Genomic DNA, 72,089 nt, shown 5'->3' on the forward strand with positions numbered 1-72,089 from the left:
AATGTCTTATTTTACTGTCTAGCTTATAGGGAGGATAAGTTGTCTCTTTTTAATCTACTGAGTCTCTGAAGACAGGCACTCTACTGGCTAGGTGAAAAGCAAATACTGCTAGTAAAAATGAGAATACACTGATGAGAAAGAACTCTAGCTGAACGCTGTCCTTAGTCTCAAGGGTGTTCCCATTTTCTTTTAGAATCTTCATGATGTGTACTCTTTTGCTTCATGCTCTGCTTGATACAGTTGTGCCTCTGCATTGCTCGGTGAGGTCCAACAGTTTCCTTAGTCTAAATTTTTTTATCACAATAGGGTGACTGTCCTGGACACTGCTGGTTTTGTTACTGCTTTTTACAATGGTGGTGTTTGCTGTAGCGTTTGCCAATTAATTAATGAGATTAGGGATTCAAGCAAAGCTTTCTGTTGCTGCAAGTTGTGTTGAGCTGATGTTCAGGTAAATACCTAAAGATGGGAAGTTTTCCAGTGGCAGTAACTGAGCAGCAGAAAACACTTCTAAGTTGAGTGCTGACTTCTGAATGATACTTTAGCAACAATCAATGAAAGTTTGAAATCTATCACATTAAAAATAAAAGACGTTTCAGTGAGTAAACCACTGTCAAATCAGACTACTGTCTGTTTCACCTGTTGCAAAATAATGAGAATAACTTAATGACAAATCTAATAATCTGTGACATGTTTGACTATAAAACTCTCTCATCAGTGTACATAGTTTATTTCTGAATTTGCAGAAGCATCATTCTTTACTTTTAGATAACCACCAATTCCAGGTATGTGCATTTTATATAGAAATTGAAATGAAACATAGGGTTTTTATAAAAATAAAATTAAAAATGGGTACAATATGTTTGCAGGACGTTCTGGTTTATGTTATATTCCACAAAAGTTCTTAAACATTTAAGGGTAAGAGTTAGCTTCATTTCCCCAAGAAGATTCTGTATAACAGCAGATTTGTCAATGAGACTTTGTACTGACAGCACTGCAAAACTGAATGCACCACAAGGTGTAAGTGCATAAGGATGGGGAGACCATCAGCGTTTGGTTCACTGTTTAGGGAGTTCTGCTCTGTGCTACTGCAGTGGTGTTTGTCACTCATTCATGTGCATTTTAGAGACTCTGCTATGATTTCTGCCCTAGCAGAAAGTCAAGCCCCAGATGAGTGCACAAAACACTTCCTGCTCCATTATTCTCTACCTTTCTTTTACTTCGTACAGACAAACATAAACACAGTAATTTAGTATTGGACAAAGAAACTAGAGAGAGCATACAAACCTATGAGGAGAAAAGTGGAATTAAAAAACAAGAAGAAAACTAAAGGTTGTTCATAAATGAAGGAGGAAATATTACTGAAAACTGAATTTCATTTTTTAAAGAAAGGGCTAATGCTGAAAACCCCTGTGAATGTCTGTAAAATGAGGTGTAATGGAACAGACCAACTGCAAAAGCCAAGAAAGATCTATGCTTTTCTGAGAAATGTCATGGCAGAAAAAACTCTTTTCTGTTAATTCTAATTCTTTAAAGGATGGCAGGAAAAATGTTGTAATACATGTTGTAAGAAATAGCTTTTCTAGAAAAAAGAAGTTATCAGATGAAAAATTTAGACACTTTTAAAAAGTGTCTAAAGAAAACCCAGCAGTGGTCATCTTTTAATGCATTGAAGATGACCCTGCAGTATTTCTTGTTCCTATGGAGCCTTACAATGTATTCTTTCCCAGAGAGTAATAATTTTGCAGGGACTGATGAAGAGCGGAGGGTGAACAAGATGGTAACGTGTGGTTTGTAGCACTCCATCTCACCTACAAGAGTTGTGGTGTCAGATTTCTTGGTCTGTCATCTTGCATGCTTAAACTTACAGATGTCTGTGAAAGTAATGCAGACCTACAAGGCCTGATGTTCCCTGTGCTACTTTAATCAAATATTATGAGAAACTACTTTGCTTGCTAAAATGAAAGTTTTGATAAAACTTTTAATGGGTGCTACTGAAGTTTCTGGTTGGAAGCCTGTGCAACTTCTGCATATGCCTGAGGTGGGTCATTTTAATTAAAGGTTCATTAAGTTCTACCAGTTCCTAAGGGAAAAGTGATTGGCTTTTAGAATTTTTTCTTAAATTCTGTCCCAAATTTACCAAGATGAAAACATTTTGGTTGCAAGGGGAATAAGGACAATGATACTCCAGTGAGGTATCAAGCTACAGGATTGTCTCAGGGAACCCAGGTATGTGCCCAAATACCTACACAGCCACAACCATTTAGCTAGTAGTTGAATTGAAGCTCTCTTAAAAACATGACAAAATCTAAGTCTGATTCCTTGGAGATATTTTCTTCTTCTCTAAGCTGGTTTGTGATTTGACCCCTGTGGTTTTTTTCCCATTCTTTCAGTTGCATTGCAATTGTAAGGTTTTCTGCTACATAAGATTCTCTACTGATAACTTCTTTGGCTTTTGTTTAGTTGTGAAATGATTCCCCAGCCTCAATGGTGAACACTAGGAATAGAAAGGGAATAGCTAAGTCTGAATATGTGCTTTCTGTGATGCCTGTTAGAAAGAGTAGTATGTCCCAGAGATAGAAGGTGTCAACTAATTACTCTTGGTACACAAGGGAAGTGAGTAATTCCTGTGCTACTTCTTGTTCTTGTAATGATGGTGTGTATGCTTTATACCTGCCCAAGAATAATTTTCAGTGATATTTGTTAGATTTTTTCCTTTGCTCCTGTGATTCATCCATTTCAGTCACTGAATGTGCATCACACTGTTCAGCTTACAAGTTTCATGTTTGTATTAAGAGAACTTTCTGCCTTGTCTTGAGGCTTTTAGTGGTTTCCATAATTTGTACTTACACACCAGTATGTTATCAACACCTTCCTAGCCATGAATTCAAATCATAGCACTGTGAGGGCAGCTGTGGGGAAAAGTAGCCCTATCATATTTACGCCCAATACAATCTCCACGCTTTATTCCCTGTGGTTTGCACCAAGCTTATGTTCCACATAATTTAATACACACATATATATACATCAGTTTGTAGCATTAAATTAGTTGTTTCACTTTGCTTCTTACTGTGTTGTTGGGGCTTTTATCACATATTGTGGAGGTTCATTGTGGAAGTCTTTTTGTTCCCCTGGAACAAGATGTTCCACTTATGACAGTCATTCAGGCAAGCTATTCCTTAGACTTTAATACATATTTATAAAAACCTCTCACTCAGGCCCATTTCTGTTTAGATACTTCTGCAGAGTTACAATTGTGTGGATAAGAATAAAGGACAACCAGTTCCCTGAATTCCATTTTCTGACACATGCACCTGAAACCTGTTTCACAGAGGCTAAAGCAACTAAGTTGTGACTTTTGAGTCTCTAGGTGTCATTGAGGTAAAAGCTTGTTTTCTGTGCATTTGCCTCATATTTGCGAAAAAGACATTGATCTGAAATGTGCTTTTTCATCTCCATAATGTCACAACTTACAGCATTATAAGATTCAGTATGTGCAGTGTGTCTTTGGCAAGATGCTGAACTACTTTGAAAGCATCTCCCTTGATTTTGTCAGGAATCGGAATTTCTCAGTACTTCAAGGGAAGATGCCTTTCTGTAGTATGAAAAGATCTTGCTTGGTTTTGAACTAATTGACTCAAATGCAGAAGAGAAACTGCTTGGTGGTTTAGACCCTTTTTTTCAGCCTTTGGTTTCTTAGTTGAGGAGGAGCTAATGAGTTCCATCCAGTGGTGGGAAATTCTGTTCAGTTGTATCAAGTCCACATCACTCAACTCACTGAAGTGCCCTCCCGTGTCAGGTGTGGTACCACAGGTACTTTGAGAAGCTCTGTATTTTCTTAATAATGCAGAATATTGTAGACAAATTGTAGAATAACCCCTAGTAATAGCTTTTAGAATACGTAGAAAAGCAGCTCTTGCTTTTTAATACATTCAATTTTTAAAATTTTGTCTTTTTAAGTGATTTGGCCTATTAAAAGTTCTTGCTTTTGTGCAGTTAGGAAGAAAGATTAGTGGTTTTGGAAGATTAGGACTATGGTTGTGTTGCTGTGCAGTCAAGATTTCCATGCATGATGGATTAGTTAAGAAAAGAAAGATAAATATTAGGTAGTTTGGAGGAAAAGTCACTTGAGACAGATCATAAACCCTGTGTCAATAAGGTAAACAAGATCATTAAAAGCTAGTAGTTTCAAGGGACTTAGGATGAAAAAAAGACAGAATTCTTCTAGCAGAAGCCAAAGACTGCTGTGCAACCTACTGCCTCTGTTGGATGTGATCCATCCACAGGTAAGGATTTTATTTCACCATCATGGTGCAACTTGCTTTTAAAAGTCATGAGGTTCTGGGAACAGACCCTGGCTGTTACATTTCTTATAATTCTAAGACTTCTTTACAAATACCCACTGTTGTACCGCAGGAAAGACTTTTCATCTTACATTCAGGAAATTAAATAACTTGAATAGATTAGTGGAAATACCTAAGGTCTCCTTAAAGTTTGGATACTATCAGTGCTTTTTTCCTTTTGCTTCCATGAGGGTGAGTCCTGCCTGATGAGCACAGTGGCCCTCTATGACCGAGTGACTATGTCAGTGGACAAGGAGAGGCTGCAGATCTCATTTATCTAGACTTTCATAAGCATGACATGGTTCCCCACAATATCCTTCTCTCTAAATCGGAGAGGTGGATTTTATGAGTTGACTGTCAGATGAATCTGAAAGTGGTTGGATGGTCACATCCAGAGGGTAGCGGTCAATGGCTCTGAGTTCCAATGGACATCAGTGACAAGCGATGTGCCTCAGGGGTCTGTATTGTGACCAGAGTTATTTCACATCTTCATTACTGAAATAGATGAATGGGTTGAGTGCAGCTTTAGCAAATTTGCAGATGGCACCAGGCTGAGTGGTGCTGTTGCTGCACCTGAAGGATGGGATGACTTCCAGAGGGACCTGGGCAAGCTTAAGAAGTGGGTCAATGGGAATCTCATGTGATTTAGCAACACCAAGTGTGAGGTGTTGCAGCTGGGTTTGTACAACCCTGGTACCAGCCCAGGCTGGAGATGAACAGCTCAGAGCAGCCCTGCTGAGAAGGACTTGGGGGTGCTGGTGGGAGACAGGATGGACCAGCAGTGTGAACTTGCAGCCCAGAAAGGCAAACTATTAAGTATTAGGAAAAGGTTTTTCACCAGATAGTGATTGGGCACTGGGCTCCCCAGGGAAGTGGTTCCACCATCAAGCTTGACACAGTTCAAGAAGTGTTTGGATAATGCTGTCAGGCACCTGGTGTGATTCTTGGGGCTGTCCTGTGCAGGACAAGGAGCTGGACTTTGGTAAACCTAGCAGGTCTCTTGCAACTCAGCCTATTCTATGATTTCAACCAATCTTGTCATTTATAGCTCTATAATTTTACACAATTTCTCAATTTCTGTTTAAATGGATGTGTTAGGTGCAAAGCTAAAAAAAAATGGTTTGTTTTTTTTCTTTCTACCTGAATGAATACAAATGAAACGTTATAATGAAAATATCTGAGTCAATTTTTGTCAGATCACTGTGAACCTTGTGTGATTTAATTAACTTTGTTGCATGCAGTTGAAAAGAAGACTGTATTTGGTCCCAAATACTCTCTCTCAGACCATCTTGTGAATTCAATTTTAACCTTGCCAGGGAAGCGAGGCATTGTACTTTTCTATAGAGACTACCAGGAGACATTTTGAGAGCCTTTCCTAATCAAGTTGACTATTATTATTAGCAAACCTTTTTTCATCTGCCAGTCATTGTATTACATGTTCTTTGTGTTACATTTTAATTCTAAGCACATTGAAGCAGTGGTTTTGTTTTCTGCTGAGATAAACAGCACAGTGCATTTTACTCCATAAGAACTTAGTATTATATTACTAATGTAAGAAAAGTAAGTACAGTACTTATATATTAGGATTATAAAATAAGAATTAATTTGATTGTACTGATATCATGAGACATCCATGCCCTGTCACGGTTTGCAGTGCCGTGTTTATGCAGTGCCTTCCTCAGGTACACAGTTTGAGATATATATATATACACAGAACTATTGCTTTTTCATGTTAGAATGGTACAGACATGTTTGTACTTTGATAGTAAAAGGCCATAGATTATCTGGTGGTGGAAAATAAAAAAAGCTCTCTTAACATTTGTGGGAAAGCAAGTTGAAAGGAATTACCTTTGCCTTCCCCCACTTCCCATTTCCAGTAAAGCTTTTCTGGTGTGTTCATTGAGGAAAATGCTGAGCTTTACAAATATACATTTAATGATTTCTATAGCTTAGAGACTGATTGCTTTCCCTCAGAGTAGGCAAGATTAATCTACATTTTCCTTCTTCTTTTCTATCTCTTTTCCCATTATCTCTTCCTCTTTTTTCCCCCCTGAAATTCTGTGAAATAAATGAACTATCAGCTGTTTCTAAGGGTGTTATTTAAAAACATTTATATTAATTATTTAAGGGAACAATACATAACTATAATTTTGAGCTGACATTTGCTGCTTTGAATCTGTGTTACAGAGTAATGTTTTTTTCCTCGAGTGCCAAAGCATTTTCTGCAATTCTCATCTTTTGGGTTATGAACAAACCTAGTTATCCCCTTTCCATCTACAGAATTTGGGACAAGCCTCTTAACAAAAGGGAGGAAGAGCTGGAGACCAGTGTTTCTCAGCTTTAGTGGCCTAACTCTAGCACACTTACTAATGGAAGGCACAGTAATTCCATGGGACCATTTCCAGGCTGCCTTACAAGTATAGGCTATACATAATAGTCATAATAGTCTTGCTAGAGGAGCAAGAGCAAAGAAGTGGAATTTACAAATATGGGTAGAAGCTGATGATGAAACTGACAGATCTGACACTATTTAATCTACTGGAGAAATATGGCAAATTCCAAATATTTTCAAGGGATTGAATTTCATCACTGTCTTACACTGCAATAGTGTGATTTGGTGAAGCATTCAGCAAAGCTGTGGTAGGAGAGAGCAAAATCCATTTTGAATAATCATATCATAGTCAAGTCGGACCCTATGCATCAATAACTTGTGATAAGAAGTTACTTACAAATGCTAATTTAATCTGTCTTCACAGTTGTGGGTTTTTAAAAGCATCCAGCTGATACTCAGTTGTTAACTCTCAGGATATTTAGGCTGCTTTTTTTGAGGTTGACTGGCATATAATCCCAGCGTAGACAACAGAATTCTGTGCCTTCATCTTCAGTCTGATTAAATATGCCCCATGAAAGGAGAGAAGGTGGAGTTTCTTCTTAGTTTGAGGAGAAACTATATCACATTAAAAAAAATCCAAAAAAGAGAAGTGAGAAAAGGCATTGTACAAACTGGGAGAAGGGTTTGAGAATTGGTGGCATAAGTGCATTTAGAGTAATGCTGTCCCTGCCAGGTAGACACAAGTAGCTCCAGGTGAGGTTCCTGGCTCCTTGCCTCATGATTTGGTGCTCTGCAGAACATGTGCACAGGCTCCTTCTGTGGCCTAAGCTATATGTTAGAATTGCTGCCTCTGGTGTTCCCCGACACCAGTGAACATCTCTCCAGAGAGAATGCTTTTCAAAATTCCAATTTCACATTTATCAGACAAAAGATAGCTTCTTATTCTAATTTATTTTGTTCTGTTTTTCTTTATCCTTAGGTTCAGGCAGGAACTGTGGACCTTGCAGAGTTACCAGCCCTGATAAGTACTCTACCTCTTAAGCAAAGTTAATTTGGTTAATTTGGTTTGACCATCATTATTTAGAGCTTTTGCAGGGATTTGAAATACAGAATAATATTAGCAGGGCTTTTTCAATTAAAACATGGAGACCTGTTTTAGTATATCCAGAAACATATGGTGCCCTGTGTCAGAGGAGTTTTTTTTTTCTGTTTTCAATTACCCCTAAAGGCAACAGCTCTTAAGTATTTTGGTACCTGAACTCCAAGTTCCTTTGTCACCTCCTCAGAAGCCTCAAAAGAGTTAAAGCCCTTATGTCATTATTAGTTCTCAGGAAAAATTTTTCAGTGGGACAGAAACATGCATTGCCGTCTGACTATCATATTAAATTGATTTGGTAAATGGTCATCCAGATCCCCTCAAAGCTGTATATGAAAATGATATGACTAGCACACTTTATCATATCACCCTCTGACACATCCACATGGATTTCTGTTGAAATTCTCACCTGCCAGTGGAAGAAGGTGGAAGATTATTAGCATTTAACTATTTGGTTGTCCCCATGTCTCATTTCTGAATTCCTGTTTATTATTGGATGTTTATTATATTACTTTAAAATTACTGCATGGCTCTGAGCTCTGTGAATGGGCCCCAGAACCCGTGCTAAGAATTCAAGATGCACTGGGGACTTGCTTAATTCTTTTCTGTAGATGAAACTTGTGAATTTCATTCAGGGTTGTTTTCCTTCCCTGGAGCTTGTGTGTATGTGTGCATTATTTGTTCCAAGAATTTCTGTGAGAAACACTGACCCTGGTATTTCACCGTGGCAAGCAAGGCAAATTGAATGATTTGGTAGAAAACAATTAGGATTATCACTCCTGGCACTTTCAGGTATTTAGGTCTATGTTGAGATAAAGTGTGGAGCTCTCTGTCTCAGAACTTGCAGCCATGCTGAGAAATCTGTCAGGTCACACCACAGCTCCCTCATGGCCTTAGGGTCAGGCTTCTCTTGGGTTGAAACAAGGAGAGGCTGCCAAAAGTGTTGTTATGGCAGTAAGATGGAAGGTGTGTAGAGTGTGTGAGGAGTTCTACCATTTCATTTTTTGAGAGCTTGGCAGATGGTTAGGCTGATTTCCCTCCTCCTCCCCCCCCCCCCCCCGTGGTACACATTAGGATAATTGCTTTGGAATGTGGAGGTAGCTACATATACTATGAGTGGGACATGGATGATTAGGGATAATAGAAATGGTCCAGCCAAATGCCAGCATAGGCAAGTTTACCTGTGATAGTTTGGTAATTTCACGGTAAATTTTAGCCCCCACAGAGCTCTGTGTTCATATATCTGTGCTATTTTTTGTACCTAAGCTTATCTGCTGCTAGCTCTGAAGTATATCTACATCCTCTTAGTTTTAGGGTGATTCTATGTCTAACAAGCTGTGAAAAGGAGTTTGGGGACCAGGGGCAAGCTGTTTGGCTGCTTTCTCCTTCCTCTGTTAGCAGTGGTCCTGCTACCCCATCCACATTAGCCTGGCCAGGTGACAGCCATCGCATGACTCAGTAGCCATGAGGGTGCTGCAGTGCAGGGCGTACATAGGATGAGAAGTGAAGATAATGATGCTTCTATGAGCACTTCTTGTCTGCCTTGTTGAAGTTGCCAATCCTCAGGAGAGCTGCTCCAGTTGGGCCCCCTCACATGGCCCATGCCTTCTTGGTGATGTATTTGTCTAAATGTTTTCAAGGTTCCAAACTGAACCTAATGAATATATAAGGATGTGAATATATTAGAACACACTTATGAATAAAAGCTTACTTTGCCTAGTGTAAGGTCCTACTGAGTAGAGCTTCAGATGGATGCAAAGCTCTACCTTTGATCTTGAAGGTGTTGCAGGCTGCCTTAAGTTTTTTTAGTTCTCATGCAAGATACAGATTTCAGTATTGCAAACAGGAAAGAGCTGCTGGCTGGACTGCTTAAAGGACTGCTGTGAAGTCCTTTGATGCTGGAACATATCCCTGTCCTTGGTCAGACCTCCTCTGGCAGAACCTCTGCAAATCTGGAGATGCTGTCCAGGAAGTTTTCTCTTGCATTCAAGAAGGCACTTGCCTGAAGTTTTGATGTGTGTAGTATCTACAGGCTTGATCTGTTACCTTCACTTGCATGTGAATTTGTGGGCAGTGTTGTAGAAGAGCTGCTGAACATTTCAGGTGTTGTCACATTTGTAGGATTTAGTGGGTCAATGCCTGATTTACTGATTAAATTATTAGTTGGTTGGTTTTGGATTTTTTAAAATCTAAAGTGTGTAAATACAAGCAAGCTGAGCAACATGAATTTTCGTACTAAGTGTGCTTGGGAAGTACAGTTCATGTGAGTGTTCCCGGTGTCCTTTTTTCTGTTTGCATCACAAATATTGCAGTGAAAAAACTCCTTGTGAAACTTGGGAATAGTGATTCCAGAGGCTGTTGCAGAGTACTCATAACAAACAGCTTTGGTGTTTTAAAGCTTAACCCTTTGCTTTGGGAAATCTGATGCCAGTTGTAATGCAATATGCATGTTTCAGTTTTATAGATGGGAGAGAAGCAATTCAATTAGCCAGTAAGTATATCCATGTGATATATGAACTCATCTAAATACAATTTGTATTTAAATACCCACAGCCACTGCTCATGGACTGATAAAGAATTATCTTTGACTGGTCTCAACAGATCATTTTGATTTATGAATGTAGAACCACTTGAATCTGCTCATGAACAGGAAGACACAAACTGAGCTGAATGCATTATTTAATACAGGGAATTCACAAGATAACTGTAAACAGTGGTATGCCCTTAGTAATATCTCCTGCAACTTTTGCAGCAATCTTTGGAGGTATTCTTTAACAAACAGCCCATAGCATTTAGGACACTAAATTCAAACTCATCTTGAATTAGAGGAAGAAGTTCAGCAGTAAATTTCCACTTGGAATAGGCATTTCAAAAGCCTTGAAATAAATGCAAAAGGAACAAGAGTTCCTCTGAATCCTGTATCCTGGTGGGCACAGCCTGAAAGGTTTTGAAATTTATATCATTGAAATAGGTTATTCTTCACTGGTGTGAAAAAAATTCCCCAGTATTAAAGGAGGAACATCCACTTCCAGAATACCTGAATGGTTTTATTTAGATAAGAAAGCACCAACTTCTAAAACCTGTTTTGTTTTCCTTTTTTTCTTCAATTCCTTCTGTATGTTATTTTTGAAAATACATGTTGGTATTGATCAGAGACCTTCCTCAGTGACACCTTTAGTTACCAGATGTAAACATGCTGCAAATAGCTCACTCTGTGCAGGTCTGCCAGTGCCTCCCAACCTTGACAATGTGCTGTAAGTGACCTAGAAGGAAGGCTGTCAAGGGATTCCTGCCAAAGAGATCCAGGCTGCAATCTGCTGAAAGCATACTGTCCAAGTACCCTGAGCTTGCTTGGAGTTCATTTTTCCTCTCAAGATCGTGCTTTTATGTGGAAGACTGTTGCAAATCCTGATTTAGTATTCTGCTGACTGTGCTGATTTGTCACAATTGAATGGTTTAGGTAGCTTGAAGAATCACTGTCACAGGTATTGAGAAAAGTAAGTTTTAATATAAATTCATGAAAGTGCAGCCAAGTTCAATGGCAATGTTCACTCTATTATTTACTATGTAAATGAAGCATAAAAAGGAATATTGGCTTAAAATCACTAGAATGATTTGCATGGAGACCAGGGATGCAACTGATTAGGGTGCAAAGGGAAGGAAGACCTTCCCATAGAGTCACAAGGTGCAGAGTAGATGCCATTGAAAAACTTAACCTTACACCTGATCAATGTTTCATGCTGAAAGGATTTAAGTAGTACTTAATCAATTAACTAATTCAGCATTTATGCAGTAATTCAGTAAAATTGACTAAAATTGCAGTAGTGACTTAATTATCCTTCTGAGATGTCAGTGTTTATGCTATGCTTGCTACAGGATATTTAAATCAATCCACACATATGCATGCACACAGACCCAATGAAGTGTGTACAGAAGTACCTGTGAAAAATTCCCCCTGATTTCTGTCAAATACCCTGTCGAGTGCTTTGGCTTTTCTCAGCGGTTAGGGCTTAAGGAGTGAGACTTTATCTTCCTATGCTCTGTCTTCAGCTTTCTCACAAACATGAGATCTTACAAGCTCTGAGAGCCATCTCCCACTCAAAGGGAGATTCTGGTGCATTCCACTGGAGTCCAGGGAAGATCAAAGGGCCTCATTTAGGACCTCTGTTTATAGGGCAGCGAGATGTAATCTGTAAGATTTCCATCCTCAGAACAGTAATGACTAGAGTTTCCAAAACAATTCCAAATTGTTTCCAATACAATTTCAAGTTGTTTTCAAAACTCCAGCCACAATGGTATTATTCCTCTTGGGTTATGGCTCACGCAAAGTCCCAAGGCTGTAAGTGGGAGGCTGACTGTGCTTTTGTCCTTCATCTCAGGGATGTTCCCAGCTCAACCACTCAAGAGTTGCCATATGGTCAAGGGAAGCTTGACCACCCGACTCATCACACAAAGGCCAGTGCCCAGTGGGGGCTCTTGAGGTTGTAGAGCGGCTCAAGAAAGTGTGGGGTGGAGAATGCACCACCATGAAGACTTGAGACAAGAAATGAGGGGGCTTTTTATTGTTCAAGTAGTCGTGTTTGGCTTTTTAAGTTGGTTTGGTTGCATGGGTTTTTGGGTGGGGGGTTCTTTTTTTTTTTTTTCCAAAGTTTAGCCAATGTCAAGGGAATGACAGAGTTAAACTGATGCTGATTATTTTGTCTTTGGTGATGTGAAAGTTAAACCTGTTCTCTACCAAGGGAATGTCTTTGCAAAATGGCTGTTCAGGGAGCAATGATCTCTTGATCACGTAAATGTTTGAGGCAGACTCCAGTAGGAGCCTGGGCTGAAGTACTACAAACTGTTATACTGAGAAGGATGAACATGTTTCAGAAGATTTCAGGATCAGAAGACCTTTCCTGATGCTGTTTAATTGCAGCTGTTTTGGAGTGTTATTGTGCCCTTCTTGGTAAGAAGCTAGCTCTATATTGATCTGTTTTCCTTAACTCACTCCTAGCAAAACTGAAGAGTGTGGACTGAAGGTTGCAGACATGGGACAGCCACAGTGCTGCACCAGCAATCATGCAAGAGCATGTGCTCTGTATGCCCACTACTACTTTGAGCAGTCTTATTGACACAAACTGAGGATGATCTGATTTCCTCTACACTTAGTGAGGGTGTCAGGAGGCCTGTAAGGAATTTTATAGTGACCAGGCCACTTGCTGAAAATGCTTGTTCAGAAATAGTAATTTGTATGGAAGCTGCTGTCAGCTTTTGTTGTGCTACTTGTTTAAGTGTGTAGCCCTGCATGTTCTTGGGGGCTGAGACACAGATTGGTTTGCACCACATTATCACTGTAATGTTTTGTTAAAGAAATGCTGTGATTACAGGGAGAGATTTCTCAATTTATTATACAGGAATGTCCTGTAACTTCAGAAGAACTATAGGAATGGTGAGGGTGTTTTGATACCTCTAGCCCACAAAAATATAGAGATATTGTCAATGGATTAGTTGTCCAGGACGTCATATCATAAACACCTCAAGTGAAATTGTTTCACTAGAGGTACAAGTGTGAGGAGGCCACCATTGCTTTCTTGATATTTGACAATGAAAAATCCTAAATGTTACATGAAGATGATATTTTATACATTTATGCTGCTGTACTTTTATATACAGCTTTTTAAAATTTATAGTCTACATTTAAAAACAATAAATTTATCAACACTGATTTTGTAATAGCCATTGTTAGAAAAGACTGTTTATTTAACAAGTATACATTTTCTCTATGTATGTTTCTCAGAAGTTGTACATGAGCAGACAGAGGACTTCACAGCATGTGTTTGTAGTACATCATCATCAGGTTAATATACTCAGCATAATTTTTTGTTTGTATGTGACTATCCTGGATCTTCTTAAAAGAGTTGCTAAAAACCTGGGAAGATTTAAAGTTCTTAAAACAGAGTATTTAAAGGCAAAAAATTTACAAGTATTTTGTAGGCATTGCATGACACTTGCTGGATTACTACACACTAAAAAAAGACAAGGAGAAATGAAAGCATGACACTTACAATGTTGGAAAATATCTGTTTTTTTAGAGAAATAGACTGTTGAAAAGCATGGACCAACATTTAAAAGGGAAGTCATTAATGAATGGATTGTTTCAGTGAATTTACTATCAGGCATAGATAGAAAAAGTGTGAGTCTGGAATTGTGATTCATTTTTATAAGAGTACAATATTCTGTGATCAGGTTCTTCAGTTATTCTGTACATGGAGAATTTAATGTATCAGGCTTATGTATTTGAGGATACTTTACCTTAGGATTTTGATTTAGTGATACCACAGTGCACTGCAATCACTATACAAGTACAAGTTAACAGCAGAATGTAACACTTGACTATGTACATGAATCACAATACAAATATGATTCTTGTTTTACTGCTCTTGTTTGATATGCTCACGGTCACAATGCTGATCATCCCCAGTTGCTGGGAAGTAATGTGGACTAAAGCCAGCTCAAGCCTTTCTCTCTTCAAATGTCTCTATTAATTGCTCACCTTTGGTACTGTGTTGGGTTCAGCCAGATACACCCTGTCCTGTGCTGGTTTGGCTAACTGGGGAAGACATTCACACTCTTGTTTGTATTTTCATTAACTGTTTGACAACAAACATTCATGAAACCAGTCTATTCATGCAACTGACACAGTCATTTAGCTAAAACTAAGGCTGCTCTCTGGTCCCTTTTTTTTTGTTACATTCAGCTTCCTCTGCAACAGTGATGGTAAGTGGATTTTGTCAGTGGGAACATGTCTGTGTAAGAATGCCTAGAATATTTTCAGAGGCAGGCACAGGACTACTTTTACGTGCATCAAGCTATGGAAAATTTGTGAAAAGAGCCCAAATAGGGTTTGTTTTTTTTTTCCCAGTGGAAGTTTGTCATCTTGAGTCTTGTTACTTTATCTTCTGCAGAAAAGTGTCTGTTGTCACAGTCTTATTTTTTCATATATGAATCTCCAGTTTTAAATCTTTTGGCCTTTCTAAAGTCAATCAGAAAGGTTCTGTTAAGGTCACTGAGACAGACCTTACCCATAGAACTAAGATACAAAGCTATGAGAGATTCATCTAAGCAACATATTCCCCTGGAAGTACAATCCCATTAGAATCTAATGTTTACTAATATGCAAATTTTGGTAGAATTAACTTATCTCTTAGTCATGTTCTTATATATATTTGCAAAATTACCATTGCAGACAGAGCTGAACTACATCCACGTGAACTTAATTTTATCTGTTTGTCTGGGAATGGAGCTAAATTGTGAAACAGCTTAATAGACTTGGGGCTCATTAGAAATACATCTTTATAATCAAATATCACGTAATTTTGTTACTGTAGAATTAATACACTCGTAATGGAAAACACAGTACATTTCTGCTTCAATAAGTAAAGGAGCCTGTTACATTTTGGTAAATCAAACATAAATGCCACTGGTCAGAGACAACTGAAACAAAGTTTTTAATCCCATTGGTTTATTCTGGATAATCCCTACAAACACTGTTGTGGCTGAGATGCAACTATGCTTTTGGACTGAGACACACACATGTCTTCAAATTACTTTTCTTCTCCAAAACAAAAAAAAGGAAGAGATTTCCCAAAAATCTCACAATATTTATAGCTAGGGTTTATTAGTGGAATCTGGTTTGCTTTCCTGTGGTATGGATTCCGAGTCCCAAAGTAGGAGAACATTGTCCAGTTGCCCTTCTAGCCAAGTGAAATGTTTAGGAATAAACATCTGCTGATGTATGCAGTGAACTGATGAGGCTTGAGGCCGTGGAGACAGTCTTAGAATTCCTCTGTGAGCAACCATTGAAGTTCAGGTCCCTTGGAGCTGCTCTTTTCTTATGGCTGGCGTGCACACTGTCTCCATCGTTGGTGTCCAACACCACGGTCATGCTGGAGTCCATCCTGGACACAGCGTAGAGGCTGCTCTGCCGCGTGGGGTGGAACCTGGCTGCCTTCAGCTCCAGCTCCTCGTAGCTGGACACCTCAATGAAGGGGCACCAGCGCAGAGCTCGCTTGAAGCCAGCTCGGAACCTAGGAGGAAAGAAGCCTGGTGAAAGCCTGGGCTTGCAAGGCCCCAGGCCTTCATCTGAAAGCACAGAGTGCTGCCAGGATACTGATTGGCCAGTTATCCTGCCCCTAGGCCTGGACGGGCTGAAGCCAGTGGGAGTTTCCTTGACTGAAGTCAGAGTAGGACAAAAAAGATAGTGGTAACAACTCATTTCACTTTGATTTTCTATATGCTGTCCTGCATTTTAACAGCGGTGTTTTCCTTATAATGAATTTCCTGTCTTTTGCCTCTGCAAAGTAAACGAACACTAACTTTCACAGAACTGTCTTCACAGAAATTGTTTTGATTTGACCTCTAATGAGATCTGCACCTATATTTTCATCTTCTTTCAGCAAGGAACTTTGTAACTTTTCTGTAAAGTGCCATCCCAATTTCCAAATTTCAATATCCCTTCTGTATTTCTCTCTAACAGGGATGCTTATATGGGAATGAGTTAATGACTAATAATTGTTCATGTGAAATACTTGGAAAATAATTTTTAATAATGAAGAGGATCCTCGAAAGTTGTAATCTGAATGTGAGCAATCTATAAACAGGCATTTTGAGGCTTTAGAGCATCAGTGTTTGCAATACTCTTACAGAGGCAGGGATTCACTGTAAAGACCATTGTTACATTTTGTATATATGCATTTCCAGAATAAAAGCTTAATATATTAATTAGAAAAGCAATTCTCTGTGTATCTGTGTATAAATGGAAAAAGAACACCTTTTCACCTTGACCTAAAGCTTATCTTTCTCCCTTTTCTTGCTGCTCTTGTTCTGTTTAAACAATCAGCTCTGTTGTTTATCCTGTCTGTAAGTTTTTTGGAGCAGTGATTAAACTACCACAGTGATGATTGTAGGTAAAAATTCAGATCAAGTGTTTAGTTAAAGTTAACAGATCTCACAGAAGTGACTTTTCCTTCCTCAAATTTTTAAGTTTGCTGTGGAATTCTCACATGATGACAACTGAGCAGGTAGGTTGCTATTCAGCATTCTCTGTTTACATGCAGTCCGTATTTTGGAAAAATACCGAAAGAGCCTGTAATGGAAATGGGTTTAGGGACAGGAGTTGTAAAACCAAACCATCTTTTAACTGTATTACTTTTCTTGGCACCTTCCATCCTCTTTCTAATTCAGGGCATGTTTTTTCTTCATCTTGAAATAATGCTTTCTTTATCTAGATATGTAATATCCTAATTAGCCTGGAAGATGATGCTGGGAATAGATGTTCTAACTGTCTGATACTAGATCCAGCAGAGGCATGAATTGATCTGACTCCCAGCAACAAGCTCTATTTTCCTATTTAATGAAAAGGAAGCAGATATTCTGGTATCTTCATTTCAATATGGAACTTAATTATAAGAGCACTGTCACCAGGACTTCATTCTTGCATCAAATTCTGAATAAGGTGACCTTTGGTATGTCTCAAAATATTAATTTTTCTTTGACTATATTCTTGAATCCAGACATTTAATTTTGCAGTTTGCAAGTGTCAACATAAGCCACATCAGAGATATTATTTTTTTATAAATACTTTTGTAATTGTGCCATAAAAAGCTTTTGAAGAAAATGGGATTGGTTTAGAAGTTTTATGGTGGTAACTGAAAAATATGAGCCCTCATTTTTCCTTGTCTTTGATTATGCAGACACTGGACACTTAGTGAAATCTGGTTTCTGTTGAAATTAATGGAAAATTTGCCATTTGAGTTAGTTTTGTTCTGCCATGCTAAAACTTTACCTTGTCTTTAAACAGTTGTAAATGATGAAAAGCTCATCAGAAGGCTCTATGAATTTAGTCATTGCCTTGTCTTTTTAAAAGATCATGAATGGAATTGTCGTAAGTTATCCTCATCAAGAAGGATGATGCCAGTGTTTTTGCACCAATAAAAACTTGTTAGGATTTGTTCACTTCATTTTTGATTAGATTCTTTTTGACAAGTACTACATGATCTTTAGTTAGGGTTTAGGAATATCGTGCAATATTGCTATAAAGTTTGACAGTAATTAAACTTTGCACTGGCTGCGAAGTCAAAAGAGATTTAAAATAATATTTAAGATTACTTAATCAATACTGATTCATACTGACTGAGTTTGTGAAGTAATTAATTGTTCCTGGTGTTCTTTATCCAATAATGCTAGAAGAAATACTTGTGAATAGGATGGCTAGGATGATGTTTGTGTAGATCCTGGTCTTATAAATTGAAATGAAAGATTTGAGTCTATTCTGGAATGCAGTAGTCTCAGGCTAGCAAGTATCTGTAAAATGTCGCCAAACTCAATAGGTGCAGTGCCTTTGAAATTCAGAGCATAATGTGCTGCTATCAAACCCTACTGTAATTTAGTATTAAATAATGAGAATATAAATACTTGTATAATATTTATCAGCCTATTGCAGATCTTGGAGCGCAGTATAAATCTAATGCTGAGATCTACAGAGCACAGTTAATCACGTTTTGTATTGCATTCTTCCAGCAAAACAAAATTGGGTATACAATTGGTGAACATACAGCTTGCACTCTATATCACTAATTACCATCTTCTTTATTTTTATAATTTGCAAACCAAAACCATTAAAGTGCTATAGGTTTTTTTAAAAAAAAAATTGGGGGTGCACATGGAAAGGACTGGTTTCTGAAAACTGCATTTTGCTCTCAAATTTCAAGTAGGCCAGAATATTTACTGGAAGTCTGCCTTTGGGTTTTTGGGGCTTCTTTTCAAGTACAAACCTTAAAAAAGTTTTTTTTTTAAATTTTGTTTTTTCCCTACTAACTGGAATCTGTTTAAGTGAAAAATCTGTGTCTTTTTTCCATTTAAGCAGTTTATGTTCTTGGTGAAGTTATGCACCTCATTTCATAACCAGCTCTTACCTCTTATTAAGACAGCAGTAGATAATGGGGTTGTACATTGTAGAGCTCATGGCAAGCCAAAAGCTGGCTAAATAGATTTGCTGAATGTATTTCCACCGGTTTAATTGTTGATAGATGCCAGTGACTATGAAGTAAATGTGGTAGGGCAGCCAGCAGACAGCAAATGTCAGCACAACCACAATCATCATTTTTACCACCTGAAAGAAGTAATAATGGTATTAAGCCTTTTTAGTTTGGGCTAGCATTTCAACATCCATTAATAATTTTCTTGTAATTAATTTTTCAAGTTAGTCAAAGGAAAGCTGAATATGCTTTTATATAGTTTTTCCTTTTAATCTGAATCTATTATTTTTTTCTTGACTGGAGATCCTCTTTTTGTGTAGAAATATAGCAAGAAAACCTTTTCTGATGTTATTTGTATTGATTTTTGCAAGTAATGTATTTGTCTATGTTAGATATCACTTCTTTTCTGTACATCTAACCATGGCATAAGGTTACAGAGTGTTTTATTTAGACACCTCATTTTGGCCTTTATTGACCTTGCTGTCTATTTTTATTGTGGTCTGCAAGTCTATTTCTTGTACCAAATTTTTAGATGTGATATGAATATCTCTAAGTTGTAGGAAATGAGCAACTGCAGCATCCTGTGTAATTTCAGAGCCTAACAATTCCCTTGGCTGGTGATCCTTATTTGTTGTTTTCTGCAGGCATCACAACATCTGTTAGCTACCATAGTTTCCAGTGAGCACAAATGAAGAGGGGCTCTGCTTTGTGCTCCAAACACGTGAGGACAACTTGCAACTCATGTAAAATTTTCACTCCCATGTTTCTTTTTTCAGCTATGTCAAATACTAGTCCAGCTACCATTTTCAGCACAATTTGTCACATGTTTACGCCACAGGTTTTCTTTTTGTAGCTGAAATGGAACTAGACATGATAGATCCATGCTGGGAAGTCTCTTGTTCATTTGTACTTGTGAATACTGAGGAATAACAGGGATCTCTATGAACAGTTCCTGTATTTTCTCTGTACAAAGTGCCATTTCATGCTCTTTCTAGTTTTACCGAGGGAAAAATCCAAAGAGCTGAAATTTGCCATACTTACATGTCTTTGGTTAATGTTTTTATGAAATTCCAACTAACATAATTAAATAACTTTACATAAAAATGTTATGGTATCCTCCTTAACTCTCATTACATCTTCCTATGGGAAGCATAAAGCAATTTTTCTGGCACCAATTAACAATCTTTCTTGCTGGATGGGACTGTAATGTGCAAGATTTTGCTTATAAGAATGCTTATTGTTATATATATGCACTGATCATCATTTAAAGGCAAAAAAGAGGCATATGGCCAAATATAAAACATTTATAATAGTTGGTTCTTCTGAAGCACTTTTCATCAGTTAACTATAAATCATCCTGTGAGTAGGAAGATCAGTTTTATAAAGGAAGGCAACACACCAAAACATGGTATCACTTTTACCTTTCACAGGTATGTCTGTGTATCTGTGTCTAGGCATATATAGAAGTTTATGGGACTCTATATGTGATTTATGGGGTAGGGGGGAAAAGGCTATGATTTTATGTGGACAGAAATTTCTGGCCTAAACTATGTATGTGAAGTGATGCATAAGATATGTTGTCAAATCAGTCTATCATTAAATGGCATTGCTATTTCATTGCTTTTGACATAACTTCCACTGTTCTGCTGGGGACTTACACCTCTGCCTTGCCCACATTGTATAGATAGAAGTCTTAATTCTGTAGTTTTACCATATTACTTCAACTCCCTGTCATTGATTTGCAGGTGCCCTTTGCATGTTGTTGTGTTTTTATAGATCTGTCAGGAATGATAAGTGTTACTTCAGCACCTTTCAGAACTTCTGTAATTTCAGAACACTTGAGAGTCTTCATTATTTATTTTGATATTTAATTAGTTGGCCTTGCAGTTCCAGCTGTGCATGTGAAACTGTTCCTAGAATTAGTCATCACTGGAATATCATAGGTACTGAATGAAAGGATTTTGTGTCCAAATTTTCAGAGTATAAACAGGTCAATCTGTATTTACAGTTTACAGTTCATCTGTGCAGTGCTTGAGAACCAAAACAGTAAAGCATCCCAGCAACAAATGTAGCTTAATCTGGTTGAGTTTATTCTGTTGTTGTTTAATCCATGTCACTCATACCCCAGAGATGCTAGAAATCACAGAAAGAGTCCATGTTGCCTGTTTGGCATACTCAATTGTGTAAATTTTTTTCCAAAAGAAAGTTGTCTTTTTTCTGACATCCAAATGCTCATTGTCTAGTTTTTTGTGAGATATTGAAGGGCAAGGCAAGAAGAGTCTAGAGTCTACTTAATCCTGTCTGAGGAAGAAGCATTCTTTCAGTAATGAATGTAATGAGAAAAAAAATATTATATGAAAGAGCAAAACCGATGTAAGTTCATTGGAATTGGAGTTTGCAAGTTTGCCTTTGCTGTGAAACATTTGGAACAGTAAAAATGAAAAGGAGCTAATAGATTCTGCTGCACTTAGAAAAACCAGCAAGTACATTTATTTTTCCATACTGTTTTTATTTTGCATGAAGAATAGCTAGAAGAGTAGTCTGGTTTAAGATGTAGCATTGAGAGCAGCTCTTGAAAGATTGGGAAGAACATATACTGTTCCAAGAGACTCAGTTGCTGCTGGAGGCATATAGCAATTCACATTGCAAGGCAATGAATTGCCAGCAATACCTAAGACTTGGACCCTGCAATCATTTCCTTTTCAATCTTCTCTGCAGCTCCTTATTGCCTTTCTAAGGCATCTTTGATACTGCTGCTTGTACAAGTACAGGAATTTGGCTTTTGATTTCATTTCCACTTATGTCACACAGAAAAATTACTTTCAGAACTTTTACTCCTGGGTGTTATGCAGATATGAATGAGAAGCAAATGATTTAAGAACCTATGGAGTGTAAGAATGTCTTGTTTACCCTCTCCTGGATTTTATTAATTCATGAACACAGCTTAAATGCAGTTCACAGGTAATCCCTGGAATCATAACTTGGGCCCTGTACTCTTGGGAGAAGTAAAATACCACACTAACATTTCACAAAATGTTTCTCTCAGCATGTTAGGATGCAGCCAGTAAATCCACTTCCCAGTCCTGGGGACATACATGGCACTTAGGCACCAGAGAGAAAGGAACACCAATATGCCTTTTGTGCTCCATGATGCTTATTTGGAGTAAACTCTCTCTCTTTTTTTCTGCAAGAAATTTAGGATTCAAAGGTAATTCTGCTGGCAATACTACAGAGATGGAGCTGACTTCTGAGGTACCAAGTGCTTTGACTCACTCAGGGATTTCCTGTATTCTTTCAGCCCGTAGGATGGTTTATCAATAGTTGAAGGAGATGCACATTTAGGAGGAGAAAGTATGAGAACGCTTGGAAGTCTTTCAGGCAGATAAGGTGTTTGCCAATTCCAGTGTTCCAGATACTTTCAGTCTTCTGACTTATGTTTTCCATCTGTTTTTCTCAGTTACTTGAAATAAAGAAACTGTTTTTAATTTCAATTTGCATAATCCCTAGTTGCAAACAGAATTAATAACCATTTACTTTTTAGTTAAGCTCAAAAGTTCAAAAATATATTCTTGTCTAGAGTGAAGTAGTTTTTAATTAGTTTGCTTTCTTCCAAATTCCCCAATGTGGGACTCCCTTCAAACCAAAGCAATTCTGACATTTTTTATGAATGGTCTTAGCTACTGCTGGTTTAAACTATTTTCCCCCAAAGCTTCATAGAACACAGATTTGACAGTGATTTTGAGTTTCTCTCAGCATGTCAAGAAATATCTGTTCCATTGCAAAGAAGAGGTAAATATTTTGCTCAGAGTTTTATTTTCCTTAAGAATGTGTGATTTTACAAGCATTTGACTGGGGGCAAGGAGGAAAAGTTTCCACAAGTTTTGTTACTTTATCTAAGAAGAGATGTCTCACTTTGTCACAGGAGATTGTTGAGTGTTAGGCAATAGGCTAATGTCTGCTACTCAGCCTAAGAAAGTTTTCTTTAAGCTAGACAGCAAGTAAAGGTAGGTGGCCTTGTATCATTGTCTTGGTCTTAAGCATTGAGTGGCATAAGAGGTTTATGTTCTTTAGAAGATGACTCTGAGTGCTTGTTGTGGGATTGGCATTATTGGGCATGATTATCCACCTGAGATCTAGTTCTTGGAAAAAAGTAGAAAAACTGATTGAGTGCTCTTGTGCTTAAGATTCATACCACCACTTATTTTACAATACTTACCAAGAGTGAATGATGGGGCAGAATTCGTTTCCATGCCTCCAACCAAAGATTTGGTGTGGGGGAAATAAAATAGTCATATCTTCTTCTTGTTGGGTTTTTTTGTTTTGTTTTTTTGGTTTTTTTTGGTTTTTTTTGCTAATAGGGGTAGTTAATTCTGAAGTCCACTTTGACACAATTCTGAAAGTGTTCTGGAACCTTTAATCCTCATTGTAGGCTCAATGTTTAAATTAATTTTCCATGTAAGACTTCTGAAGGAATGGCACTAGTGAATATTCTCTTTTGAAAATTATTCGTATGTATTGGACACTGCAATAACCAACTAATACTGTGATGAATTATGCCAATGAATTATGCAAAAGTTGCATACTATCCTACTTGTGTTTTACTTTATGTGGGCTCATTATAATGAAACCTGTCCTCCTGAACCTAAAATGAAATGGGTACCTTTTGTTATGTTCAGAATAGGAGACTCTTATTTCATATGGAAAGACTACTGTTTGAATTGTTTTATTTCCATCTTATTCACCTAGGGGAATTAAATAAGTGATTTATATAATTAGAAGCCATTTGAATGTTTACCATATTTCTCTAGGATTTTGGCACAAGAAAATAATGAGAAGTAATGCAGATTGTTTCCTACATAGTTTGAAAAACCTCTTCTCTTTTCTGTTGGTAAGAAAATAACTGTGAATTATTCCTGAACTGTACTTATTTAAATTGAATGGCAAAATTCTGTTAGAGAAAAACACAGTTAAAGCTATTTTTTAGTTGCCATCCTAATTACGCATTTGCAGTGGTAATAGCATCTTCTCTTTCAAAGTCTGAAGAAAAAGCTTCTATTACCACCTAAGAAAAAAAAAAAGGGCAAAAAATTTTAATATTGTTCCCCAGTCTATTTTCATTTAAATTGACTTCAAATGAAACTGCTAATGTCAGTGATGTTGAGGCTTATATTTTGAATTTCATGCACCTAGTTTATTTTTGTCATTCTTCAAATGACTGTGGGAAGTTGTGAATTTATTAGGAGAAGTAGACTTGTAACTTCCATACAGAATATTTTGGAAATAATTGGTCAATAAAAAGTATTGAGAGAGTAATTGCTCTGGTCAATTACTGATGAAAAGTATCAGGAATGTCATTACCTCGACAAGCATTTATTTTTGTCGAGACAAGCATTCCTTCAGGTAATAAAGTATCCACAGGGCTTGGCCATAGTGATCAATACATTGGTCATTATTGCACTGGTTTGATACTCCTGTGGTATCCCAATTTGTGAAATAAAGTATGAGCTGACCCATGCCAGGGTGGCTGAAACTGTTTCCTAGGAAACCTGCTTTAAAACCTGGGGAAATAAATTACTTCTATCCACCCCAGAAAATGAGTAATTAAATAAAGGTGCTTTGAATAGGTTGCAGTACAGAATTATTAATTCTAAAAAACTATATTCTTGAGTAAAAGGATTAGATTTGTTAGGAGAAGGCATTAATAGACATAACATAGACACCCCTCTGTTTGGAGGTGTGTAGATTTCTGCTTTAACTCAGAAAAAACCTGTGCTGGAGTTACATTTTGTTTTGACATGAAGAGCATCCTGTAACAAATGCCAAAGTGTGTGGGTGTAGTACTGGAACTGCAGTTCTGTTCTGCTGAATATACAGGTCTTGACTCTGCAGTCCTCCAAAATGAGTGATCTGCATCAGATTTCCTGGGCTTTCCACCACACAGATGCTTGGCAGTGTTCTGGAAAGCTCAGCAGACTGAAAACTCCTGCTAAAATTAATTTGTTCATTACTTCCCTACAGGGATTTGATGAGGAAGTGACTTCTTATGCACTCTCTCTCTGTATATGTGTGTGTGTGTGTATATACATATATACACAAACGTGTTTTTATGCACCCATGTACACACAGGAATATTCATATGATCATAATTTAGCATATGTAATGGGATAACTTTGACTGCAGATTAGATGATATAACAAAAGACCTTTTGGAGTTTCCAAGGTTGGTTTATATGCTGGTGAAAAAATTTACATACAACTTGAAGAACACACTTTGTCCTGAATGTGGGATTTTAAGGTTATTGGTCTGGAGGGTCAGGTCCCGAACTTGAACTTGGGGACAACTGCAAAGAAGAAGTTAAGTCTGTCTTAAAAAACCCAATTCCCCAATTCCATCATTTGAAATATGAAGATCATAATCTCCATGTTGAAAATCTGAATGTTGAAAAAGAGATACTTGGCTTTCATTTCTCTTCCTCATAGGTATCTTGGTTTTATTATTAATAAACATGTGTCGTTGAATTGAGCAATGCATTTGAAAACACACTGAGCTCACTGACATTGGAGTGAAGCATTGTTGAAATTTTTTTTTCTGTTAACCTAGTGTTACTTCCATTCTTAAATATATGAGGTGCTAGTAAGCAGAAATTTTTGCCCTAGGACTGTGTCTGGACTTCATAATTCACATAAATTTTCAGCCAATAGTGATGGAAAATATAAAAATAATGAGAAACATCACAGCAACTGTAAATGCAGAATTCTGAGCCTAATCACTGACCATGCAGAACCAATCTCTTACATCTGCTCCTGACCTGGAGATGTTGCCAGCTGTTCTATAAAAAAGTATTGGCCAGAAAACTTTGTCAGTAAATATGTAAACTGGCAAAGCTTATGCACAGTATAAAGCCATTTTTAGTATTTACTCTGCTTTTACTTCTCTGTGATTGCTGCTTGAAGCATGGACGATGGGTGTGGAAAGATGTGTTTGTTCACAGGGCATAGCTGAGTTTTAGGACCTTGAGGCAATGAATGGAAGCCGGTACTGCTGCTGAGTGTTCTGTAGCTATTTGGAGATAGAGAGCAGAGAAGAGCCATAATTCCAATAATTTTGTTATATTTCACTGTGTCAGTCATGTTCAGAGAATGATCAGGAGGATGTCTGACTTTATTTCTACCTCAGAAGGAAATCTTGTTCAAAGTTATGGGCAGATCATTAAAAAGAGAACAAATTGCTAGGAAAAAAATCTTGAAAATGAGAATAGGTGAATCCTTTTTTTTCCCTGAAGTTCTAAGACCATATAACAGCTCTGTAAAAAATATTTTGTGTTTAACATGCAATGACAGTAATTCTCCTGTACTCATGCCCCAATTTTTCCCTAGGCAATTTCTAAGCATTTGAAGAGTGAGACTGTGAAATAGAAATCATGATTCACAATATTAATAGTTACTTTGCTCATTCCCTACATTTTCGGTGGGTTTTCAGTCTATATACTTGGTAATAGAAAGAGTTTACAGAACTTTTTAAAACGTAAAACCAAAGATTATTGGTTATTCTGCCTCATCCTAATGGAAAAAAAGGTGCCTCTTTGTGTGTATGTGTTTAAGGAGGGGGTCATACATTGTCATTAATGTGATGACTGTGCAAGAACTTAATTGTAAATGAAAAGCCTAAATCAGGCTTTCATGCTAGTATTCTGTATTCTTGTGGAGATTTTTGATAGCTATGGGAATATATTACTGATCAAAATAGTAACAACTATCTTATTCTGCAAGCATTTTCACCAGGAAAGATACTCATGTGATTTTCTGACCCTCATTACCCTTTTGAAGTTGAAGAAAAACTTAGAGAAAATTAGCTTAAAAAAAAAGTCCTATTCTGCAAACTTTTGACTGCAATAGCAATTACTTGCAAATAGAGACGTTGACTTTAGTGTTAATAGCAACCTGGTGAGTCTGGCAGGGTATTTATCTTTATCATTGTGGAACAGCTGCTCAAAATGTTAGTGGAACACTAACATTTGCAGTTGGGTCCAATAACCTTGTTAATGGCCAGTCCTGGCTCACACCTGCAGAGCCATGGAGAAGGGTAGCAGGCAGGGTAAGCATCTGTGCTCTGTAGGGAGCATGTCACATCTTCTCATTTAACTTAATCCATCTACGTGGTTGCAAACCCAATTTTAGGCATGTGTTGTGCTTTGTGAAGTCAGGCTTAGCTTCATTAGGATTGGTTTGCATCTACCATATTAAGAAGGCTATTTCATACTTCCTGTGAATAGTCAGAGTTAAGGATATCATAGTGAGAGGTGCCCTGAAGCAGAATGAGAGGAAACCTATCTTTAGTTATTAATGTTTCTAAGTAATTTTACCCGTTACATTTCACCATTGAGCTTGATTTGGGAAACACTTTCCACTGGAAAGGTAGTTGAGAGAAAAAAAAATTATTGAAGGTATTTCATACTAATCTCTCTCTAATCTGGGGTATGTTCTCTAAGCATCAATCTTGAGATCTACCTAATTTAATGTGTTAGGAGTTTTGTACAGCAAAATAAAGGCATGCCAGATAAATTTGATGGCAAGACACTTCTGAGCAACTGTGCTGCTGCAGAAATGAGAAGGAACTGTGGGAGCAGAAATGAAGTTTCACAGTGCTGTTCATATACTTTGTATGGTACCAGTAGTGATTATGTGTCTAGGTGGGGTGCTGGCAGTCACAGATATCACAGAGCAGATAGGAACTGCTGGACTGGTACTGTGCTAGTTTTGATGGGTTGCTTTACACTGTACTTCCACAGGTATGATCGTACTCAGCAAATTCTGGGATTTGCTCAATTAAGGACTAATAAAATTATCTGCTGTGAATTTGTTTGCCTGTTGTGAACAAAAGAGGAGGAGACAAATGTTATTGACTCATTATAGCAAGACCAGGCCATCCATTTCATGAAAGGAAAAAAAAGGAAATATTAGGATGTTCTAGATGAGGCATTCTCAGTAGAGAACAGGGAGTTACCCCTGTGCACGACCATAGTGACACTATGTTGCTGGCTTTCCTTGTCTGGTTTTGGTCACTTGTTGCATAAAGATGTTATATAAAAGAAAATTAGAAGCACTAGTTTCATTTATGTAACAAGTGTAAACAAAGACTGAGAGAAGAAATGGACATAAAAAAGCGTCTGTAAACATGACACCAATGAGGGATGCTAAGTAATTAATTAAGTTAACTGAAAATAACCGCATAGAGCTGTCTATAAAGAAATTTAGCTGGAAAACTGAACTCTATGGTTAGTGAGATTTTTACAAGATGGAGATTTAAGATGCTATCAGAGGAATTCTCTAAGAGTTGTTTGTGGTGACAAGCCTGAGGGCTGGTTCCTGTTCTGTTTTCATTTAATGTTTTACCATTGAAAGAACACAAATTGACACTCAGTGAATAAGTGGAGAAAGCACTGGGCAGCACAGTTTGACATCTTCCAGTGTCTGGCAAACAAGGGATGAGTTTTTTTTCTAAAGAGCCTTTAAAACCATCTGAGAATTCCTTCTTCCCGTTTTCTTTTTCCTTACGTTAAGTAAGAAATGTGACATTGTCAAACACAAAACTTTCCATGACTCATTGATAAGAAAATCTTCAAAAATATTTAATTTTGAGAGTAGCTTCACAAAATCTGAGATACATGAGTACGTGATTATAACCTCAGAGGAGACTGACTTAAAAATATCAAATCATAAAGTCAGACTAATCACTTCAGAAACTTTTTGGTCACTTTGTATTTTGCTTAGGGGAAACACAATGTTTGAGCATAAGCTGCCCCTTTGGTATTTTTGTTACAACCTCAGTTGCCTGAGGAATTAATTAGGGACATTTCTATGTAAGGATGCAGTCTTTACAAAGCATCTCTGTTTCTATTGATTGTTGGCTGATACCAGAGCAGTGGAGTGCCCAGAAGTGGTGCTAGCTGGGGCGAGTTGTTCTTCAACCTCATATTGCTAAGCCTTTTTTCTTTTTGAATGTGCTGAACAATGATTGCTAAATTTGTCAATGTGGCTGCACTCAAGTACACCTGTGGCTTTCAATCATGAAAGAACTTTGGCCAGAAAGGTGCTCACTGTGCATCAGCATTTTGCATAAATGATAATTTAACTGTAGCTGTATGAAATTTCAGCTAGTCAAGCCATACAGCCACTCACACATTACAATATAAGCCATAGTGCTATGACTGTTAGATCAGTGAGATCCCTCTTCTTAAAATAGGGTTTATTTCTCCAGCTTAATCTTCTATGTTAGCTCTCTTCTAGTATTTTATTTAGTCTGTTTTGTACTTTGTTTTTATTGCCTCTCTCTGCAAAGTCAAAGAGAAGATGCATTTACAGAAGATGTGTATCAATGGACCAAAAAATTATACAGGCCCCTATTTTTGGCAGGAGATGCACAGTATTACTAGCAAACTGAGCTTCTACACCTCATTACCCCACAACAGGATGGGTAAGTTGTTTTACATATGACTCCCAGAGATGTAAGATCAGCTAAAGGGAAGAGGTGTGTCTGACCACTATGGCAGTCATTCCTGCCTGGGTGCACAAGCACAAACGAATCTTCAAGGTGGAAATGCTTGTGTCCCATGAATAAATAAATTATGAGGAAGGCACCATGGCAATGTAAGTTCTCCTCAGCAGACATCTGTTGCATGGCAGGTTTGGGTCATCTGTAGTCCTAGACTGTATGTAGGGTGAAGATGTCTTCACTGTACATACAGGGTGTTCTAGGATTTGCTTCTCTTTGCACACCTAAACACATCTAGTGAATATTTTGACATGTGCAGCCTTGGTAAACCATTACCCGAAAAAAGACCATAAAATTGTGTTTCTTACTGTCTGACTTTTAAAAACTAGTCACAGGTGATGTTTCAGTGTATATAAAGGCATCAGCTGTCAAGATTGGGCTTTCCCTTGAAATCTGTATTACAAATTTGTGTAGAGTAATTGACTGCAGAGGGGGATTTAATTGAATTTAGGATCATCAGTAAATATAAGTAAATATAACTTTCTACTGCATTAAACTTCTATTCCCTATGTCATTTTGAAAATGGCATATAAATATAAGGTAGTGGAGACTACAGTGCTGGTTCCCATGCTGGGATAAGCCAGAAGATGGGTTGCTTAAATAACTGGCTTTAAATAACTGACTGAAAATTTTAAGCTTACCATGTATTTATGCACTTCCATGAGGAAGCAATTACTTTCCAACCTTGAAGAAGTCTAAACAAATATGTAGGATAAAAGTGAAGTTTCAAGATGATGTAGGAAGTCACATGCAAGACAAACCCTTGGAGCCAGAGTATCAAAACATTTTGTTTCACATGGCTGGATGCAAACTTTCACAAAAGGTTTTATGACTGGAGCAATATCTAACCCTAGTCTGTCTGTCTAGGCCTAGTGTTGCTTGTTAACTAGAAGGATCTCTGATTTTAGAGTTAATTATTGGCTATCATCTGATCTGTGAGTTCATAGTGTAATATTTCATCACCTATTTATTTTGAATAAGCTTTATATTATGAGTATTGTTTTTTCAAATCTGTCAGCCCATAATTAATTCAGTATTTCAAGAGTTTTGATGCCGTACTGCAATGTTTTAGGCTTTGACTTGGGTTTTTTTTTCCTTTCCTCTTTTTTCCTGGCTCTTCTCCACAATAAATTACTCCATAGAGAAGCAATTAATCTTCTTTTTTTCTGGTCTGACCTGTTTGGCTACCTTTTAATGCCAGCAAAACTATCATTATTTCTAACTAGTGCTTCTCTTTGTAAAGTGTGGTATAAAATACATATTAAAGTGTTTTCATGTAATTTCATGTAATGTGATAAAGAAATAAAAAAGGAAAGCCTGCATTTTTAGTGGCATTGAAAGCCAGTGAGAAATCAGGAGTATTTTTATGGCTACACTGCTATGTAAAAACAGGAGCATAAAGACATAGGACAGTTCCTTCTAAATCAGACAGCTGCCCATCTATCCTACTGTTCTGTCTCAGAGGCAGTAGAAGGTGCTGTTTACCCCATGAACCTGGCAATTTTCTGTCTTCTATTTTCCTGATACTGTCCCAGCACCAGGATTGTTTTAAAGAGGAGTGCATCACTGATTCATCCTTTCAGTATCTGCTTGGACATTAGGGAGAAATTTTTGACATCAGGAAGGATTTCTTCATTGAAAGGGTTGTCAGTCATTGGAAAAGTCTGCCCAGAGACATGGTGGAGTCACTATATCTGAAAGTGTTCAAGAAATGAATGGACATGGCACTTAGTGTTGTGGTCTGGTTGACAGTGGAGACCGGTCAGAGGTTGGACTCATTGATCATGGAGGTCTTTCCCAACCTTTTCCACCTCTATGATTTATGAATTTATTGCTTGTTAATTTTTCAAAACCCTTTCTGAAATCTGTGAGATCATGAGCATCTGGCAGGAGAACCTCTCAGAAGCCCTTCACTGACTTTTAAATTACACTTTCTTAAGGTGCTCTCTCTTCTACCAGCCTTGTGCTCCTCTCCTATTGGTTCTTGCATTTCAGGATTTGGTGACCCACAGTTCTTCAGTCACTTTATCCACTACCTTTGTGTTTCTCTAAACGCTGACACCTTGTCCCTTGGCCTCCTCATCTCCAAACTAAAAAGTGCAGGCCATTTTAATAACTTCATAAGTCCTTTGATCATTTTTAGGTGCCCTTCCTTGGACTTTCTCTAAATCTATGAAAAGGAGGGGAAAGGAAAAAAGAACAAACCAGAGAAATATGTGTGAAGTGTTCATACTGGAGTTCTCACAAAGGCTGTGAGAAGCAAACATATGGGACTTTTTTTCTCATTTTATATTCAAAATTGAGAAAAAGAAATACATTGAAACAATGTGTCTTTTAATCAATCTTCATTGCTAAAATAAATTGAGATGACACCTCAAGCTGTGTTAGGAGAAGCAGAAAATGCAGAAGTATAAGTGTGGAGGAATGAAAATTACTGAAAAAGATGCCTGGTGACATACTATCACAAAGTAACAGTCATAAGTTAAAAGAACAGTAAAGAAAATACAAAAGTTAAGGAGAGCATTTTCTGCTGCTCTGTATTCTTCCTGTTGTGGCCAGTCAATAGCATCTTTTGATGAGATAAATGTTCTTTTTTCAGCAAACTGTTGTATCAGAATTGTAACTCTTGATAAAAACAATACTAACTGATTTTACTTGCAGTACATAATTATTTCCTCATATGGTTTAAGTAAAGCTGAAAGAAGGATTGCTACTTTTTAGATAGCAAAAGCAGGGTGTGGTGACAACATCTGAGAGCAAGAATTTGCAGTGGATATAAAGAACACTTTGGCCTACCAAATCTTACGGTAATATTATGAGACACTTGTACAAACTTGTTATGTGTGACACCACTGAGACTATAATTCTATATTATGAAAATAGGAATTGCAGGAGAAGAGATGATGTTCAGCTGGACATCAGTCAGTCTCATGCCAGGAGCTTTAAGAAGGGATGGCTGCAAAGTCCCCGCATGTAGCAAATGTTCAGAAGTTCAAAAAACTGATACCAGGCAGATTTAAATGGGACAGTCCCTGAGAGATTTGAGCTGTGTGTCAAGGAAAAAAAAAAAAGGGTTTTGTATTTTCATCCAGTCCTGAATTTCTAAATATTTGGTCTTTGACCTTACCGATACTAAGGATGACTTTGTGTTGTCCAGCCTACAGTGTGTAGTGTGAAATTCTTTGAATCCTTCATCCCTTAATGATGCTTTCAGGAGGATTCAGGACTGTATTGCCCAGTCATATATCTGAAGTGATGAGACTATCTGTTGAACTACTAACAGCTTTGTCAAGATTCAAATCTTTTGCCGCCAAACATTGTTTCTTTTAAAGGTCTTGCATGAACTGTTCACTACCTTCTTAATATTAAATACCATTTCAAACAACCCTAATCAGACACCTTTGTGCTGTAACATTGCCTGATATGAAACAGTCAGCTATTTTATATTTCTCCTTCATTATAAGTGCATAGATTTTCCATATGTCTTGATACCTATATACTAAATAGCAAGAGAAACAGATTATTTCTTGGCCTGAAAGGGGCAAAGCACTAGCTCTGTTATGAGAGGCAGGCTGAGTTATGGCTTTATTTGAATTCCAGTCCGTTAGTTCCTCTCCATGAATAACCAATTATGATTCATCTTTCCAAATACCAGTTATTTCATAAATCCTGTTGGAGAGCACAGCAGTGTAGCTAAAGTGCTGTCATGGAGCTCTACCCGTAAAGTCACTGATGAAGTTATAATATATCTGCACATAATTTAATTCCCCTGTTGCATGTCTTGAAGGTATGCATCTCTGTACTCTCACATTTAAAATCCTTTAATTAGGGATGCTTTTCCTTGTCTCTTGTATATATTTAGAATTCTAAACATGTGCTGTTTTTAAAGTATTCAAGAGATTTAATTGGGCTCTCTGTTTCATATAGTAAAAACCAGATTTGGTCTTCAGAGACCTCTTGTTTCTATGTCACAAGGTGATTATTTTACTTAGTCATTTTGATAACAGGTCCTGCAGTTCTGGCATGTCCTGGTTCTGCAATAATTTAATAACTTCCCTTCCACATTTGCTTTTGCAAGATGTATCTGTTACAGAAAGTTATTTCTGCAGTGTCCTGAAAGAAATGAAAATGTTAGTGTTCTCCAGAATTTGCAGGAGATCTCATTTTCTGTCAGAACCCAAGATGCCCCACTCTGCTGTTGCTGCAGCCCAGTAGCATATTCCACTGTTCAAACATACAGCAACAGGAAGCAAACTGGGCAACTGAAAATGTGCTCATCATTGTGAATTAGAAGTTTGTATTAGGGTACGATATTTTCAAGTCTGAAAGGTTAAATACATTTTTGTATAAAAAATTGTGTCAGAAATAAAAATATAGAAGGCTGTCCTACTAAATAAGAAAAGTTAGGTTAAGAAAAAGAATGTTGTAGGAGAGAAACCTTCATTGCACTGCAACATTAGGAAAACTGAACTGGTGATGGTCAAATAGTTCATAAGCAATCCCAAGTCTAGTTAGTTTAAGCAATACCTACAGTGAAAGGGATTGAAAGAAAATATCTGGGAAAACTTGTTTGCATTTCTCACAATAAAGTTGTTGTTTAAAAATCTAATTTATATATTACAAGGAGCCTGATCAGTGCTTATCTCAAATATGCATGGACCTTAATCACCTGACAGTTACAGCAAGATTCACTTTTGTTTCAGTAGGATAATAATCTTACCTAACAAGAGCTAGTGGTTTGCTAGCCCATTGTTCAAAAGTCAGTTTCTTAACTCTCTGAAGGCTAAATTTTTTTGCCTTAGCTTCTACATAGCAGACACAATGTGTGCTGCTACATGTGGCGTAAGAAGTTAAAACCCAAATGTTTCCTTTATTTAATGACAAACATTAATGTTATGAAAAGAACAGCCAGTGAACAGAGAAGACAACTTGTCAAACTTAATCAAATTTTGTATTGAAGCTGATCTCTCATTACTGCTATTTCAAGTGATTTGGTGTTTCTGAAAGAATTTGCTGTGATATATTGCAACACAATTGCAGATGATTTTATAAGTATTCACTTAGTGGGATTTACTGGAACAGTACCTTTCTCTTAGCTTTGAGCTGCTCGTGATACTTGTTGGATGTGTCACCTGGTATTTCTCCTCCCCAGAGGGTAATTCCCACCATGGAATAAGTGATGCCCATGATGAGCAGTGGGAAGCAGTAGACCAGCACAATCACAATAACATGATACCTGCAATGAAAAGATAGTAAGGTGGTAAGTGCCTTCAGAGGAGCTATACCAATGGAATGGGCTGCTAGAAGTCAAGACTTCTATTTTAGCACAAAGCATGTTTTATATTAACTGGCTAGTCCTTGGTGTTTTCACTGTCCTTTTGAAAGTCTGGAATTGCACTGCAAATTTATGTACATTTTAATGCATGTGCTTTGTGGGGTGTCTAATGCTGAGCCTGGACTAGTGTATTATGCGTGACTCTATGGTTATTCTGATTAGCGACTGCAGAATAGGGTGGGTTTGTCCATAACTAGCTGAGTTGATTTAATTGCACAACCAAGTATCATGAGGGAAAGCTAGGCATTTGGAGCTCTAGTCTGGACTATAAAATAAAGAGGAAAGTAAGTATTTTAGTGATATAATGATGCAAAACCCCTGATAAGAGTCCTATCATCCACCGTTCTTCATATGGCAGATCTGTGCACACAATCAACACAAATCTGTGTGCAATATAGTCACCGCTGCTGATGTCAGCACTGGGAAAACAAAGATAATTTCTTTTTCCTCCTGCTGGTTCCTGGTTAAATGTCAGCTTCAGATGAAATCCTAGTGAATGATAAGTGAAAGATCCCCAACAGTCACTGAGATTGACCTTCCTGCCCTAAAGAGAAATGTCTGTGAGTGGCTCCTAAAGTGATAAAAATTATATGTGACTAGGATGTCTTTCACCTGCCTCATAAAGAGCAAAAGGTCAAATTTGATTCCAGATAGTTACACAGACTTTCAGCCTTGAACACAATATTTTTCTTAAATGTCAGTGATGACATGAAAGGACAGATGCCTAAGTAGCCACTTATTCCTAACTCTACCAGAGGGACAAATAGGATATATTTAATTTAATTGACTGATATTCTCACATTCAGAAAGTGGAACCAGTTACAGGTTATCCAGTTTTCTCTTTTGGACTAATATCTGACATAAGAATGATGTGGCAAAATCCAGCCCTCCCATGGAGAATTCTAGAGAAAAAAAAAACTGATTAGGGCCTTCTCATTCTCTACAATTACCTGAAAGTAGATTATGGTGAGATGGATGTTTGTCTCTTCTCTCTAGTTACAAGAGAAGAAATAGCTTCAGGCTGTGCCAGGGAAGGTTTAGACTGACTATTAGGAAAATTTTATTCATGAGAAGGGTTGTCAAGCATTGGTACAGGCTGCCCAGAGAATCAATTGATTCACCATCCCTCGGTTTATTGAAAACCTGTGAATGTGGCACTCAGGGACATGGTCTAGTGGCGGACTTGGTAGTGTAGGGTCCATGGTTGAACTTGATGACCTTAGAAGTCTTTTCCAACCTAAAGGATTCTAAGGAGAGACTAGAAAGCCTTTTTTTTTTCCTGGTTAGGATAAAGAGGAAGCTTGCTTTGAATTGCATGTTATGTTCCCAGTTCTGACCATCTCTGTCTGTATAGAAGTAGTGATCTTACATGCAGCAATGACGGTAAAAGTGCAGCACAGGAGGGAGCACACTCAGATGTGGAAGAGAATAAATTTGTTCTGTTTATCACACATAATGCTTTATCATCCGTAGAACACTGGCTCTGCATTTCTCAGTGATCAAAGTTGTTAGTTATTCTGCATGTAGAGTATCTGCACAATGCCAGAGATTTTGCCAAGTCCATTGCAAGTCTCAACATCACCATGCACAAGTTTAAAAGAACAAAAGCTTACGTAAAATGCTGTTTTGGACCACCTGGCCATGCTACATAGCAAAGAGTTCTCCCAGGCATCACCTTGGTTATGGAGTATAGGCACTGGGGGAAGGCCAACAGGAATGCCAAAATCCATATGCTCCCAATGACCACCTTGGTAGCAGTTGCAGAGAGCCTAGGTTTCAACGGATCAATAATGGCCATATATCTGTAAAAGAAAGCGAAAACCTCTGTGTAAGAACTCTTCAGAAATTCAAATGTATCTAGAATCAGCCAAATCTTAGGGTAAAAGTAGAGATATTTGTCTTCCTGCAGTTCCGATGTTGCTGTGCCCTTTGTGTGGTTCCACTCCAGTGAAGGCAGCATTGAAAGGAGAAGCAGGTTCATTGGATATTATTTTGCAGCCATGGGACACCCAGTTAATCATATGTACTATCAGTAGAGAAACTATTTTGCAAAAAGTTAGACAATTCTGTTACTGTACAGCCTGATGGAAAAGCACAATGCAGCTGAATCCTCTGTTATTCTGCTAGGTCATACAATATTTATTTCTTATACAAAATTTTGCAGCCAAGCTGTCAGGATTAATAGTCCTCTGTCCCAAAGCTACAGGAACCTGATAAGTCCACATGCATTTATTTCAGTAGAGAGAGACTGACTTCAGAGTGTCTGCCAAAGAACACCAGAGCAACTGATTCATACAGAGAACTGAGAGAAGCGCCAGTTTAGAACTGGTAAAAGCATTAAGGGAAATAGATGCATAAAGCAAGAAAACATCTCATTTGCCTTCTCAGCTCCCGTGCTCCCAGGAAGGATAGCATTCTTTGTCCTGGCCCATAATTGTATTAGCAATTCAGGTATGCTGGTAACCTTAGAAGAACATGCAAAAAAAGAATCAAAATGTTTAAGTAATTACAATTAAAAGTTTAGAAAAAAAAGCAATGAGAAAAAGCATCTAAATCAACAGTAATAGAAAAACAAGTCTTGTTTTCTGTTTTTTTTTATTTCTGTTACAGATGCAAGGAATAAGGGAGACACAAAATTTGTATCAATCATTTTTTGAATAATATCTTGTGTTTGCTGCAATTGAAAGACTCATACTCATTTCAAATAAATGGAGTCATATATTTTAATTGTTACGGTACACATCTAGGTTCTTGGCAGACTTGTCCAAGGTTTTTACATATCGACATTAGCCATGAGACAATAACAATAATATTTATAAAATAATGCTTCTGATAAGAATTTGTGCAAGATTCTTTTACATCCATATTTACATGCTGTGCTATACAAATTTTACTCAAGATAGTCTTATTTTTTTGGAAATTTTATCTTTGACAGATGAGTAATTACAGAACAGATATTTGTTTTAGCAAAGCTAACTCTGTTTATATTTAATGATAAAATATGTGATAAATCCAACATTGGTCATAATAGTGCTATGCCTTTTCTAGTAGACATAACTGCCCTAGTATCTTAAAACATCTAAGTGCTGTCAGAAACAGGGAGCGATCTAAAACAGCTTCAGTTGTTCTGAATCATCAGTTTCCATATCTGGAATTTCAAGTTTGGTAATTTTTTGTTTTCACTGCACTTTGATATTTTTTCTCTGTAGGTAACAGTTAGTTCCCCTCTCTTTCACGTGCCTTTGGCTTTTTATTGCATTTGGTATTGCATAGTATGAAATAGTTTTGAGTGCTGGGTGTCTTCTGTTTCTTAAGAACAGCAGTTGGATTGCTGCCCTCTTCTACCTAGTTCCTTTCTCCTCTGAAGAGTAAGTACCACTTGGTAAAGAAGTCAAGTTTGTAGTCATGTGCCCTGTCTTTCAAATTGAGCTGGCTTTTGTGTGGACTGCCAAGCACTGTCCAAATATTTGAAGATCTTTACTTGTAGTAAGTGATAAGCTGTAAGCAAATAATAATCTCACATGCTAGTGAGATTCTTGAGGCATCTCCTTCTAGCCTGGAATCATTCCTTCAAATTGCTACTTTTTTCAGATTGCACATTGCTATTATTTTATGTGCTATTGTCAGATTTCTGTTACATTCACATTATTCTTATTCCCAGTTATATTAATCTTACTCCCAATAGATACCAACAGTACTTCTTGTTGCCTAAGATAAAATTTGGTTGTTTTATCTCCCTGTCTGCCCTTTAAAGACATGGATTGTTTGGGTGAAGTGACTCATACAGCTGTACTGATGGAAATTTTAACAACTGGCTGTCTGAGTAAAATAAGTCAAAGGCCAAGGATCAGATAAAAAGCGTGCTATTTATTTTTAGGGTTCAAATTTGAATGATAAGCCAACAGCCTAGCTATTGCACAAGATTGATTACAAACATGTCACAGGCAGTCATTCTAACAAGCAAAATGGAAAGGAAGTAGGGGAGTTTTGACTATTCCCTCAATAATAGCTTTGTTCTGGATAGATTTAGTGGAGAGTATTGACAGCTCTGTTACAGAGCCTTTGATAACAAATCTAAGTTATTCTACTTTGCCGGTACACTAACAATTACAGTGTGTTCTGTAAGTGTAAGTTCTCTAAGTGGCTTTTCTTAGAAACAAAATTGCTTCATTAACATAATGAGATATTGCTTTATGACTGCAATTATTACATTCACTCAGATTTGTCATACATGTTTGGTAGCATTTTCTTAGGGAAACCATCATTGCCAGAAGTAAAGTAGAAAATGTGGACTGAGCTTTCATTGAAGGTCAAGAACTACCTCGATGTTTGAACAGAATCTGGATGTTATTTCTGCAGCCAAAAGAAGCCTTGAAAAGAAGTGAGTTCTTCCTGCACTGTTAGCTGTCATTTGCAAAGGAGACGCACATGCTCCTGCTTATGATTTTGTTTGCTGTAAATGTTATCTTGCCCTTACAGATATCTAAGGGTAGTTTGTCTATCTCTTTAGGCTCAATCTGAAGTAGTGGTCACTAAATTTTTAGTTTGCTCTTGCTTTTGATCTCTCTCCATTCAGCAAGGGTGCTTCCAGCAGGAATGAAAGCTCCTGCTAGCACAGGCTAGAGGTTCCATGCTTAGGTGTTGCCCAGAAAATCAGTGAGGTAAGGAGGCTAAGGATAGGATAGTGGGTATGTATAATGAGCATATTGCCCCTGAATATTATGATTGCTCTGTATGATATCCTTACATATATTAAGGATGGAAAAATGCCAGTTACAAGGGGGAAGAGTAGACATGTTATCTGAATTGTGCAGTGAATGGTGCTGAACATGGTGTAGAAATAGAAGAAATGTTTGAATAGGCCAGGAGTGAAAGCCAGAATGATGAGATATATAGATCTAGCAAAATAACTGAGACTAGGGAGCAGTTTGTTGAATGAAAAAAAATAGGAGTGAAAAGAGAAAAATTAGAAACTAGTAGGAGAAGCAAAGAAAGGAGAATTGTAGAATAACAGCATATAGAAATTGTGTTGAGAGAGGAGAGAGTAAGAAAGGAAACTGGGGGTCATGTGAGAGCAAAAGACATGACAGAAATCAGCCCTAGCGTAGCAGAGATTCTAAGGTAAGTAGATGTGGTAAAAAACCAGAACATTTTGGCAGTGTGGCTTGGTGGCAAGCCCTTCTGCCTCTGCAGCTGTATGGGAGAGAACTCCCAGAGAGTTTCTCCTCTCTGTAATCAGCCAACCATAAACAACATGCAAAGGGAACAGCAGGACTTCTGGGGTGCTCCAATGTCATCTGTCTTACAGATTGTTCTGCTACTCCACAGTTCTTTCAAGTTGTCTGAGCTTCATCATAGAATCATAAAATAAGCTGAGTTGAAAGCAACTCATGAGAGTCAGAGTCCAACTCCTGACCCTGCACAGGACCATCCCCAAGAATCACACTGTGTGCCTGAGAGCATTATCCAGCTGACACAGGCTGTGCTGTGCCCACTTCCCTGGGGAGCCTGTTCCAGTGCCCAAGCACCCTGACAGTGAAGAACCTTTTCCTGATACCTGAGCTAAACCTCTCCTGACTCAGCTTCATGCTGTTCCTCCAGGTCCTGTCACTGGTCAGGAGGGTGAGCAAATTGCTGCCTGTCCTTGTGCTTTCTCTTCTGAGGATGCTAAAGACTGCAGTGAGGTCTTCCCTCAGTTTCCTCCTCTCTAGGCTGAGCAATCCAAGTGACCTCAGCCACTCCTCATAAGGCTTCCTCTCCAGACCCTTCTCCAGCCTTGTGATCCTCCTGTAGATGCTCTCTAGATAGAGTAATGCCTTTATGTTATAGTGCCCAAAATTTATGCAGTTGTTCTGAAGCCAGTGACAAATGCAGAAGCCCTCATAGGTTCACCATGTTCTGTGACATTTATATGCAGACCTTGTACCTCTCCACACCTTCTCTCCAGGGACAGTGAAAGGTGATAGGTATTTGAGCTGAAGTAGGATTTCTAATGGCTACAAGCAACTGAAGCCTTGTTACACCACTGAAAAGCATTCTGGAGCCACACAGACATTTTTTCAGTGGGGTGCTGTGACCATTTGCTTTGCAGTCTTTGGACAGTTACTGTTCAGTCTGTCACCAGGCTTGAGCAGTGTGGTTCCCTGCTGAATAAAGGAGTCTGAACTCCCACTGAGGTGGTTTGATTTAAAGATGGGACTTGTAATGATTTCTCACTCCAGTGGAAGCTGCTGATAGTGCCACAGATAGTTTATTTTACCCAACAAAGCAGGGATGTACTGCTGAAAGGAATGAACTCATTATACTCATTTATCACAACAAGCAAAAATTTTTTTAATAAAAAATTATTATTACCCCACCCAACAAAACATTTATACTTGGAAAATAATTATAATAATTATAAGATGGAATATGCATATTTAGAAATGCAGGGATGGAAATATGTTTTGGTAGAGATCAAGCTAGCACTTCCAAGAATGTGGGTTGCTCAACAACTGCACCATGTTCTACCGTGTATGACTCCAAAGCATTTTAGGTAGCACTTTAGTTTCATATGCACGTGATTTTTTTTTTGTGGCCATATGACATCCCTCTGTCATCAATTCTCTTACACCTTTATCTTATGTTAATCTTTGTCCCTAATTGATTACTACTAAAGTCAGCAAGAGTCTTTCCACTGAGTTTAATGAGAAATCATTCAGGCTGCATGATACAATGGCTGGTGCATCATGGTGTACTTGCTGCTGCACTCTTTTCATAGCTGCTGGGGTCAGAACAGATCCAGTTCCCTTCTGAACTGCTCTATTTGTCTAGAGTCTACAATTTAGACTCTTCTTTTCTTGTGTCTTGGGTTCACCAAATCAAGAAAATCAGTTTTCTCTGAAACAGAAATAGAGAGTCTTCTTTTGAATAACATTGATAAACTCTTTAAGCCAGTAGTTTTAATGGCAGCATAATCATATATCTCTTACAGTTTTCAAGTAACGTGAGCCAAATAGCTGCTAAATACTACAAAAGCTTGAGAAGTTTGTGTATTATGGTCCCAACAATAGAAAAGATAAAAAATAAACCTAATTTGTCTTTTTGTAAAATAGCATAGACTGGCTAATACAGCCAGGAAGACCTTCCGTCTTTAACACATCATTTAGAAAATTGTGGCAAAAATACACAAGATGTTATTAAAAGAAAATGACGTTCAAAATTGGATCCTGTAAATGCCCATTTGGAGACGCAGCTGGAAGCCTTTAATCATCCTAATTGATTTGTTTCACCTGTTTACAATGTGTTTATAAACTCACATGGGGCAAAATGTAATCATGCCAGATTGTAACAGGAAATTGGAACTTGACAAAGGAAGAGACTGAGAGAAAAATCATAATGCTTACATGTAAGTGACTTGTGAACAGGAGACAGCAAAGCATGCTTCTTTCATGAATACACAAAAGCTGTTATTCCCTCAAGACAGTAGCTGATCTTAGGACTTTCTATTTAGAATCAACTGGTATTTAAAAAACTTAAGGAAATTGCTGTGATTCCCTGCCCTTGTTTAGAACATTGGTGTGGAAAATCCTCCAAAATGTAAGCTATATAGGGTAGACTAAAGCTGATGGAATGAACTGAGATTTTAAAGGCTTTTTTTGTATTATGAAAACAAAATCTTTAACTTTTATATTCTTTAATCTCTATCTGCTACCTACTAGAGCAAGGCTCCTTCTTTTCTTGTGTGACTGGTTTGTATTCATTTATTTAGTCTGACTTTCTCTGCAGGAGGAGTGGCTGTGGGCATTTCTGTAGGACTACAACTGACTGTTGAGACAGACTGGTTTTGCTGCCCTGAAGGGCCTGTTGTGCAGTGTTCACCTTAAAGCTAATGCCATAAAGGAGATGTGTGACAACATGACAGGTAAACATATGGTACATTTGAGACATCAATATCCCAGGAGTATAATTTGGCCTTGATTTACCCAGAGGAATGTGTGTTGCTCTGGGTGAATCACTATTTGTGCTTTGAGCAGGGGGAAACAGTTTTTCTGAAATCAGAAGTAGCTTCCATTGCCTTGCTTACAAGCACCTCTTAACTAAAACCTAAAACCAGTAACATTGAAAGTCTCCAGGATGGCTGAGCTCTCATAAACAGTGCATTCTGCTTGAGGAGGATCTGATAACTGACAATGGGCTAGATTTTTATAAGTATGCAATTGATTTTATTCAATGTATTCTATATCTATGAATATTGGTAGAAAAGGCCTGTATCATAAAATGTCAGACTGACTTCCCCTGGCAGAAAGGTTTCTGTTTCTCCTTTTCTTTTCATATCATCTATGTAGGCTGTTGGGGACCAGTATCAGTGCAAGGTCTGTAGAAACAGCTCCAGCTGCATAACCACTGTTAGTTACATTTCTTCCACTGTCATCTAGATGGGTTCCTTCTTGTTTCTGCAGTTATCTTGAAATAATTTTATTTTAGGGAAAAACAGGTATGTGAATGATACAGCTTTATTTCCTGGTTGGTAAATCAGTCAGAAAAACATGCATTTAGGCAATAATATTTAAGAAAATCAGCAAATAAACAAAACAAACTGCTCTCTCCCAAAAATTCATCACCCCAACCCTTGACTAACTTTTAAAAGTACCACAGGCCACATTGCATAGTAAACCACAGAGCATATTTTAATAGTTTTCATTAAATTATAAATAAGAGTATGTATTTAAGGATAAGACTCTGTCTAAAATGAACTTCTTGTTTGAACATAAGGTTAAAACTTAGCGGATATTTCCTCTCTGGAACAAGAATTCTGGGGGCTTGTTGCTGTTGTAAATGTTGCTTATATTTCTCAAGATACTGGTGTATCAACCTCTTTTTTTACAGCACCTTTTGAAAGCAGCTTATTAAATAGAATATTTATTCAGTACAAAACAAAAAAGAAAAAATAACTGTTATGCCTGTATTTTTTTTCCAGACTGCCCCAGTATGTTTTTAATAATTTAACTCTGACATGAATTTTGACCAAAACTGGAAAAAAGTCCTGTTTTTTTGCCCAATCGCTGTGAAATTGTACTATTGCAAGAAAAGGTTTGTTTTTCCTAGGCCTCTGCATGCCGAATCCTGTTGCCATTGCTTCAAAGTGTTCTGCAGAAACTATCTCACCTCTTTACTAAGAGAGAAAGAGAATGGTCGAGTCCAAAAACTATTTTAGACCCCCAGGTGAGTCCTTTGTGTTTCAGCTCTTGATATTTGAACCTTAATGCCCTCCTACTGAACTTTCTCTCCAGTTCTGAGAATTGGTAGCTTTCAGAGGGCAGCCTAGATACTGGAACCCATAAATAAGGTGTGCTTCATCTTCAAATACTCTTTGAGGAAGACAGAGAAATGGGGAAGGGATTTTCTCTTTGAATTCTATAGTTTGGCAAAGTAAGAATAGAAATAATAGTGATAATTTCTAAAGCATATCTTGCATTTTTTGCCCTTTGTGATGTGCAGTGACCAAGGCTAATTCCTGAAGTTGTGATTTTGAAGTCATCCATCAGTTTGAAAAAACATTGTTTTTCACTTTAGTATTGTAGTAGGGATATGGCAGGTAGTTTTTTTCTGTAGTTATGTGGCACCAGAGGTTTTAGGAAAAGCCAGCTAATAGTAAATGGCATTTTATGGAAAAAACCAGAAGCACTATCAATTTCTTATGGTGAAAATATTCTCAGGTATGAGTGGGAGTCTCTAGCCTGTGAAGCACAAGAAACTTGAAAAAACCTCCATCTCATTTTTTGTTTTTCTTCTGATGCTCATCTCTCTCTCACAAGTCTTCAGTGCAAATTCTCACTTCTTTTTAAATGAAAACCATGTATTTTGAGACATCTAAATCTGAGGGATAGGGAATGAGAGAGGGGCGAAAGGCTGCAGTTCTGTTTGAGCAGAGCTCTGTGCCAGGTGTAGCAGCTGGGCAGTGCAGGTTTCCTTCTGTCACTGCTTCAGTCTCCTCCATTCACCAGTGAGCCAAGCACAAAACACTTGGTGCCGGGCTCACATTCAAGGTTGCAATTACCAAAAGATCTTGATGTGCATCTCCTGCTGCCACTGCTGCCATATCATCACAACACAGTGTCATGCCCTGTGCACTCCGTATCTTAAACTGCCAGAAATGTTTGAGATCATTTTTATACATACACATTTCCCTGTACTTTATTATTCTGAGCACACAAGGTAGGTAACGGGTACTTAACAACAGTCAGATAATAGATGATTTGGAAGGACTATCAGTTTAAAATGCTTATGGTGCATGAAGGCCTTGAGCAATTTGTCCCAGGAATGGGAAATCAGGCAGAGTGTGATATCAAAATGTATTCTACTGGAAAGATAAGGCATTTTTGTGCCAACTGCCTACTTCAGAATTTCAGTAACATTAATTTATAGGGCATGTGGTACTATTTTGTGACAATAATAACTGCTCTTACAGAATACATCTGGAGAGATTGAAGAGCCTAAGTGATGTTTTCAGGATGTGTGTATATATGATGAGTTTGGGTTTTATTTTATGAGGTGAATCCTGTGTTTGTCTCATGTCCATCTTCTGTTACAAGCTCGTATCATTACTTTTGCTGAAGTCTGAGTATATGGAGGGATTATTAGCAGCCATCAGTAACTGAAAAATGTCACAGGAAAAAGAGAAAACTGACACAGTATATGTGTGCTTCTGTAAATATATTAAAAGTGAGAAAATTAGATGGGAAACTGGAATGATGGGTATTAAATAAGGACATACATATGCTTGCTAGAAACTAGGTAATACTAAGGTTCATAAAAAAAGAGAGAAGACTGTGCAAGCAGAGAAATAAAATTGAATATTAAATATAAAGTCAAATAAAATGAAACAAATGTTTTCTGCCTTCAAAGACCAAAAAGTTTCAGGTGTACTAGAAAGAAAAGAAATGGTAAGATATGAATAGCATCAGCAACTACTCATGATTGCTATTAGAATACTTTTAAGTCATGAGGAGTTGGTTTTATGAAGAGTTAAATTCATTGACATGTGAAAATCATTATGGAATTGCAGAGAGAAAAGTAACTGAGAAAGTAATACAGTAAATGTGCTACAACCAGGGGAAAATGCATAGTACTAAGTGCTCTAATGAAGACATGTTATTTTGTGCTATATTGCTGCATTCCCAAACTTCCACTGTAATCATCAAGCATCTGCAGAGAATTTTTAGGCCTATACACAAAACAGGTGTTTTGTGTGTAGGCCTAAAAATGAAGCAATCTCTGGACTCAAAAGTAATTGCTGGCATACGTGAGCCACCTTCTTTGCATGCTAAGATCTTGTAGGAAAGGAAAGCAGATCTTCAGTACTAGGTGGCCTAAATTCTGCATAATTTACTGTCATTAGTATGTCCAAGAACTGTACAGCAGTCACACACTGTATTGCCATGATCACAGATGGAGTTTAGGATCATGGATGGACCCTTTAGGATCATGCACTGCTGAGTGACAAGGGCATATTGGCTCCAGAATTGTCTCCTATTCAGTTTATCTTGGACTATTTACCAGTTTATCCCCATAACATAGCTAAAGGAACTGTTGCACTGGAAGTAATGGAACTGTGCAGTGCGAGCTACAGAAGAATGCAGGAATGAATGCCTGCAGCACAGCGTAAAATAGCTGCTGCTTCTGGCACTCAAACAACTTGGTTTGAGCTACCTGTGCCATCTCTGCAGTAGACTGCAAACAGCCTGCTGGAAAAGAAGGAGAAAGCTGGAAAAAAAAACCCACTAGGAAGGGTTGGTCAGAAGTGTGAATAAAGCCACATGAATTTGAGTCTGTGTTCAAGGACCAGGATCTTCAGTCTTGGATACTTTAATCGTCAGCTCCAGAGGCAGCTCACCCCCACTGCAGGAAGTGCATAGTTCAGAAGACTCTGTGTCAGCCTGGTAATCTCACAATTCACACATCTTAGAATGTCCTACAGAACCAGATGGGAAAGGAAACTTGTACTGCCCATGACCTCTGCTCAGTGATGTCCAGGTTCACAGTCACACATTTACACTCTATGAACATTTGGATGCTCTAAAGCAAGCAGTGGAGCATAACACAACATACTTTTTAGTGAGTTACTACTCATGACCTTTTGTATTTTGAGATGGTAACAATTTCTAAAGGAAAGTCATCTGATTCCATCATTTCAGTTCCCTTAGCAGCTTTATCCAGATTTGTAGCTTTTGTTGCTTTAATTTTTTTAATTAAAAGAATGTGTAAGGATGAGTTTACTGGGTTAAAATGGCTGAACTTTTATGAAAGGCAAATGGGGAACAAAAGTTTTAAAAGGCATCCACCCAGCAGATCTTTGCCCTGGAATAGGGCAGTCTGTATATCCAAGGACATTCCTTGGGATCTGTTTTGACCCTTAGGTTTCCTCAACTTGGCAGAATTGCATTGCCGAGGTAGCCAGGGAATGTTTAAAGGCACTGAATGCATCAGGTGTGATTCGGCATAAAAGGAATAGCAGTGAGAATAGGGAAGGAGGGATAGACTGCTCTTCTGTTTGTTTTACATGATGCTGCTTGGTACTACAGAGAGTTCACCTAAACACAGCTATGCCATTGTTCATTGAGAAGATTTTCATTTGCCTTTGGAGGCAGGTGAACTTGGAGGATGTAACATAGTGATTTCTTCAGGGGATTTTCTGACAAGAACTAGATCAGAGCGAATAACAGTAGCTATTTACTCACCTCTGAGCACCAAAATTTTGCACTGCTACACTAAGGAAAACATTTCCAATAGATGTATCTGTCCATTGCACTTTAGTCAGTGTGGAGCAGAGCTATTTTCTCTCACTCTGGAAATACATTTGGATTCCTATGGAACTATATTCACTTTTGTTCCCAATTTCCTAACATAAATTTAGGAACTACCAAAGTAGTAAGTACTACATCTCTGTGGATAATTTTGTAAGGAAAAAATGAAATAAAACATTACTCAGAGCATTCCTGTAACTGCTCAACTAATGACTTGATGAGCTGCAGCAGCAGCTATTCAATATGCAGCTCTTGCTGTTAAATACTTCAACTAAAGCCATTTTATGTTTCTGAAAACCTCAAGCTAGATGAGAGTCTTAAGCAAAACTCAAAAAGAGAATGAAAAAAATCTTTGCCTGGTCAAAGGTGGTAGCACTGGTGTTACACAATCTTCTCAATTTTTAATGGGGATTGACATTTGAGAAGATACATCACTAGCAGGAGGAGAGTGTGCTGATTTCCTCACGTCTTCTCCCATCCTCAGAGCAGAAAAGTACAAGAGTTGCCAAGAATCTAATTTGCTCTTTCCTTCCTAGCTTTACAGAACTGAAATGCATTTAGCCAAGAGTGCCCCTGAAAATTTTCTATTAGTAGGGCAAACAGAAAAGAATTATTATATGAACTTGTCCACAAGTATAAAAGGCACAAAAATGTTTCCCAATCTTTTTACCTGGAAATGAGAAATAACATTTCAAAAAATGGATTGAATCTTATAAAACCTTAACTACCATCACTTGGAAATACTGCAGTTCTGATAAGTCAATTCAGAAAATATGTATAATGTGATTTGAATATGTAGGAGTTTAGTGAATAATCTCAGTGCATTGCTAAGAGGAGTAAAAGACCTGAAATACAAATCAGTTTAAAAAACAAAAAAACAAACAAACAACAAAAAAAAAACACAGAAAAACCCCCAGTAAGTTATCTCTCCAGCACAGCAAATGTGAAAACAATAATAAAGAAACATTTCCCAGGGGAGACTCAGAGCACTCTCTGAGAAACAGAGTCCATCAATGCATCTGTGTAGGAAACTGGCAACTACATCTTCCCTCTGCTGTATGGACGTTACAACTGTCTTATTCCATTATTGTCAGGACTACAAAGGTAAAGTTTTTCCCAGATGTTTTTCCTTTGAGAGTCACAAAGCTTTATTTTGCTTCAAGAAATCAGAAAAAACCTGAGCACTTTGAAACTATGTTCTTACCAGACCTCTAGATATGCACAGATGGTAATGTAAATAGTCTCATTAGTTAAAATCAGCAGAAACAAAGCATCCCAGTGCTGACTGTGAGAAAAGCTGTTAAAAATGGGATCTGAAGTGATTTCTGAAGAGGAGGCAAATGCCTCTGCCATCTGCAGAAATACAGAAAAGAGGGAAATTTGAAACCCTCTCCCTTTACACACAGACACTCTGCAACTCCTTATCAGTATATATCAGATGCCTGGCTGAGAGACAGACTTTTCACAGTGGGAAGCAAAACCCTGAATTGCTGTTACAGAATAAGTATTGAAAGATGGAGCACAGCCGAAATCAAACAGAGAGAGGAAATTTTGGTATAAAAGAAAGCAGAAGAATAAAAACAATGGAAACCTGAAGAAAAAAGACCAAAGACCAGGGGGAAAAGTATGTTAGGAAGAGATCCTAAAGAAGCACAGAGGAGCACAATGAAGGAGCTATTGAGATCTTTGCCTCTCATCATATGATTGTTATCTCTGCATTTTTATTTTGGCAGAGAATCTGATCTCAGTCTCTCACCCCTACACTTGTCTCACCTGTCCACAGCGATGGCTGTCATGGAGTAGATGCTGGCGAAGACAGCTGTGATTGGGAAGAAGTTGTGGAAGCGGCAGTAAGCCTCTCCAAAGTACCACTCGCTGTGCAGCGCGTAGATGAAGTTGATGAGAGTATTGAAAGCAGCCATGGAGGCATCAGAGAAGGCCAGATTCACCAGGAAGTAATTTGTCACCGTCCTCATGCGCTTGTGAGCCAGGATAATCCAGATGACAATCAGATTCCCAAAAACGGCCACCGCCACCACGCCACCGTAAGCCAGAGACCACAGGGCAATGCGCCAGGAAGGTTGCACGAACTGATTGGAGAAGTTGCCTGCTGAGGAGGCTACAGGGGCAGAAGCATTTGCAGCTGGTGCTTCCAGAGCCTGTCCCCAGGGATCACCTGCTTCAACAAGGCTCACATTCCACCTGCTGCTCGTGCTCATGTTCCACTTGGCTGTGGGGACCGAAGTCATCTTGGGTGTTTCTCTCCCGTCTTCCAGGAATGATGTAGCTCTCCCACCTCCCTATCCCAACCCCCCCAAAATCCCTACCAACAGATAAGAAGAGGGAGGGAAGAGGAGGGGAAGTAAGGCAGCAGGTACTGGAAAGGAGAGCTCTATCAGAAAAAATTTTTGGCTATGCTGTTCAAACTGTTAGAAATGCTCTAACAGACAAGTCAGGAGAGCTACCTCAGAGTAGAACAGCATCCTGTTTCTCCTCTGTACAGCCTCTTGCTTTTGATTTTGCTCAAGGAGAAGGGGACTGGGAGCCAAGGCACATTTTATAGGCTTGTGAGTTCCCAGCGTCACGAAGGGAGTGGAGCGATAAGCTCCATCGGCTGGTAAGCTAACAGCTCCTTCCCTCTGCTCTCCCTCCCCTTGTATGTCATTCGTTGCCAGCAGCAGGCACTTTCAGGAGCTGTGGAAAGCATCACAGGGAAAATGAATTCTCATCTCATTTATGTTGAGAGATTTGTTTAATATTGTCTTTCTTTAAGTTTCATTATTGTGCATCCTTTTTTTAAATAGTCTATTTGCCCCGTGTTTGCAGTTCTAATCAGTGTTCTAATCAGCTGGCTTAGTTGGAATTCCCAGGACTGAGGCTGCCTTTTTTATTAAAGCTCTTTCCAGACGAATTTATTCCAGATCAATTCAGACCTCCTTTTTTTTTGCTGCTCTCTTTTTATTTAGTACACACTTTCCTTGAAACCATTCTGTAACTTACAGATTTAGAATAGTGACTCTTTCAGACAAACAAATACATTCTGCTGCTCTCTAATTTCACTTTTCATTCTGTAACATGTAATTGATATCAAGAAATATTTATAAGCTATTTGCATGTCCAGCAGTTACTGATTTTTAGTGAAACAGAATGCAACCCTAAACATAGGTGTCCCTAGTTATGGGTAAAATATTAGTGGTTTGTTTTCTTTGTGTCTTTGAAAAAAAAAAAGTTATTTTCCCTGATTTGCATGTATTTCATGCTTAGTACTGTTATTATTTTGAGCAACCATTATTTTGATATGCAGTGATTTCTATAACGGTATAAAAAGGTAAATGATGAAATTTAACACCCAATGTTTTCAAATCCAAAATCGGTTTTCTTGTTAATATGTTAACAACAGCTGGCATTGGGAATGCATGTTTTATGCAAGGATTGATTGCAAGGGACTTCAACTAACAAACCTTTGTTATTCAATAGGCTGCAGTCTTAAGGGAGAAAATGTGTTTTAGTGCCAATCTTTCATGTTTCAACAATTTAGAGCTGCTACTTGTCATCAGCAGAGGTTTCAATTGTATCACAGCAGTGGGAGCTATTCAATGTCCCTATCAGCAATGACACATTCAGTACTTTTTTAAACAAAAGCTTCAAACAAAAATCAAATACTCCTGTGTACCACTTCCTCCCTGATGTATTTACCCAGTGGAAGCAGTGCTTGCATTTTAATTGTCAGGTTTTCACTGCAGTTTTAATTTGAATGAATGTAATTGTGGCTATTTCTGTATGAGCTTTTACCAACTTATCCCAGCCCAAGCAGCTGCCCACATCAGGCTTAGAAGCTTTGCAGAAAACCACAGAAGCTCTGCTGTAAATCACCTGGTGCTACAGCCTGTCTAAAACCCACCCATGCACTGCAGATGCTTGTAACAGGAAAGTCACTGCAGTGAATCCCACAGTTCCATTTTGAATTCGAAATCTTCCAGCTGCCTCTTCTTTCTTCCTCTCCCTGGAGGCGAGCCTGAAGAAAGGCATGGTAGACAATCTCTGTGAGTTTGAGAAATGAAAACATTCAATTGCTGGTTCCAAAGAGTGAGGAACAATGGGACTGACTAGTTACAGCAGAGTTGGACACTCAGCTCTTAATTCCAGCAGCTTCACTCAAGATTTTCACATGGCTGTAAGCCAGAGAGTACAAACCCAGCCCTGTGCCCTTTACCATTTCACCTTTATGCCCAAGCTAAGAACTCCAGACTTTATTTTTTTATTAAGCTGATGTGTTTTTCACATTTGTACACCAGTTGCACAAGTGCCCCACATTTTTCTGTTGCTTCCATCATCTCTCCCAACCTCAGCTCTATTTCTCTTTTCCCTTCATTTTAGCAGAGACAGGCATCTTATTTCTAGCACACAGTACTGACAAGCGTGCAGTAGAGTGTAAACTTACAGGAACAGAATCCTGTAGGGCACTGTGGTAATTTCCTCTGTATGAGGAGATAAAGGATCTGTGTTTGCACCACTTGCTGTAGTTCATGGAATCCCATTCTGGTCATGTTTCTAAATTCTGTCTCAGGTTTCCATGAAAATTGTGTAATATCCAGTAGTGCTGCAAACTAGGGACTGGATTTTGACTTTGAAAGCAGAAGTCTAATTTCTTGTTCTGGAATGAAGCTTGTTCTAGCTTTGCTGTGAAAAATTGTTGGCCACTGCACTCCAAGTGTTCAGGAGAGACCATTCCCATGTCTTTCCCTAATCATCTATGGTCCCCCCAAGGGAATTTGTTCTCAATGCATTCCTAGTCACAATGTGAGAAGACAGTACAAGGTAACATCTCCTTATTCTAGCAGAACTATAGGTAAACCGAGTCCTTGAGACTTACTTTAAACACAAATCAGGAAGCTTTTTGTAGTCTGTGTTTGTGAAATGTCAGCCAGGCCCCCAACACAGGAGTGTCAGCTTTGCAGTGTAGAAATCAAAGTCTCATTGATTCTGTCTTCCTCTTCAGAGGTATGCTGAGAAAATAAGTCTTCCCTGTAGGGAAATTTTTATATACTATGCTCCTCCCCATCCCCTCTCCTCCATAAATGAGAAGAAAAAGTGTGGGGTACCATTAGCATAAAAGGACAACCTAGATTTTTTAATTAGTCATTTGCTCAGTAAGATGGATGTGATCAGCCTGCAGCATATATCTGAAACTGGCAGAAGAGGTGGCTGAATATCTGGACTTGTTTTGTTTTGACAAGTGGAAAACTGAACAGCACCGGACAAATGTTGGGCAGCTGGATCAGTCTCCCATGGGGAATATTTATAAATCCTTTTGGAGATGACTAAATATTTGCTAGAATAAATTCTCTGTGTTCTGGTTTTCATTCTTACTGAAACCGCAGAGAAATAATTGGAGCAAAACCAGATTTTCGTACATCCAAAGGGCTACAGCAAAAAATAGGGTGATCTGCCCTTGCTAACATTTTACTAAACTAAATAAGAAAAGATGTTGGGCAGCCAGTCATTAATTGGATCTTATCTATAGAGGAAACTCACATATATATAGTGATGTCAGCTGTGCTTTTCCATCGAAATTTGTATTGGTTACACATGTACTGCTTGAAGTTTAGTCAGCTGGAGGCCATCAGCATTGAGTTTCTCAAAAAAGTTCCACAGCAACTTTGGTGAACACATTTGTGTTAATAACTTCTGAGTAGCATAATCTGCCTGACTGGGATGCACCTTATGCAAAGGAGTAGTACAAAAGACAATGATCTGTGTTTTTTCTCAGTCTCTCATAGACAATAGAGGGTAACTGTGCTGGTGTTTTCTTCCAGAACTGTTACAGGTATTTGTTATCTTATGTTAACTTTTGGCCATTCCAGTTTATGCCTATTTGCAGTTGGAATGTTTAATTTTCCACTCTGTAAGGCTACTCAGTTTTAGAGTGACTTTCTTCTGGCCATCTGCTGTCTTCTATTTCCTGATGGTCATTTGCTCTTTTGCTTTTCCACTGACAGCTACTTTGTACTTTTAAACTGCGGTTAATCTTGTCACTATTAGCAGCTCCCCATTCCCAGCTTCACAGAAACACTAGTAAATCGATAAGAAATATCCAATGTGTGAACAGAGAAGTAGCTGTGATTGTCTCTACTTCTTCCTTTGTGTTATACAGTTTGAAGCTGTTTTTTCACAGTTCCAGCTTAGCTGGCTCCTACTTAGCCAGAGCAGAAGCTTAGCTCCTGACTTAGCATCTTGACTAGAAGGTAGATTTAGAAGTTATTCTTAGTTGTTTATGAGATTATGATTTAATTTTCTACAGGTCTTCTGATGTGCTTGAAGTTTTGTTTGAAATTTTTCTTTCACTAAATTTTTCTGTGTGCTATGAGAGTGAGAGACAGAGAATATCATCATCATTGCCCAAATAGGGATTTGTGGTAAAACAGCAGCCTGCACAGTATCTCTGTTTAGCAGAAGTGATAATGGCATCATTAAGATGTTTTACAAGGCCTGTCCTCTGTCCTTTCTTTTGAATATAGAAGAGAGGGCATTGTGAAGTTTGCTTTTGGTTTTGGATTTGCTTGCTTGATTAGGCTTAGCCTAATTACCTCTTTCCCTGCCTCCTTCCTCCAGTGCCCTGCTGGAGGAAATGGTCCTTCAGCAGGAGCAGTTTTTATTCTTCAGATTTGATAGCTCCTGTTCATCAGTCAGTCATGAAAAGGTTTAGTTGGGGCAGCAGAATTTATGCAATTTAAGGGTGCTCGGCACTGCCCTATTTATCATGGCTGTGTGTTTGCATTGTGCTGCTCTCATGACAGTGCCAAACCACCTAGATCTTGAACAGTTTGCTTTTATTTGTGTAGCTTAAAACATAAGTGGAAGACTTAATAATTCTTTGATAAAACTTGAAAACTTCTGATAATTGTTTATTATTGCAAAAGTGTTATTCCTGTCACCAACTGCAAGTGACTCAGTAGGATATTTAGCAGCTTCACAAGCATCCAAGTAAGGATGTCGCAGCAAAGGGGAAAGACGAAAACCAGAAATATAGTGTGTGGCTCTTCATCATGGCTAGAGGGGGCCAAAGAGTGAGGAAAATCAGAGTCAAATAAATGATTACAGACAAGTTTTCTTCTGGAATATGATGCTGAGATGCAACTTTGCTGAACTATTTTTAGAATAAAGTAAAACTCAATATGTCTAGAGATGAGTTATGAGAAACAAAAAGTAAATAGAAATGAAGACTTATGAATTTCAGATAATACAAATTATTTTGTATGAGAAAACTTTTTTCTTCCTCAGTGAAAGATTTCTTCAGCCATTGAGAGTTTGATCTTCTGATCCTCCTGAAAGGCTAAATACATGTGTTTTCCATTGTCTTCAGCATAGCTTATCTCTCTGTTCTTTAGCTGCTACACATAGGACATGACTGAAGGTGCTAAATTGCTGGCATGGTGAGGTGCCTGTGCCAAAATGTAATTTGTAGGGCACAGTGTTTCTGTGAAAAGTAATTCTTATTCATTTGCTTTCCTGGTCAGCTAGGGCTTTGAGATGAAAATACATTATACAAAGTGTGATACTATCAATTTTTGGGAAGAAACAAAGTGGATTGATTCAAGTGGTTCTTCTACCTGACAGCAGTATATCTGGAGAAGAGGTAAAGGCAAAGTGAAATGGACCATGGTGTAATTAACATTTTCTTAGGTTATTTTGATTAGTCTTCTTTCCTGCTATTATTTTCCTCTTTACATTCTTTGTGACAGTTCTTGACACAAATTAATGGGCAACCTTCACTGATACTTTTTCCCCCCTAGCTGCTGTACATTCTCTATTTTCTCTAGTGGGGGACAATTTATTTGCAATTGTAAATCCAGGCACCTCTTCTGTTTCTTCTTTCTCCAACCTCTCAAGTGCCTGTCTAATGTCATGGTGAGATGAACTGACTTCTGTGTGTGCACTGAATACATGTTTGCCCATATTCTTCTCTTCTTTTAAGTTGCTTTAATAACTTTTTTAAAAGTTACATTTAATGACAGAATTATATATTGGATCTTGTAGGTTCAGAACCTACAGCCTTGAAATTAATGGGTAGCTGCTGTAGCCACCTGAAATTGCAACGCCACTGAAGTCAATTGAAAAGACACCTACTGGCAAAAAAACCATTTCCTCTGTCTCCTACAGGGCTCTTTCCAGCAGTTTGTTTCCTTACAAACATCCAAATTAAGGGGGATTTTACTGGTGACTACTTACTCAGTTATATACCTATATTGCATATAATAAACACACATGTTGCTTATAATTTACATACAAACTCTTACATAATAAAATGTGTGTTTTAAGGTCTGGAGCAAGTTGAAAAGACATGAATGGAACTGCAGTAATTCAGTGCTGAGTAATATCAGAAAATAAGATTTTCTGATAGCTTTACCCATGTTATTTATAGAGCATCAGTGACACAGCTGTGTTTCACTGTTACCTGAAAAGTGAAACAGATAGACTTTTTGACTTGTTTTTTTAATAACAGGAGATATCATCTTACCATTGTGGTATCAAGAGAATATTCTGTATTTTTTTCCTTAACTAAAATAAATTTTTTTATGGATTGATTTTATATAAAGCACTACAGGAAATCCACAGATTTAAAATACTATGTGGACAATATTTCTAAAAAGTAAAATATCAACTGATCTACTTTAGAAAACGAATTGGAATGTTTGTATGGAACTGTGTTCTGTCAGCATAGAAATATTTGGTTGCTCTTTGTTATACAAGAAAAAAAAGGAAAACCAGTACAAATTTACACATGATGTTACTATATTTTTATGACTTTTGACCAAAAATTACTTTACATTCTAAGTGCTAGAGCAGGATCAGAGTAAAGGGAATTTTGTAATTGCTTGTGTAGTGGGCACATGATAATTTAGAAAAGCTGTGTCTGCCAATGTGTAATAAATACAGGAGAGAACCTCTGGCAACATAGGAAACTTTTGTCTTTAAATATATCTATTTTGCATGGGAAGTAAAGGATAAAATGAAAATATTCTCAGCTATTCTCTCAAATGTGCAGTACCACTTATGTTCTCTTCTACATTTTGTAATTTGATTTGTGCCGTGCCGTTTTTAGAATCCAGGTTTTTCATCTGAGATAAAAGTGGAAAGGAGATCTGAACTTGGCTTTTCCACATTTTGAACCACTGTTGTGGCCTAAATGGTGACAATGTATTGTCATATCTTGTGCATTTGCCTGTGTGACTGTCAGTGGAAAAGAAATTGCTGTCAAAACTGATGCACAAGGATTATGTTATTCTTATGACATTTTATCACACACCTTCTATTTCTAAACTTAGAGTTTCTTAAGCCAAAAGTTCTGCTAGTTAGTTGATGTTCAGTTAAATAACTCAATTATTTTTCCAAAATCCCATATGAATCACCTATGTAAACTTTTATGGAGCCTATTACTGAAATTGTTATGTCCTAAGAACTAGTATTTATTACTGGAAGTTTATTTGTTGCCAAATGTATTTTTTTTTTCTTCTCCCTAATATTAAGGTTGTTTCTCTGTTATGTGACCTTTCTTCTTCCTTTGGAATTGGAATGAAAGGAAAAGCAGCTACTTCCATATCAGTGAAATTCAATTTGTGGCTTCAAGAAGTCAGTATCTTGCACCTTTTCTGCAAACCACTGCACTATCCTGTTTCTGCTATGACATATATTTACAAAGGAATTCCTATTAATTTGATTTTCTGTATTCATGTTGAAAGAGATTATTTAAGTGAGAACAAGAGTTCAAGTGACCTAACCTTTCTCAATAATTCAGCAAGTTCCAGAGGTATTCTAAGGCATCAGAAAGGAAGGCAATTAATTTTCTGAGGTGAAATGACTTAGGCTAATCTATTTTTTGTGGATGACATATATCACTAGATGAGTTTTGAAGAAGCAGTAGCAAAGAGGGAGGGACAGGCCTGAAAGCAAAATGTAGTAACTAAATATAATTTGTAAAGAATGCATCTTATTAATTTGGCTCTAAGAATTAGCATTCAGATTTGGTGACTAATGACTCTTGAACATCAAAGAAGGTACTTAGATTTTTGTCATAATGTTCTTTTAAGATTATTTTTATTAATTTTCAAGTAACGGGCCCCTTCTGGTCCTCATTGCTGGTTTTAGAACAAAACCACAACTTTTGTGTGGAAATGATAAAAAAGCCAGTAGGTAGCCTTGCTGCTGCTTTCCTGATGCCAGATTCAAGGCAGGTGGGTTGGCAGTGTGTCATTGTGTTAACAGTGATGGTATTTGATCCTCTGGCATTTTAATTAACCATATTAATCTGGCAAGAACAATGTTCTCCTTAAAGAATACCATTCCTTTAGGGTTGGCAACAGGTAGCAGTATCTTGCTAAAAATGCTTTCTAGCTTTACTGGATTTTTTTTAAAATAAAGATGAACATCTTTTCCTGTCAAGGTAAACAGGAAAGGAGGAGGAGGCTCACAGCCTGAATTTTTCACACATTTGCACACCCCTGTTCACATAAACAAATACAGACAAGGATGTTTTGAAGATAATTTCTGTCTTATGGTTGAATAAGATGTTTGACTACAACAAGTGACAAATGAAAATGAGTTCTTACAAGTTCTTAGTTCTTACAAACTAAGCTTCATGTAGAAAAACACATGCAACTACCCTTGCCTGATTCAATGGCTCTTACAAGAGAGTAGCTGATAAAAAGACTATAAAAGGAGGTTGGGGAACTGGAATTGTAAAAATTAAAATGTAAGTCTTCCTTACCTTTCCTGTGGCAGACAAAAAAAAAAATCTTTTGATTAAATCCCTTACATTCCCTTCAGGTTATTGTCTGAAAATAATTTGTTCTCATGTAGCAAGCACTGGGGATTGAAGCTATTTTATATATCTTTTCCTCTTTTAAAACCAGATGGTGGGTGTTGATAAAATGTTTGTTGTCTCGCTAAATTGCTCATATAATCTAATTTTTTTGAGTAGAATTTGTAGTGGCAGGAATTATGTGTAGAGGTAGCATTTGTAGGCTGGAGAAACTAATTTCTTGTGTCTGACTTCATGTATTCAGGGTTTTATCTAATGGATTTATTTCCAGATTTATCTGGTGGAGAAAGGGCCCTCTATCTCTCCTGCTGTAGAGCACACATTTTCTTTTATGGATGATAAAGATAGGGAAATCTCAGGCTGGCATACAAATTCCAGCATTGCCCTAATGAAATACTGCTGTCTCGGAAAGATGAACTAATGTTCCCTGCTGCAAAGCAGTGTTTTTCCTTCGTGTTCTTGTTCCTTACTGAGTTAGTGTGTGGGATGCCCAAGAAGGAAAAGCAAGGGGCAATTGGAGTCTGAACCTGTGGAAGCAGACAAATGACAGCTACTAAAACCAATTTGCATTCACTACAAAAAGAGAAAACTGGAGAGAGAGAATCCAAAGAAAGGACTAAAGGGTAAAAGAAAAATCACTGAATAGCAGATTGGAATAGGTGATTGGAAAGAAAGCATTGAAGATAATTGGAAACTGAACCAAATTGTTTGGGGAATGAGGGAGAGGAGGAAAAACTGAAACACTCCTTTTGTCGGTGGTTATATTAAGGCTTGTATAATGATGAATTTTGACAAGCGTAAATAATGATGGATGCAGTTTTATCTGTCAACACAGAGCAGCCTTGTTTAGGCCCCTGTCTTTCAGCAGCAGAATTTTATTTATCCTCCATTACCACAGAGTCCAGATACTTCTCATGTCTCCAAGACTTCAAATGAAAGCATTTGACTTGCAGGCAGTGGAAATTGTTTCTTTTGTGAAATACTGCAAAGCATTCTGCATGGGGGTGGGTTTTTTATTGTTTGGTTTTTATTTTTTATTTAAATCTAAACTTTTGAGACTTTCCACTTGAGAAAACAAAATCTCCAGTTCTGTGTTGCTATTTTTATTTTGATTCAGGCCAAAATACGTATTGGAATTTCTCATGGCTGTACATTGGAGGCTGGTTTTTTTTGCATAGTATCGAGCTTGTGGCATCTCTTTACCAGCAGCCCAAACTCATAATGTCAGGACATTGCGTTTTGATAATATGGGCATTAAAAAAGGATTTTCTTTATCCAGTTGCAACTCCCTCATCACAACTGCCATTAATCTGCAGCAATCAACTGTGTTTTTCACTGCTGTCACTTCTTGTTTGAAAAGAACAAACTGTTCTTTTTGTAAAGCAAAGTGCAACCTGGCATTGCAGGTTTATATGTCTGACAAATTCATATTGATATGCTAATCAATGTATGTTGTCACCTTTGTGTCGAGCGCTTTCCTGTCACAATGCCTCTCTGTCCCACAGGCTTTGTTTTTTGCAAGATGCTTTGCTAATGCAATTAATCATCTAATCCAGGAAATCTTCTCCTGGCATGGAAAACTGACATCATCTTTTCTGCTGTATATACTCTGCATCTTTTGTCTATGGTGGAATCTTAGATATATCTGCAATGAATTTTATCATTATAAATTGTTACCAGCCCCAGCTCCAAATCCCATGCAAAGGTGCTACTACATACATACATACATACATACATACATACATATATATATATATGTATATATAATACATATATATATATATGCTTTTCTATCTTTACCATTTGCTTCACTAATCAATTGGTCCAGTGGAAATCTCTCCTTCAATCCAATGATGTTAAGTCTTGAAAAGCACATGTTTAGATAATTCTAAAATCTATACATAGTATTTCCTGGTTGGCACAGAATGTATGATACTAGATTTAGAGATAAAAACCTTCAATTTTTAAAAGAAAGGAAGCTCAGTGAAGTAAATTACTCTCCTGGATTTCTGCTGCAATGAAAATGTTATTCAATAGTAGCCACAGAGGGTTTCAAATAGAGTGATGATGCTGCTGGTTTTTTTTATCCAATAAAAGATGCCTCAATAGTTCCAGATAAGTACAGATAAGACTCTTGAAAGGTGGGTTTTTGGGTGAAGAGCTGGCCACCAGGTCTTTTCCAGTACAAAGATGGGTAAAGCTGAAGCCTCTACATGACCATGATCAGCTGCAGCTCCCTATGTCAGAGATGTAAAGAACTGAAGCAGTGTATTACAGTCTTTCCCCCAGTTTGCCATTCTAATTTTGTTCTGTGATGTCCTGGGAACTTACTGAGGAGGTCAGATTTGGGGTACCATTCTTAACAGTCATGATGAGACCTAGCAAAAGTGGTTTTATTTATACTTTTGTTAGATCCAAAAGTAAATAATATCCAGCCCCAAAAAGGTATTGCATCTTGTCTCTTAAATTTGTGGCCTGATAATTTCTTTGGACTCTTCCTAATGCTGTTATTTATAAAACTGAAGAAATAAGCATTCTTTATATTCTCCAAACCCTGTTAAGATGTATTAGTTTTGTTTCTCTTGCAAGCAGAGGATTTATAATATTTTTAAATCTTCCCAATTGAAAACTACACCATGAGTCTCATTCCTGTTAAATATTGTTGCCTTTCTCTGCAAATCTTGTCATTACCTGCATCTTTTTTTTTTTTTTGAATGTTTATAGTTGTATATAGCTGCATCTGTATATTAATAGAGCAGTATAATTCTGTTTTGTTCTTTATACCCTTTCTGGTAGTTTATATGAAGAGGTAATATATGAATTAACATGAATAGTTAATATGTGAATTTTGGTTGCTACGAGCCAATACTCTCTAAGAGTCAAGCAGCCATTTAAAGCCTACATGGTGGGCCCATAGCCACATGGAAAAACTCTTTATTTTGTGCAAGTTTTTATTGACTCTTTTGGTAGTAAAGGTTTGCTCTATACATGCTGTGTTGTTATTTACAGGATTTAAAATTTCTTCCACTAAAATAATTTTTTAAAAAGTCTTGCAGAAGGCAATTTGAAGAAGTGCAAATATACCCTGAGAAAGCAGAAGCCAAATCAGAAGGATTTTCATTGGACCACCTTTGCCTTCCAAGATCAGAATCCTGACTTCTGGATTCTTGGTATGATTGTTCTTGTGTTAGGGAATTGCAAAGGATGGGTGGCCAGAGAAAGAGAGAGAGAGAGCATAGGAGTCTGGCTGTAGAAATCTTTGAAGCAGCCGTCCCTTGGGAGAATTCATAGATTAGGATAAATGAGACACAGGAATTGCCCTGGTAGAAGAAGGCTGGGGCACTGTCAATTAATTTATTTTAGAATTATCTATGTATCAGCTAATGAGATAAGAAAGGACAGGGTTTTGTTGTATGATGAGTTGGTCATTTATAACTGAGGCAGTAACAACTTCACCTGTTTGTATTTTCTTGGATTATGAAGAGAAAATATAGGCATTCCTGTAAGACTTAAAAAAAAAGGAACATCACTAGATTTTTAAAACCTGTAAAATATCACTTCCTAGTACAGGCCACCGAGTTTTTACAATAATTTTTTATAAAAATTAGAGGATTTCTTCTAAATCCTGTAAGATTTTTCTAGTTGGGGTGAATTTTTAAATTAGATTCTTAGTAGGCTTTGGCTGGTGATTTCAGCAGTACCTTTCAGAATTACAGAAAACACAAAATGTAGAAGAAAACTGCAGAATCATCATAGAATGGCTTGGATTGGAAGAGATCTTAAAAGTCATCTAGTACTAACTTCTCACCATAGGCAGGGACACCTTCTACTTGAACAGGTTGCTCAAAGCCCCATCCAGCCTGGCCTTGAACACAACCAGGAGTGGGGTATCTGTAGCTTTTTTGGGCAACCTTTTTTTTGGTTCCAGTTCATCACCCTCACATTAAAAGCTTTCTTCCTAATATCCAATCTAAACCTACCCTCTTAGTTTGAAGGCATTCCTTCTTATCCTGTCACTACATGCTCTTGTTAGAAGTCTCTCTCAAGCTTTCCTGTAAACCACTTTTAAGTACTTGAAGGTATCCCTGGAGCCTTCTCCAGACTGAACAACCCCAACTCTCAGCCTTTTGTTGGTAGTTTAAAGTTTCTGGAGGATGATCATCATGAGTAAAATGCATAATTCCTCTATAAGGAATATGCATTATGGTAGATGAAAAGCAAGCAACATCTTTAAGTGAGAAATCTCCAAACTGGTAGAACTATGGATTAGAAATTGATGAATCTACTCTTTATTTGGCAAAATCAACACAGAAAAAAAGAGGCAGAATACACAGTTGTTCCCTCATTAATTATGACGTAGGAGGTCAGAAATGGTGTTTCCCATCAGGGCTCAGTATTTGGGCTGGTCTTGTTTAATATCTTTATTGCAAAACTGGATGAGGGGGTTGAGCGCATTCCAACCGAGTTTGTAGACAGTGCTAGGTTGGGTAGGAATGTCGACCTGCTGGAGGGTAGCAAGTTCTGCAAAGGAATCTGTACTGGCTGGATCAGTGGGCCAAGGCCAGCAGAATGAGTTCAACAAGGCCAAGTGCTGAGTCCTGCCCTTGGGTCACAGCAGCCCCAGGCAGTGCCACAGGCAGGGACAGAGTGCCTGGGGAGCTGCACAGTGGAAAAGGACCCGGGGTGCTGGTGACAGCAGCTGAACATGGAGCAGGGTGTGCCCAGGGGGCCAAGAGGGCCAAGGGCACCCTTGCCTGTGTCTGTGGCCAGAAGGATGAGGAAGCCACATTTCAAATTCTATGTTCAGTTCTGAGCTCCTCACTGCAAGAAGTACATTGAGGTGCTGGAGCATGTCCAGCAGGCATGCTGGAGGGCAACAGAGCTGGGGAGGGTCTGGAGCACAGGTTCTATGAGGAGCAGCTGAGGGAGTTGGAGGTGTGTTTAGCCTGGAGAAATGGAAGCTTAGGCAGAGGGAACCTTCTTACCACTCTACAACTGCCTGAAGGAGGTTGTAGATAGGTGGGGGTCATCATCTTCCCCCAAGTAACAAGCAATTTGACAAGAGGGCATGGCCTCAACTTGAACAATGGGAGGTTTAGGTATGATATTAAAAAAAATTTCTTCAAGCATTGGAACAGGTTTCCCAGAGAAGTGGTGGAATCACCAACTGCTAACTCTGGAGCTATTTGCAAGACGGGTAGATGTGGCATTTGGTGACATGGCTTAGTGGTGACTTAGTGGTACTTGGTAACAGTTGGACTTGATATTAGAGGTATTTTCCAACTTTTTGATTCTGTGATAATCAGGCTGATTGATTAATTTTATATTTTAATCTGCCTTGTATCTGAAAAACAAAGTCTGAGCCAGAAACATATTGACTGTGTAACTGTTATTCTCTTGGGATAAGAATCTAAGAATTACACTGACAAGAGAAAACTGAAGAGAGACTAAATGACAAGGGGAAAAAATAGCATTTGCTTCAGAAGGGCAGGAGGCTGTTTACATTTATGTCTGTCATACCTAATTCTTAAAGGTCAATACAGTTTCTTTTTAAGAAAACAATCAATTAAGTAATACAGCAATAAGACATCAAACACTGTAAAAAATATATGCTGTCATTGAAGAAGAATGCTGACATTTTCCAAGAGATGTTGGGGGAGTCAATGGAAAACACTGAAGAGGGGAAATTATGTATTTTCAAACATTAATAAGAGTTAGTGATATTTTCAGGAGAGTGACAGTATTTGCAGTTCAGTAATGGCATCCATTTCAGGCCTTTGGATCTGAATTTTGATTTAGAGCAGTTGAAGTGAGCCGTTTATCAGCCCAGCTAGTCCAGTGGCAGCTTACAAAACTCTGTAAGAAACTGCTCAGGAGGTCTTGTTTGTATATGAGCCTGAAACTAACAAAATGATTAGCAGTTATTCAGATAATCTCAAAAGCATGTAAATTGAGGTACAGGATCTTCTTGTAAGAGCGTACTGCATTTTTGGCAGTTGATGAAATGTTCTGATTTTGTTAGTCTGTTTTTACCCCTTGAGAAAACACACCCTAGTAATTCCTTTCAAAGTCTCTGATATGGACATCTGTGAATAAATTGTGCAGCCTAGGAGGGTTCCCCATTGCTCTTACAGTGACTTGTGTGTGGCACTTCCTTGCTGAAGGCAGCACTTTGAGCTCCTTCCAGACGCCTCTAAGATTGGTGCTCATGAGAGAGAAGGAGAGCTGAGGAAATGCAAAGGTGCTAGGCTTGAGGAAGAAACAGCTGATGGGTATATAGAAGCACAAAGGACAGAGCTCACTGGGTGGCTGCTGTCCACTAAAGCAAGTCTCTGGAAAAGGAGCAGAATTAATTTCAAAGAAGGACCTTCCACCACCAAGCTCTTATTAATAATAGTCAAACTTTTATTAAATGTTAGTCCAGCTACTTATTCTCTTTTGTAAAACTGGCAGTATTTTTTTTCTCTAAATATGAGTATTTTGAAAATAGCTGCCTGAGAGCACTGGGAAACATAGAGCAGAAACATCCTATTTTGTTGTTAATGAAGTTTACCGTGGTGTCTAAATGGCTGTGCTTGGACATGTATAGGCCATTTAGAACAGCAACAGCATTCTGAATGAAGCCAGCTTTCACAAAGTCACCCATTGCTTGTCCTTTGATGCTGTTTTAATTCAACAGCTCTGGTTCATAGGAAGATTTTTTGAAAAGGGGTAAGGCAGTCTGTCTTAAATGGTTTGTTTCTGCAGCTGAAGTAGAAAAATAAACTTGTAAACAGTGATTCACAGTAATTATCTGAATGGCTTTCCAGCTGAGATTTATGTTAGAAATATGTGAAAGTCAAAGCATGAAAAAAAGGTTCAAGAAAATACCCCTAGGTTGTGTTCTTCAGGCATTTATCTAATAATCACTTCCTTTGAATGCTTGTTTTGTAACGTAAATTACTAATGTTTATAAAGCTTTTTGGAAAATATAAACAGTATGCAAGTGCTCACTGTTATTATTACACATGAATCATTGCATTAACAAAAGCAATGACTTTTCTCAGGCATGGAGCCAATCCCTCTCACACTGAGTTTGATAGGATGCATCTTACAATTTCAATGAGGATCAATTTGGCAAGGTTCAGTCCATTTCACTGCTCCTCATTTCATCCCAATCCATTTCATTTTAGTAACTTTATTTCAGAATTTTTATCACCCCACATTTAATGTTTGATTAAAAAACCACTGCTTTAAACAAGCTTTTCAAGGTGTTGCATTCTGGCTCTGCTGACATCCCTTGTGTTTGTTCTACCAAAGCTGGCAGAGTGTCTCTCTGACTTTACCAGTCTGTTAGGTGTAGTAACTTTTTATGGAGGCTAGATATCACTGTGCTGTGTAAATTCCTTCTTCCTCTGTAATTTTCTTAGCAGACATTATTTTTCCTGTATAGATATGCTATCAGTCAGCTGTCTCTTAGTCCCATCATTTTTATCATTCATATTCAGGAAAGATTAGTGGTGTTAATTCAGCCCTTTGTCAAAACCATGCCAAAGGGTTGTGAGCTAGATGTGTGCTTCAAGAGCATGAGGTGTTTTTTTTCCCTCATGGTGTTACCTTACAGAAGTATTAAGAATACTCAGCTGCCTGTTTTACTCAAGTACAACAATATCAGTGAGCACCCAGAGCCTTTTTGTGAAACTTGTGGGACTGAGCAGGAGATTCGGTCATGTGGCACAGAGAGCTGTGGGCTGAGCAAAGAATCTTTGTGTGCACATGGGAACATTTGCCTTGCTTGTCTGAAGTTACTTATCTGACGTGTTTTGTCATGTAGAGTGCTGAAGTCTGTCCCTTCCTCACATTTATTGTACTATTGTTGCCTGGAACAACCCCATGTTAGAAAACAATGGGGAGACCATACAGAAATATCTGCTTGGAAAACTGAGATCTAGGCTGGTAGCAGTGGTGGTAGAAATTTTATTTTAATTTTTGTTGTACAATTCATTTATCTCTCCTTAGGCCTGTCTCCACATCTCTGTGCATGACCTGAAAGGCATAACATTCCAGTTATGAGATCCATACGGTATCTGAATCCACTTCTATTTCTATTGTTTGTGAAGCGTAGTTTTTACTTCAGTTTGCTCTAAACAAAGATCATGGAACAATACTAAACCCCCTTGATTTCTGGACCATAAAAAGCTTGACACTGACTATGTAGGGCTTTACATTTTCTTACTTTAATCCACAGAAAATAGCAGGAAATTAAAGTAAAGCTCTTTTAAGTGTGAATTTTTAAAAGTTATAGTAATTTCTGATAGACTAAAAAATATTTGCATTTAAAGAATTTTTACATTTTTTTAGAATACAGAATCTTTCAACATTTTTGGAAAGAAGTATCTTTTCTGGGATACCACCTATCCATGCATGTGTCCAGTCAAGATAACGGGACCTTAGTCTTTCAGCACTCATTGATTGCTTGGGCAGTGGTTTGGCTCCCTTTCATGTTCAAGATAAAAAATTTCAGAAGATATATTTGTATTGAAAAAGAAAAGAGCTTGTGTCTTGCATTTGAAGCCACATATTACAAGCACAGGGTATCACAGGATCAAATGGAAGCTGCATTTCAGTCTCCACAGATACATAATTAGCGAGGAATAGAGGGCAGTGCAGAAAAGCAATGAGTTAAACTATTGGACAGAAAAAATAATATTTAATATTTGGTAATTAGTGCAAATGAAGTAATGCTGAGCTACCAACTATGGCAATCATACACAGCTGTATAAATTATTAATAAAGTTTACTGGTTTGAAGATAGGAGTTGAAGAGTCATTTATGAAGCTCTTTTTCTTCAAGGAGATGAAATGATGGTAGCTGTTCACCTTGTTTCTGCCATGCTATGGTTATAAGTTATCAAATACATTGTTAGAATTGGCCCTTATTTCGGCACCAAAGATGATCACTTGTGTTTAGTTTTTTGGGTGGGGATCTCTGCAAACACAGCTTACTCCACTACTTGCAGAAGTTCTTGTAAGACTTGAAACGCAACTAACAACAAATACCAAGGCAGGATTTGGAAACTTGGAATGAAAGTGGAACTGACCATAAAATACCTCCTTATACTTTAAGAAATAAACAGAATTTAAATTGATTTCTATCTGTCATTGTTGGCCAATGGAAACAACACAGTGGGCTGAAGTGATGGGCTTTTCACAGCTTTCATTCCTTGAGTTGATTGGCTGAGAAGTTCCCAGTAAATAAGAACTTGAAAAAGAAACAGGGGAACTTGAAGCACAGCACAAGACAGCTGTCCGTGCTCCTAAGGAGTTAAAGAATCACAGCTGGAGATAATTCAGAGGTACTACCTTATGTGTTCTGCTTAACCCTTGGCACCAATCCACACTCTACACCACAGCTTTCTGAACAGCTCTAAAGATGGATAGAAGATAGTTGTGAGAGATAAGTGAAAAGAAAAATAGCTGCAATCAGTGGTCTTCTGATTCCTGAGTGCCCTAAGCTCTTGAGAGTACACCATTATTATAAGACCAAGTTTCTTTTCTGTTCAATACCATTTTTCATGTAGTTCCTTTGGAATAAGCTACAGCAGAAAAACTGTCTGTAATTTGCATCCAGCTCTTACTCTGGCAAACATCAGGATGAGTTTTGCTGCTTTGGCAGCGGAAGCCTTGATATGTCCTTAGTTCTACTCTGGAGGTAAGAATTAGTAATGACTCCAGTGGAAAAGGGTGAGCAATGTAAGAGCTGCCAGGGAAGTAAATGAGCATCAGCTGAGCAACTTAGTGTTCAGGAAGAGGGGCAAGAGTATAAACAGTCCACATTAAGCAAGTGTGTAAGAATAGAGTGGCCCCAAATTTGTTGACTGGGCAGAGCTGGGAGCCCAGTGTAGTACTGAAAACTTCCACTTACTGCTTCTCTTTGACACTTTTCTTTGTCTATGCTCAATGTCAAAGCTGGACTACCAAAAAAAAAAAACCCAACAAAAAACCCACTATTCCTGATGTGTTCTGTTGAAAGAGCTACATCAGCACCATCTCTTTATGCGTCTTGATTTCCTTCCAAGGGAGAGCATGGAGGCTCTATCGTAGCAGTTCCTAGAATAGAGTGTGATGGGCACTGTACTGCCAAGCCTGCTGCAGACAAAAGTCATTCTCTGCATGAACTGAATGCTCACATGCACTAGCTGGTTTTGTCTGATGGCTATAAAGTGCTTGCATTTTTGTCTCTTAAAAGGAAAAACTAAGTGAAATTTAAATATAATTTATTAACTGAATCCTTTCTTATTCTACAGATTTTTCTGCAAAAATTGCACCAGAAGTGTCTCCTTTCTGGTGCTGAGACCCTTCTGTTAATTTTACTCTATGATATCTTGTTTATTCTATTTATGATGATTGGTTATGGGTTTTATTCTTAAAAAATATTGAATGTAGATATTCCCTGAATGGGAACATTTTTATTTTCCATTCAAAGGGTATCTGAATTCAATTTGTCTCTTCTCACCTTTTGGGTACTGTAAAAATTTAATTGGTCTCTTAATTTATATCTGCATCTCAGTTTTATTTACTCATTTTTGAAGGGTCAAAGGTAATCGATGATGAGCTTTTTAAAATGAGTGTATCTGGTAATTTCTACAATGCTTCAATATTGGATTGACTAGATTTAGAAGTAGTTTCAGTAACAAAAGGTACTGCATTTCTAATGCTCTTTTCACTAGTAAAGATAAGGTGGTTATTTCTTCTACTTCTCCAGTTGGGAAGACTAGGAGACTCCTACTGTGACTAATCCAAAATTACTGCCTGTGTGCTTTTAAAGATTTCTTGTGCATTTCCATGACACTATTATAAGGGCCAACAAAAGCAGCTACATGATGCACATATCATTTGCATCAAATGCAAATGTGATTTGTGGTTAAAAATACAAATAGGTCTAGAAAGTTGTTGATAAGAGCAGGGAGAGCATAAAACTAATTCTAAGAGCTGTAAGTAGGGTGTGTATGGAATTGTGTCTCTGTAGGAATTGTACAACTGCTTTATAACATCAGAAAAATAACCTTTTCTACTTGGATCTACAACCTAAAATATTATCCTAAGAGCTAGTGCATGATAAACAATGTTTCTGATTTCTAATTCTGTAACAGAATTTATGCTTTTCAGTCAGTCTCATTGCTGTTAATCCTGATCATGTATTAGCCAGCTGGCTATGAGTCGTAATCTACACAGTGTGCAATTGCTGTGAAATCCAGTATCTTGCTGGGAGCTGTAGTGAGTTGAGCCTCTCTCCAGCTTCCTGAAAGTCTGGATCATGATGCTGCTCTGGACTTCCATTTTTCTGTTGAAACTGGACCAGTGTCCACTAAAGGACTGAAGAAGAAGCAAAGCTGGAACAGGGTGGGCTTGTGGCCCAGAGATAAGAGCACTTGTGTGCATGATCTGTGTCAGACACCTCAGTGTTCTTCTCTGTATTTCATTAAGTGCTCAATTTAATGTGTATCACAGAAACAAGTGTTGCTTGGGATGGAAGAGGTTGCAATAGAACAGGCTAGTGTCTTAGTATATGTTGAGGTCATGGAAGAGAATGGTCAGCCCTGGATGTATTAAGTATCTATTTTAGTAGTTGGAGAATACACCTTTTGAAATGTTTGCTCCCTAGGACTAGAACATGACTACTGAGCAGGAAGGAAAACATTTGATAAGATTTGATAAAACACCTAATTACATACGTATTTTTATGCAAAACTGAGGACTGATGTTCTGGAAAGTGATGTGGATGCACAGAAAGCTGTGCAAAGTTCTTGAAAGATGCACCTTGTTTCTTCTGCCACCTTCTTGTTCTTGTGCCTAATCTGTGTTCTTAACAAATTACTGTGCATGATCACTACCTTGAAGACAAAAAGGATTTAGAAGAATTTGTAAATTCCCATTCATAAATGACACTGCTCACCTTGTATTTGCCATGCTGCCTACATGTGAGAACTAGTTTGTTCTTAGAACTGATTTTTTTTCAAATCAAGAAAGTTAGTTTAGCTAGTTGCCTTGATTTATTCTGTGTAATCCCAACTGCAGACAGTAATTTTGTATGTGGCCATTGAGAGGAGTAAATCTTTACCACCCTTGACAATCTCTGGAAGACTAGCAGCAATTTCTGACATTTCATGCATTTCCAAGTATTTAGGTTTGATAACAGATTTTAAACAAACAAACAATTTTTTTTAAAGATATGAGTTTGTGTTAGAATAGGAAGGAAAAAAGGAGTGCCATTACTCAGTAATCCATTTTTTCCCCCTGCTTCGGGCCTGGTCTATGGCAGCACTAGGGATTTTTCTTTCTTTTAAGTAAGCATACAACTGAACCCTTGCAAGTGTCAAGACTGAAACATTTCATACAAAGAATAATTCCTTGAAAGATGTCACTTGCTGAAAAGCTCAAAACATATTTACATGTTTGTTCTTGGAGTAAACTTTGCTTTCAAGAGAGTGAAAAAAGGTTTTTAACAAAATATTTTTTGGCCTCACCTGGAGTTCAAATAAACTACAATTTCAATTCTATCATCAGTCCGTGACACTAATGCTAACTACATATTTTAGCATTAGTGCCTTTAAGACTTCAAGAACTAAAACAGTCTTTGGATCTAAAACTGACCTGATATAAGGGAGAAAATTGACAATTGTTGACAGGTGGCCCAGAGAGACTGTGAAAGAATGAAATTTTGGTGTTTTGGTGTTGTTGGTAATTTTTTGTGTATTCTCCCTTACTTTCATCCATAGCTGCATGCATTGCTGTACTGAGATTTAACAACAAGTGGAGTTAGGATGATATGGTGTTAATTTGTGGTAAGAAAGGACAGTTTGAAATTGGACAAAGAAAAGGATAAATTAATTAAGATGCTGACACTTACTACTGTCTGAAGCAAATGAAATTAAGTAAAAGATGTTTGATGTTTTAGCTCGGAGGAAGTAGTGCTAATAGTCTTTACTTGACTAATTATGGCAATAGAAAATTCCTGCTGTGATCAGTATTTATTAGATGGTAATATTTCAGTAATACTCCATATTGCTGTTAAAATCTAATTGGTGGTGCTTTTATGAATAAAGCCAAAAGCATGTTCAAAGGGTGGTGTTAACTGATGTTCCCAATAATCCATTTAGAAGATTTTTTTGCTTTCTAAGTATGTTTCAGCCTTTTGCTGTTCTTGTAATGCTTTGAAAAAAAATGCCTAAATTCTTGCTGGCACTATTCACTTAGGTTTTTTTCTTCCTAATAATCAGTAGGCCAGATGGAAGAGTTGTGATTAACTGATCTATTCTTTTTCAGAATATCTCAAATGACTGGGTTCTACACATGAATTCACTCAAGAAAGTAGATGACCTCCCTCCAAGACAGGACCATGTGTTTTTGAAAAATCAGTTTCACTCCAATAACTCCAAGTCCATATGCATTCTCAGGTAACCTACTACAAATATTTGTTTCCTTGACCACTCCTATTGGTGGTCTCATTACCTAGGTATACCCTCTCAAAAAGGTCTGTTCCTGTCTTCCAGTCAGGATTGCAATTTGTAGTATCCTCTACCAACAGATGCTAAATCCACAACATCCCTCTTAATGTCCCTCATTTTGTCCTTGGCAGGTTACCTGCCTGATCAAACTGTTCTCTCTTTTATTACCATTCTCAAAGCACAAGTTTTCAAACATTTTAGTGACTTTAGTCCTTTCAGACTGAAATCTTTGATTCTTCTCTGACTTGTATTAATGATCCAGTGGATTAAAAAAAAAAAAAAAGAAGAAGAAAAATTTGTTTATTACTTTAAATAACAAGAATGTCA

General features: G+C 37.8%; 1 protein-coding gene across 1 annotated transcript; it reads right to left on the reverse strand.

Annotated features, from left to right (window-relative positions):
- Nucleotides 1-15,521: 15,521 nt before the first annotated feature.
- TACR3 (tachykinin receptor 3) lies at nt 15,522-49,706 on the reverse strand. The gene is made up of 5 exons (XM_054295720.1): nt 49,231-49,706; nt 36,286-36,474; nt 34,423-34,573; nt 18,724-18,920; nt 15,522-15,837 (listed from the first exon to the last, which is right to left on the reverse strand). Exons 1-5 carry the CDS (start codon nt 49,704-49,706, stop codon nt 15,522-15,524), a joined length of 1,329 nt encoding a protein of 442 aa, XP_054151695.1.
- Nucleotides 49,707-72,089: the final 22,383 nt, after the last annotated feature.

Source organism: Melozone crissalis, unplaced genomic scaffold, assembly GCF_028551555.1.
Source record: "Melozone crissalis strain CALT ecotype California unplaced genomic scaffold, PUWL_Pcris_2 ptg000006l_1, whole genome shotgun sequence".
Classification (NCBI taxonomy): domain Eukaryota; kingdom Metazoa; phylum Chordata; class Aves; order Passeriformes; family Passerellidae; genus Melozone; species Melozone crissalis.

Bases quoted from the DNA above. Each gene is read 5' to 3' on its own strand.
- TACR3 (XM_054295720.1), bottom strand. From the start codon at position 49,706: ATGACTTCGGTCCCCACAGCCAAGTGGAACATGAGCACGAGCAGCAGG. The intron at 36,475-49,230 runs GTGAGACAAGTG...TTTCTTTTACAG, and splicing joins ACAGCCATCGCTGTGGACAG to ATATATGGCCATTATTGATC. The intron at 34,574-36,285 runs GTAAGCTTTTGT...TTTTCATTGCAG, and splicing joins GGTCCAAAACAGCATTTTAC to GTATCATGTTATTGTGATTG.